Raw genomic sequence first — 72,089 nt, 5'->3', positions numbered from 1 at the left:
TCAAGATTGAAGAGTGATTTAACATCATCTTCACTTAAACTTTGCTGCATTGGAGGTAGGATATACTACACACGAATTTCAATTAATGATTCCAAAGTAATTCAAATGTCCGAAATTTCTAACAGAATTGTTATTTGTCTTGCTTTTAAGATCCCTTTTTTATGCAACCTAAGGACTCGGTTGATAACAGTTAGTCTTAGAGAGTAAGACTTAGAGAATTCATGTTGTAAAATGAGTATTGCATGGTTAGTTTACTGATTCCCTAAATCGTAAGGAAAATGTCTTTTTCTTTCAATCTAATGTAAAGTAGACACTAATATCTGCTCGTCTAACACTCTAGCCATAGCTCACAAATCATTTTTCCATCACAAAACAATTAAAAAAAAAGGCTGACAACTAGTAATATCACACGCGCTAAATGCCGAGTAACGAAAAAGCCGTATTGCAGGTGTTTAAAATTCCTTCGCCAAAGAAATGGCAAAGGTGGGCAAGTATAAATCCAAAATAAAAATGGCAAAATCTGCAAAACTTGAACGAAAAGGTGGCATTATGTCTCCGTCTTGCTTATTTTATTTTAAGTGGTCTCCAAGATAACCAGATCTTACACCTAGTGATTTTCATTAGCGGGGTGAATAAAAAACATCGAAAATGCATCCTGTACATGCTTATTACTGTGCAAGTTATTACAGCACATTATTACAGTAATGAATTCCATAAGCAAGATTCAATTTCCTTGTATAATTCTAGTGAGAAACAGTATCTCGACTAGTTTTTTGATTCATTAATGTTTAGGGTAAATTCAGGAAAATGAGAAAAAAAGTTTTTTTTGTTGAACTTTTCTTTGTTCTAATGACCGTTTTTTTAAGGATAAATATTTGAATGTCTATGGTCTGCTGCTACATTTTAATAGTTTCTGTACTTAAAAAGCTGATTTTTTTATATAAAAATATACTATACACAAGTAAGTAAAAAAGGAAGAAAAAGTCGTAACACAACAATTTTTGGCGTTAACAACAAAAAAAGCGTTTATTAAAATGTACGTTGATTTTAATGAGTTTTAAAATTTTAAAAAAAATTATGAAGCAGTGTTTGTTAATAAAAAGAAGTTTTTCTAGGTTCCAGTTTGTCTTTAACTCATTTGTTTATTCCTTTGGCAAACCAATTTAAAAAGAAACACACCATTATTTCAATCCAAGACAATTAATTTCTAAGTTAAACACTTCTGGTTTTAAATTTAATGTTTTAGTTTAAAATTCCATTTTTATCCATTGTTCCCAAAACCTTCCAAATACAAGATATCACTTTACTTTAACCGAAAAATCATAATACACCATTATAACTTACACACTTTATTCTTGAAAAGTTATTCTCGTTTATAATGAATATGATATTTCGCGATAATCAAGAGGGAGAATTCTCTAAAATAGAAGCATTATTTGTGGAATATATTTTGACTACTCATCTTAATGGCTGAGTTATTTTATCCGTGCAGTGAATAAGACTAAACCAAAGAGGGGACAAATTTGTTTTTGGCTTGTCTAATGATTATTCGAAGAAAACGCATCATTAAAACATGTATTTTTACCTTATATATATCAATACGCATAGATATTTATATTATCTAAACTGAATTCTAATTCAAATACGCAAGCTCTTAAATGGTTTAATTCGAATTTTTTTAGGTTGAATATAAGACAGAAATTTACTTTTATTGCTAATAAATTATAAACATTCTAAGTACATGCATGAGTACATATAAGTATATGTACTTTTGCTTAAGTCCTCTAGGGAAAATGTTTGTAAAATTTAAAACCTCCATAACGAATATAATTTATTTTTAAATTTATTTTGCGAACTCGCAAATTTTAGTCTGTTATTTTTTTCAGTCTGTTCCGTACAATTAACGATTTTGAGTAAAGTAATTCTTTTTTATAAACATTAAGAATTTACGGAATAACTATAAAATTATATAATTTATTTACCGTTACCATTAGGATTATCACAAAATTTCAGATCATTATAATGGTTATTTCTTTCATTTTTTCTCTCTCTTGCGAGCTTGATATTTATTTTTTGTTTCTTGTTTTAGAAATTTTTCCATCTAATACGTATAAGCTAATTTCCCTATCTTTGAAAACGGGAATACTTAGAAGTATTTACGGAAAGCGAAAGAGGGTAAAGAAAGGAAACTGTTCTTAAATATTACAATCTAGACAAGTGAGGTATTATTTTCTATGTATTTTTACGTTAAATAAATTGACATCAAAATCAAGTCGATAGAGTATATTGTTCGGACTTCATTAAGGAATTGTAAAAAAGACATAGAATTCAATACTTTGCATATTTATGCAGTAATGTCAAACAAATAAATAAGTGCCAAATGTGTACTTTTTATAAGTAAAAATTTTAAACTACTAGTTCAATCAATTTTATTATGGCCTCATTAATTCAATGTAAAAAAAAAAAAAAAAATGCATGAGAAATAGTATGACGTAATACATCACGTAAATGTCAGCCATGTAGTTAGGCATAATTTAAAGTAGTACTTTTTAACTTTCCATACTTAATACATCCCATATAATATCTAAATTATCAGTACTATCAATTTGATTTGGAGTCATTCCGTTAAGTGTAAAAAGAAACAAATGAGATTATATCTCATTTATCTAAATAGTAAAGCCTAAGCCCTCTCCCCTTTTGAATCCTCTATCCCTCTAGATGATGTCTTAAGGTCACCTTGGGTTTAAGGTCACTAGGGCTGAAGCGAAAACTTTTAAAACAACGTTTTCCTATTTCTTTCCGTATTGAGCTTCACTTTTACTTATTTATTTATTCATTTTTAACAGGGAGTCTGTACTATGACAGACATTTCTTTATGGAGTGCGTTTCTATAACTTTTGCACGGCTCTGCGTTGGATGGAAAAAAGAGAATTAAACCGAAATTTTCTTTTCTTCTTATTTAAATTTTTAACTCAAAATAAATTCTGAAATTGAAATTTATTAATTTATTGCGAAATTCAAGGAGTTGTATAATGAGTTTTTCGTTCTGATGTTTTTTTTTCAGTCTTAAGAGAAATGAAATCAAAATTTCTCGAGCTATTATTGAAAACACTAGATAGTTAGTTTGATTAAAAGAAGAGTAAATAAATATAGTTTCTTTTTTAGAACTTCAAAAGAAAACTTTTCAAGATTAAAAGTTTAAAGTCTTTGCCAATTAAACTTAATAGCTTCTAATATCATCTTCATTTCAAAAATTAAGACTCATCATTTAAGAAGTAAGGATAATTAAGATAATTGGAAACACGAAAGCAAAGAGAATTAGCTAATCATTCTAAATTGCCTAGTTCTGTACTCTGCAAAAAAGTTTGGTGTACAGTTACCATCATTTCTCGTATTGAGGTAAATTAAATAAATTTCTAAATAGAAAACTGTACTTAAGGTGCGAAAAATTACATAAAATTGACAAAATTACTATGGTTTGAAAAAATTAGTACGAATTTATTACTAATAAATTGATTCCGATGTGCAGGAAAATGTGGTTGTCAGTGACAAAAAAAGTAATAATGAATAAATAAGTGGAAAACTGTACCAGTGTAAAAGTAACTAAAATGTGACTAAATGCATTGTAAAAAATTTTTGTCTACCCCAACTCCGAAAATGGTACCAACTATACAGCAAAATTTTTACCAGTGTAGCAATATCACAGCGAATTATTCTTTTTTAATGAAAGTAAGCTTCAACGGGGAAAAAAGAGAAATTAGTCTGAACCATATGATGGAATTTTAGTGATATGCAATATTTTCGCAATGAACCTCATCTTAGCATGCTCTGATTTTAATTTTTTCCTAACAGAAGGAAAACCTTCAAGATTTGTGCAAAAAAAAATCTTTTAGTGTCTCTCAACACCAAATATGGTGTCAACTACTTAATGTATAAGTGGTGTAGCGAAACGCCATATGTAACTCTTGGATCTACACTGTTAGAATTTTCATTCTAAAATTATGCTAAAATAACCGGTAGCAGTCTCACCATCCAATTAACCGTTAAGTTTACGATAAAGAAAATTTTTTACCTTTGCGGTTTATAAACCGTTTATAACAAGTATGATTAAAAAATCATGAACTAAAACTATACGGCTTTCTAACCATTAACAATGAACAATTTTTCAAAACCATTAAAAAATGAATTTAACTGGACATTAGAGCCAGGTTTTTCCGTAAGAATTGGGCATTGGAGTTGGGAATGCAGGACACTGGTTGAAGGGAATGGAGGAAATATTGTGGCGTCTACAGTGGGATTCGAACCCTCGTTCTGTCCGCCATGAGATCGACATATTAGCTTTCTCGGTCATAATATGTTCAAAGCTGCAAAGAACTAAGTGTCTTCAATAAGTGGGCCTAGTTGGTACAATAAAAATCTGTTTGTTTAACCGCTTTAATTAAAAGTAGTCATAAAATGGTTTTTCCTCGCAGTTAACAGTTTGAAAATCATCTTATTTATGGTTATTTAACTGTTTTGTTTAAATATAGTAAAATAACATTTAAAGAAACGATATTTTCCGAGAAATTTCTAACGCAGTAAGTGTTTCGTTAGACCAGGAAATAAGGTTGTTCATTTAAATCATTTGGTGCAAAGTAGTCACCACCATTTTTCTTATTCATTAATAATAATTTGAGATTACAATGAGATATGATACTCATCAGAATCAGTAAAGTTATTTTTGCGAAACAATATGATGTAAAAGTTATTAATTTAGGACGTATATTTACAATATTACTTGGAATTAAATTAATTAGTCAACTAAACCTACACACAGACAAAGAAAATATTAGTTTGAATTCGGTCTTTTTGAACATTAATTGTTATAACACAAAACTTGAACGAAATTGGTCAAAAAGTTTTTGTTTACTTAAACTTCAAAAAATTTAACTTTTTAAATTTTGCTACCCGAAGTTTATCTATTCGACAAATTTTGTTAAACTTTCATATATTGTCAATTTCAATATTGTGTCATTTAAAATTTCAGTTTAAAATAATGTAAACAAATAAAAGTTGCAATTAAAGAAAATTTCGATTAATAACAAATTGAATAATAAGTAATATAAAACAATAATTTTTTGTATAGAATTATCTTTGGATAATCAGTTTTTCTAATAGCATGCAAAAATGTTTTGATCAACTAAAATAATTCCACTGATAAGATGAAATACACAAAACGTAAAAGTAACGTCAAGTGTTCCGAACTTTCAATCTAAACAGGTTATAGGCCTCGAAAGATTATTGTGTACACATTTTCCATCTTGAAGTTGATGCTTATATTATGATTGTTAAGAATCTAAATCCACTGAAAATAAAAAGCCTCTTTATTCAGAGACATTTCGTTTCAGAGATTGATTCCGTAACCTACACACCTTCGTTACGTGATTCAGTGCACAAACTGATTTGCATATTTAAAGTAAATCATCAGAGAAATTAAGTTTGCAAGTTTGTGCGGAAAATCAGTTAGATCAAAACTTATCAGGGGGTTCTTTTTTTTCTTATTTATTGCATTATACAATAATTCCTTCATGCTTAGTTGAAAATTGTATTTCATTCGTATAAGAGTTATAGCTAAAGAAAGTGTTAATGTTATGACCGTTTTTCAATTATTATTTTGTCAATAACTTTTAACTATCCATTAACAATTTTCATCAGGATTCCTTTACACTCCAACATCATGTTTATTTAACTCTAACCTTAAAACTTCCCTAAAAAAATTCACATCTGTAATTTTGTTTCTTTTGCTCGTAGGAATGAACTTTGTTATTTATATGCTATACATCTCTTAAAACTTCAGAAAATAGAAAATTCCAAATATTTAAAACAAAAACAAAGGTAAAACTTTTCATTTTTAAAACATATGCTCGACAAAAATTTGGTTTCACAAGAGGGCAATAGAAAAAATTATTTTAGCATGTTATTGTCTGTTTTGAAGATTTAATTTTAAAAAAGTGGCTTATTTTGTAAGCCATTGATTAGATTAATAGCGGTCACTGAACCATTAAATGTTTTTTTTTAAAATAACCTACACAACCGTCGTTATTTCTTCAATCCAATTAACTTTTCTCGAGACAATCTTCATTCAAATAATTTATACTCCATTTTAATTTTTTAATTATAGTGCCATATGCGGTCCAAATCACAAAACCCTGCAGGTCAAATAAGGATACATATTTTGTATGAAAAGTATTTATCTGTAATAAAAAAATTGCGGCTCCTATTTAAGATTTTGAAATTGCTCTCCACACTGACTACAGGACTGAGGATTAGAATAAAGTTGGTTATCAATAAATGCATCATTTGAAAATATTTGATGCATCTATTTATAAATTTTTTGATGCGATGCATAGCTCTCGAAATATTTTACTCCTTCTATAACTTTTGAACACTTTGTATAGTTAAATGTTTGGCATATGTAAATCATAAATAAGTTCACTTTTTGGGATATATATTCAACATAAAATATTGTATCTTGTTTTTACAAAATACTCTTATAAAAATTTAAATACTGTTTGCTAAGAAATAGTTTTTTTTTTACATTTGAAATTCAAATATATCAATCAATAAATAAATAGTGATAGTTAGCTTTTGTTTCAAGCAAGGTAGATGCATGAAAAGAAAATTTAGTATGTTTGCGTACATTTTGTTTTTGTTTTGGTCTATGGTTAAGAGATAAATAGTTTAGTAATAGTTATAAAAAAAGGCTTCAGAATGTAATATTTATGTATTAGTTTAAACAAACGGTAGAAAAAATAGGAAGCAAACTTTAAGCTCAAAATATATTTGAATAAATGAAGGTATTTCTAAAGGCAGAAAAGTAAGTGTATTTAAAACAAATATAAAGATTTTTTAACAAAGTGTCTACAATAATAAATATTAAAACCAAGTTTTAAGATAAAGGTTTGGATAAAAATTAAAAATGGCCTTTATGTGAATGACTAATAGTGATAAACTAGAATGATCAATTCAAATGATCATCAAACTAAACACTTAATATGAATTTGAGATAAAATGTTCTTAAATTGTTTGCTATCCGAATAATTTAAGTTCCTACTGTGATGGGTTATAATTTAATTTTTTCATTCAAATCTAGCATTTTCTTACGAACATTTAATAAAAAACAATATTTTTTCTTTAAATTTTAGAATTTTATTTTATTTTTTTTCAAAGATTAATATCTAATATTTCCAGTAAAATTTTTTAACTTAATATGTTCTTAAAAGATACGAATCGAAAACTTTTTCGACGAATCAAATCTAATATTAATAATATTATAATTTAGTTTTTTAGAAATTAAAACCTAATTTCTTTTTTCAAAGATTCCTCTCTAAAATCTTCCTTAAAGAATTCTAACTCAAACTTCATTAACGATTTTAGTCTAATATTATTCTCTTACAAATGTTCTAATAAATTAAGCCAAAAAAAATATTTTTCAAGGGTTCTAATTTAATATTTTTTTTCAAAGTTTAAATTGATTCATTCTTTAAGGATTCTATATTATTATTTTCTTTCAAGGTTTAAATAGATACATTCTTTAAGGATTCTAATTTAATATTTCCTTTTGAGGTTTAAATCGATACATTCTTTAAGGATTCTAATTTAATATCTTTTTTCAAGTATTCTAATTTAATTAACTTTGTATTAAAGATTCTAATCTAGCATTCTCGCATGACATTCTTACGGAATTTGTATAAAATTATAATCTAGTACCTGATCTATTAGTCTCCTGCTAACATTCTTAGGATTTTTCTTAGAGATTCGAATATATGATTTTTTTAAGCATTCCAATTTAAACTTTTCATTAAAAATTCTAATATTTAAGAAATTTTGCAAAATATTCTAATGGAATTTCTTCAGATTATAATATAATATCTTCTTTCAAGCTTTCTAAATATTTTAAGCTAAAGTACTTTAGCTTAACATGCTCTTAAAGTAATCTGGTATAATATTTTCTTTCAAGTATTTAATTTAATATTTTCGTTAAGGATTCATTTCTTATAAGGGATTCTAGCTTGATCAAACTATTTAAAAATTAGAATAAATTTTTCGTGTTCCAAAAATTTTAATCTAATGTTCCTCGTTACACATTCTAACTTAATGCGAATTTTAAGATTTCTAACCTTTTCCATCGAGCATTATTCTGTAATATTTTCGCTTATGTATTCCAACGAATCAATTAGTATATCATTTCTCCAATTCAAAAATTTTTTAAAAACAAAACGATAAGATTAAGAAAAATTAGGAAACAATTTAATTTATATTTTTTCCAAATAGCTCTATAAAAATATGTCATTGAAGCATATCAGATCGAAATTTATGTATTACAGTACTTTAAGAATGTTTTATTAGATAAAACAACATCGGAAATTTTAAAATGCTTCATTGAGTCCAAGAAAAAAAATGCTTGGGTACGTATAAACAAAAATTAGAATTTTCAAGTCCTTTCATGTCCTTTTATATTTTAATTAACAGATAGCAAAATCCTTTCATTAATTTGTGCTTTTTATATATATATCTAATTATTTTAAAGATTTTCTTCTTTTGCTTCTTGTTTAATCCCTTAAATTATTTATAAAAAGAAAAGTCAGTTTAAGCTGAAACATTTATTTAAAATCTTACCACAGCTATTACTTAGTTTGAAATGATCATTATAGGTTTAATCGAAGACAGAATAATGAAATGTTTTTTTTATCTGTAATAATATTTTTTTTAATGTGTTATTTTACAAAAAAAGTACAAAATTAAAGTATTTATTCAGAAAAATTGCTTTAAAACTATTAGATTTTACATTTACTCGAGCTAGAATTATAAAACAAAAAAGAATAATTAAAATTTTATTTTTATAAACTTATTAGATGTTAATTCTTAATAAATAATATCAGTGGAAATACATAAAAAAAATCAATAATAATGCTTAATTAGCCAGATCATAAATATAATTTATTATTAATAGTGCGCGATTTGAATATGATTAAGATGCTAAGTCACTTAATATTCCACCAGAGGAACAAACCGAGTGAGAGGGAAGCCTAAATTTATATAAATCGACCTAAATATTGCTATAAAGACAGATAAGGTATTGTTTTTTGTTGTTGTGTACTTTCACACAGTAATAATACTCAAACTCAAGCTTAAGAGATTAATACTTAAGACTTATACTTATTTTTTATTAAGCTTATACTTTGTAGTTATACTTCTTTATACGTTTGACATTGCTATCAAAGCAAGTGAGATCTTGTTTGCTATGCGTAATTTTTTTTACGCTAAATAGAAAAAAAAATAGTATTAGATAAATAAAATTAGTAATTTAAAGGTTATGAGAGTTATAATAGTTTCACGAGTACAAAGTTCACCTTTTGACTTATTGCTATTTGATTATCCAATTATTATCTTTGATATCTGTCATTGTCATCATTGTCACGCATCTGTCATTGTTATCTAGAAAAGTGAGTGTGATGTCGCAATTGGCATTACATATTTATTTTCTATCCTCTTAAAATATCTTTCATTACTCAAGCTGATTTTTATTAATATAATTACATTTAAAATAAATCAAAGACTTAATCTTTTAAAATGAGAAGAAAATATTTATTCTCCTTTTGCATCGATCAATGCAACGGGTACTTTTTATTTCATTACTAATGCAGACTCATTAATTCACTGCCGCTTCTAATCGAAGACAAAAATCGAGTTATAACTTTTTATTCTAATTTTCTAACCGAAAATATGTTTCAGTTGCATGGTTGTAATAATTCTCATAAATTTGTTGGTGACTCGTGATCGCCAAGGTGTTCTTTTAAACCCAATATTGATATGCTGGTTGACTTTGTTTTGGCTATGTGATATTTTGATAAATCGCCAATTTTGGATCTCCTACCCATAAGTTTTGTGTCCGTTGGGAACAATTGTATTCACTTTTAATTTTAAAATTGTGGAGCCTCCCCAGTCTTAATTTCTAACCGTCAGAAATGATATTCTGGCCGTATGATCTCTCAACAAGAGGGTATTCTGATCTCATTACTTTAAGGGATTTCTTTTTTTGGATGAAGAAATGGCCATTCTCTATATCACTAATTATGCTTAATAAAATCTAGATTTCACTAAACAATTTGTATATTCTTTCCTGGAGACTGTTAATTTTCTAATCCATTCATTAATGGCCAAAATGAACAATCATGAAGTTATTTTCCACTATACGAATATTGGCGGCTACTGATAGAGAACAACCTCCGCCATAGTGAGACATTGTTTCTTATATAAATTATTATTCTTTATCTAATAAAATCAAAAAGATTTTGATAGTACTACTAGTTTAGAAATAATAGGGTTCTTAAGTATGAAAATTTTTCACTTATATTCGTTTATTATTTAAACCTTTAAATTTATAAAATGTTGGCCCTATAGACTTTATTTTAAAACATTCTTCTCAACAGATAAAAATGCATCGAAAACAATTAGTTAGTAATGTCGGATAGGTGTAGGTATAAAGCAGTACTTTTTTAAAAACACAAAACCTAATTCACTTCTAAACAGCTAGTACTATTATATTGATTCGATGCAGTGTAAAAAATACATCAAAGCAATACCTCATTTGTCTAAATAGCAATATTCTAAAAGTTTGTATACAATATAAGTCTTTATCCCTACCTCTGCAAAGTCTGTCACTATGTAATCAATAGAGATATTCTACAAAATGCTCGAATATTCTAAAATCATGAGAATATTTTGTGTTTATATCACAGTGGTTGCAAATTGCACAATTTGTTTGCTAAGATAGTCTTATATTGCTGAAAACAGTTATATTGTAAAATTTAACTTCATGTAGTTACCATAACTACAAAAATCTGAACCATTTTGTTGATTTTTGATAATTATTGCGAAAGAGGAGTAATATCACCACTTTAATTTGGTTACTTAATATCAAATATTAAATATTAAATATCATTAGCAAATAAACTCACTCATTAAATAAACACCAGAAAAAAGAAGGTTTATTTGAATGACTTTTAGTCTAATAATCATTTTTCGAAGTTCATTTTTTATGGTCGAAGAGGAATACCTAAAATATTTCTGTCAAACATTCAAAAACGCACTTTTTCTGAATAAACATAAGAGTTTTTGCTTACGTCTTACTGACAAAATAGTGGGGAGGATGAATTTATAGCCAATAATTATTCAATAGTTCGGGGGAAAGCTCTTTCATATTAATTTTAGATTTTGCTCATGTCATATCAATTGAATTAATTTATAAAATCAATCAATTCAATCAGTTTCTGAATTTTTCCATTCAAAATATAAAGCAAAATTGGAGTAAAAATTTTCATACCTTACAACTAAATATATTTAGTATCGTCAAAATAAATTATGAGGCATAAATTATTATTACATAAAATCGAGCAAAATAAAAAAAAATCCTTAAAAATTTAAATAAAAAAAGTTTTTGATTTAATTAAATATTTCCAAAAATACGGTTAAATACTAATTAAAACATATATTACGGTGTTTTTAATTAGAGATTTAATTAAAAAATGGATGGAACAGCGAGAAGTTTTATAAATATTGTATTCTTTTTATAATGGTGCCATTTTGGACAGATTTGCAAATTAGATTTTCCATATTTTATTATTAATATCTTTTAATCTGTACTTAGTCTGCTAATCATTGGAAATATATTTTTAGCTTTAAAACTAACATTTCAGATATTAACTTTTAAATCCTTAATGTTCGATAGGCAAATAAAGCTTTGTATTTAATTAAGCGAAAGTTGAAACATGTTTCAGGGAGTTATGTGTTCTCTTCGCATTTTATGCTGGAAACTAGATTTTTTTTATCCAAACATTAAATCGTATTTCTTTCATATTATTTAAATCTTATTTAGAACCGGAAAGCCAATTTTTTTATTTAAAAAATGTCAAGTTTGCTTTTAAATTAATTAAATTTTTCTAATAAAAATTTACTCCAAATTTTAAATTGAATCAGACAAGGCACTGGTTTTTATATAAATATAATATACTAAAATGTAATTATATTTTTATTTCACATCTGTTGCAACCTTTTTTACCAACGCAGTCAAATTCAGAGAAATTATATATATTTGTTAAATTTGAGAATTTTAACAACTCAAGAATCTAAATCTTTACTAAGTTATAATTTCTTTTTTAAAGACTTACAATCAACTTCTTTTCAATCAATTTAGGTATGTTTTTAAAAAGCTGAGTTCTTCCATTAAAAATCTAAAATAAAAATTTTGAATTCCATTCAGCTTCATTTAAATGTTTATTCATAATCTTTTCAGCATCTTTAAATCCATTACAATTTTTATCCAACCTTAATTAAACACACGAAGATATATTTTTATTTGCATTTACAATTGTAGAAAGAATCTGGAGACCCCTTTTTAAGCATTAATTCATTTTTTTAAAATTAAACTACGTACTAAATTTCTCCTCTAAACAACACATATTTTTTAGAGTTGTTTCCCTAATATTTTAAAATAAAAATCACTCTTGAAATTCAATTGTATTTTGATAGTTGAGTACATGAAAACAGAACAATCATTTTCAATAACTAAAATTAGAAAAGTAAGATTTTTTTAAAGAATCATTTGTATTCTAACTAAATGCTAGGTAATAAGAACAGTAAATTTGAAAACCAGAATTTCTGCAAAATCGTTACCTTATTAACAGAAAAATTAATGCTTTATATACAATGTAGTTTGGTTTTATTAACTAGAATTTCGTTTTTTTTCATCAGAAATTTCATACAATACGGTAATTTTATCAAAATGTTTTCACCGTAAAATAATTAAAAAAAATTTAGAATTTGTTTTTATTAGTTGAGAGTATATACATTTTTCATTTAAAATAATACTTCTTTTGAAGACTTAAACCAGAATTGCTCGGAATATTTTCACATTCAAACCCGCAATCATTTGGGAAAGAAAAGTTACGCCACATGTTAGCGTAATAAATGTAACATACATTAGTGGAAGTATTTAGGAAGATGTGTGTGTTGTTGTAGCCTTATTACAGTTTATCGAGTCAGTTATTCTCCTGATTACGATCAACTTGTCGGAGTCAAGACGGTAAGTTCATCCTCATAATTATCCTAATCCCGTTATTAAATGAGATTTCGACATAACTGTGCAGATTATTGGATAATGCATGTTGACAATAAATATTTCCATTATATAAAATAAATTATTATGTCGATTTCGGTACTAGAAACAGCTCACAAAATGTATTTACAGCTCCTATTTCACGATATTTTAAGGGGGTCTGCTTGAGACTTTTTTCATTACATAATAAACTTAATGCAAATAATTTTGTTTTTCAAAAAGTGAAAAAGTTCGTTTTTGTCTTAATTGGCTACATTGATTTGGCGAGATAAAATATAATATGCGAGATTTTAAACTAACGGAATAAGGTTGAGTTTTATTTATTTTTTCTCAAGTTAGGGTAGTGAAGGAACTCTTCATAATCTGTTTTCTTTGGTTTAAGTTTCAGATACTCTAACAACCTTACAGGTTTTTGAGCAACTGAAACGATTGAGAAAGAAATCTATTCCCTGGAAAAATTAACCTTTAATTTTAATCAATTTAAAAAATAATAAAGTAAAACACTCATAATTTATCCAGCTTACAGGGCGCAAAATAAAAAAAGGGACAATCCTGAATAAATTTTGATCTAATGAGCGGATCTTAACGTTCTAGGACTGAATCATAATGATTTAAGGAGGTGATCTCAAATATGCTAATTATATAGTGAAGACGATATTTCAAGTAACGAAATCAGACACAAAAACGTATTTTCTCTGAATAGTTTGAATAGGAAAGAGGTCCAAAGTTTGGACTCCTTAATGTTAATTTTATTTATTTATTTTTTTTTTGTGTATTTTGCCATATCTCGAGAAATTTTGAAACGAATTTAAATATTTTTGCGCACGGTTATAAAAGTCGTTTATCCAAAGCTAATTCCATGCAAAGTAAAACTTTTAGTAAATATTTATTTTCTGTTATTTTATTTAATGATAGTCGAAAAATTTTGAATTGTAAGGTGTACAATTTGTTACATCATATCAAAGAATGTAATTTAATGGCAAAATACAAAGTTTATGCGAAATCGGTTGAATTGCTCCTGTGAAATCTAATTGTAAAAATACGGCTTCTTTATAATTCGATTTCAGATTTGATTCGATTCTGAGGTCATAAATCCGAAACTGACGAAAAAAAGGTATGTTCATTCAGAAAAAGAATGTTTTTGTATCTGATTTCGTAGCTTAAAATATCGTTTGCACTAACTAATTAGTATATTTGAAATCTCCCTCTCAAACTTTTAAGAATGAGTCCTGGAACGTGAGGATTCAATTAATAGATCAAAAGTGTGTGGGTCAGGGTGGCCCGTTTTTTTTTTATTTATTTATTTATTTTTTTTTGCGAAAGGTATACTGGGAAAAATAGTATTTCCTGAATACTGTAAAATTTACGGTGTCTTCTGGATCTATGGGAGCACAAAGAGACAAGGTAATTATTACCGAAACCTATTGGTAATTAGTTCGGTAAAATTAAGAAAGAAATACGGTCTTATAAAATTTGATCAAATATGGCAAATGTGATACATTTTGATAATGTTATTATAACCTAGAGCGCGGTATAAAAACGTTTTATTCGGTTAAATTTAGTAATAATTTTTGTATTTTTACTTAGTGTGGTAATAAGAACTATAATTTTGAAAATCAGCCAATGTAAATTACCAAATGAACGGTTAAAATACCGTATATTTTGAATTCATTAACCAGAATTATGTTTTTTGCTTATTTTTTTAATTTTTTTAACATTCATCACGGTAATTTTGCCAGATGTAATAATTTATTCACAAAACTTTAGAAATTTTGTGGGAATACACTATAAGAATATTCGTTAATATAACTTTTCTGTGAACGGTTCATTTTCGGATAGGTCATGCTTGCGCTTGCGAACAGAATCCTTTCGTTTTCCCGTTTGTGTGTAACGCTTAAGGTATTCCCGTCTACGCTCTTTGGCTTTTTCAGCCTCGGTAAGTTTATGACTTGGCTTCGTTTTTTTGTCTTGCTTCTACTCTAACTGTTGAGACCGTGTCAATCAGTCTGGACCCTCTTTAATTGTGATATTTACCTGAATTAGTATTGAAAACGATCCAGTTTGAACTGTAGGTTAGAATTTCTGATTCTTAATTGAAACAATAAAAACAAAAGTATCGTTCAAATGAGGAAATTCTCTTTTATTCGCATCTTAAGAAGTATTTATGGGATCTCTCTAATCCCATATCTCAAAAAATAAACTCACCATCTTAATGCATAACAAAATTAAAAGTGATAAAAAGAATTCCAAAAATATTATCAAACAGCAGTGGTCGCCATATCAACGCATGCGCAGTGTTTACTCTTGATTATTGTAGCTGAAAAGTGAGGACTCCATGAAATCCAAACCAAGACCCATTTTGCCAATGGGTTAAAAAAAAAAGAAGTTCTTGAGCGTTTACTCGAAACACCCATGAACATAGCAGATAGTGTATACTTCATACACGAATTCTTCACTAAAAGGTGTAAATGTTGACACTGATCCAAAGTACAACACTCTACCCTATTATATGAATGATCTACACAATTCTATGAGTGTAGTGCCAGTTAAATGTTAAAAAGCTATTTAATGGGTTAAAGTTTACATAATTCATAAACTGCAACACTTTGCAAAGCAATGACTTCACTGACAAAAAAATTGAAATGAAATCATAACCAAAGAAGTACAGTCAAAATTGCGATACAGGGCATAGCGGTACTATAGTAGTACAATTGCGATACAGTGCATTTCGATACTTTTGAAGAAATAAGAAGTAGTTGACTGATTCGGTTATTGGAATTTATCACAGCAAATAGGTATACTTAAAAAGAATTTTTAAAGAATATAATTTATACAAAATAATTCCTAAATTGGACACTGATTTTGCTTACGAACCTTGTATACTCTCATCGAATAGGCTAAAATTTAAAAATTGAATTCTTCTCTACAATGATTCTCCTATACTGGTATTTCATATACTGTACATCTGCACACATTTGATGCTCATACACTGATGTATAGATAAATGGTCCTATGCATCCCCTTAATATTAACCCATAATATTCAAACTTAGTCAGGTATTAGAAAATAACATACCACAGTACCATACCAAAGGAAATTATTTAAGACAATATTATATTTTTTTAAATAAATATTTATTTTCCAAAATTATTTATAGTCAACTTCTTTAAATTATCCAGCATAATATTATCTTGCGCACATCCATTTTCGGGCCCATCCTTGTTAACTACCAAATCAAACGCACTTCAGTAATGCAGTAAGAACGCACTTTAAAACAAAACTCTTCTAGTTACGCCTCTATCTCAATTTGCGCTTTCGTTTTCATATTTTGCAATCTGGCAATCATGTTACGAAAATATTTTAAATCATTTTTGAAAAATTTCCCGTTCATGTAAGTTTATTTGATTTCGCTACTCGCTTTATAGATTATGTTTTATGTCTTATTCTGTTTTTTCTTTATATGTTATTTTTACTTATTGTTTTTATTTCATTTGTTGTAATTTTTGTAAAACTTTTTTGAGTGCTCCTCACACTATTGTATTGATATATTTTGCTTCGGTTATATTGATACGATATTAGAAAGCGCTCTTTTTTGCGGATATAATCGTGTGGGCTGATGAAAATACTATATGTTTTACTTTCCGGATTTTTCAAAAGAATTATATCCTTTTTTTCAGATTTATTTCCCCCCCCCTATTTTTTGTTATTTTCATTATTAATTTTCTTTTTCCCCCTTTTTCCATTAATCTGTAATTTTCCTTTGTTTCATCTTCATTTTGAACTTTTATATACATATATTAACCTTACTGAGTATGGAAATTAAAGAGTTTGTTCCCTAAATCTACCTCCTTTTGAAGAATGGCATAATGAATTACCAGTATGTATTTCCAGATTATTTATCAATGGCATGTTGCATCACGAGTTACCAAATATTAAATTATTAGCGTGCCTAATCTTTAATGAAAAGTTGAACTCAAACTGATTTTGAATAAACAATTTATCACTTGCTTAATAACTGACTGTATATATGTATTAAGTGATTGGTTTAATTAAATATCGAAGTTAAATATTATTCAATAAGTAATGTTCTTTTTATCTTTGTGATGCATTTAAAATCTGTATGTTGAATATAAGTAATAGAGGATACAGAAAACAAACATGAGATAATTATAATTTAATTAAAAATCTAATAAAATAGTTGCGCAAAAACATAAGAACTTGTTTTGGATTTTTAAGAAAAGAAAAGTATTCGTTTCCTAGCGCTTGAACAGTTTTTACAAAAAGAGAAAAACAGTTTATTGATTTTTGCCCCAAAACACAAATGGCTATAACGAAATATGAAATTGCTTTAAATAACTTTTGTCTTAATTTTTTTTCCTTAATTTAGCAAGATTTATTTGTCTGATTAGAAATGAATTTCCTTTATTGAATTTAACCATTAAAATGTCAGATATTTATAGATATTTATATCAGATATTTATAGTCTTCATGAAATTTCATAACATACCTTAGTCGTATCAAGAAGTTTCCAGGCTAGCCTGAATTTCAAAAGCACCAGTTTCTACTCAAAACAAACAAATTCTAAATGAAATACTATGGATTTAACAGAATTGCTGAATGCAAAGTGCAAAAGCATAAGGTCAATATATTCCCTGCTGTGCCAATCCATACCATTATCTATAAGTCAGAAGTTGACAAAAAATAGGAGTTNTATATATATATACATTAAAGCATTAAAATAAAGAAATTGTTGCTTATATGCTGTATATATTGATGAAAATAGAGCTACTAGAAACAAAAAGAATTTAACCAAACTTTGTTATCAAAAATAGTTCAGTTTTTTTTTTTTAAGAAAATTTTTTTTTGGTCTTTTTATTCCTATGCTTAAGATAAATGATTCAAACGATCTTAAAAGTTGACACAGATGATCTTTTCTGTTTGATCTTTTGAAAAACTCCAAGACGGTATTAGAATTATTTGAACATGAATTGAAAGAAATTGTTTTATAAAAAAAGTCAAAGTGAAATTGAATGTCTTAAAGTAAAACAGCCCTGAAGTAGTTTGTTTGTGAAAAGAGATACTTTAAGTTTTTGTATAAGAACCAAAAAAAAAAAAAATTTTCATTCTTGATTAGATATTGATTAAAGTTATTTCTTAGAGAATTAAAGTAGCCGGTGGCAACATTTTATTTTTTGAAAAAATGACTGTCGTCCTTTTCTCCATGATCTTATCTTGAATACATACTTTTAAGATATTTCTGTAAAATGCTGTCGTATTTAAACGGTTAGAGAGACGGCAAAAAAAATAGGATTTTGTTTCTTACTTTTTTTTCACCCAAAGTTATAAAATGTATTAAAGCAAAACTGTTTTTGTTCATTTGTTGACCAAGAAAGATTCTAATAAAACTTCTAAGGGAAAATCTTCTGTTTTTATCTGGCTCATGAACTCTCCAAGCGCTGAACAACAGGGTAAAATTGTACAGAAATAGCTATACTACGCACGATTTTCTCATGCAATAACACGGAGAAACTTATTTTTTTAATATAAAAAAGCCTGCATCTGAAAGTTCAGAAAATCCGAGACTGACGCTCAGAGGGTACACTAAACACTTCTGAATAGTTTTCTAAGACACCATGACCTTGCTACTGCTCATTTATCAGCCGATTAAGATTTTCATAAGCGAAGTTTCCTAATGGGAATGTACTTTTATATCTAGTCCATGTTGAAACAAGCGCATTGAGATAGTTTTTTTTAAAGAAACCATGCTTTTGCTCTTCTGTTGGCTGATGAAGAATTTCTGACCATTCTACATTATTTGTGCCCTTCATAGAAACACGTTAAAAAAGTGTCACTATAAACAAAATAAACGCGTGGTTTAAAAAATTAGTTTTCAAACTATTAACTCCATGACTTTTCCTTGACCTGTCATAATATATGGAAGATAAATATTTTCTGAAGAACGTGCAATAAGCTCTCAGTGAAACTCTGTTTTGATCAAACCGAGAAACATCGCTTATGTTTATATATTTAAAAAAATAGATATTTTAAAGTTTAATTTACAAAAATGTGTAATTTCAAATCAAACAGAAAATTTCTTACTCAAATATCCTACCCGAGCGGACAAAATTGCAGTTTTTAACGACTTCTAGGGACCGAGGGCAACTTAACAACCTTTTCAGACGCGATTCGAATTTTAGAATCCAAGAACAAACGATTCTGGAGTTGAAAGTGACACAAGACAAGAAAGAGACAGGATGGATATATATAATATAATATAATATAATATAAAAAGCTTCAACTAAACTTTTTATGTTATTCCTTTTTTGTAAATCTTTTTCTTAATTTATCATTCAAAACAAAACGCTCTTTCTCGCACTTTAATATTCGCATCCTGTCTTTTAATCTATTTTTAGTTCAAGTATGCGTTAATTAACATTTTAATCCTTTTCCCTTTTCTAACTTGTAAGAAATATATTTTCCCACGACTTATTTAATAGACCTATTAGAATTACTAAGATTTTTCTTATTCGAGACATTTTGCGAATTTACTTTGCAAGATTTTCCCTAACTTTTATTGAGGGGGGCACACCAATTTTGTGTCCCTTGGATATTCATTCTCTCATTATGTAGGTAAATATTATATATATATATGTGAGAAGCATTGTACTTCCTGAAACATAAATTTGCTTCCATTTTTATGGCACTAATATTTTATTTTTAAGTAATTTTACATATGTTAATTTCTTTGCATAACAGGAAAAGTTACAGGCTTCTGTAAGGAAAGAATGTTTTTTGAAAGATGCTATAACTGATCTGCAGACAGAAAATAAGAGGTTGGGTGAAAAAATTGCCGATTTCCAGCAATGTATAAATAAAAGAAACTCTTTCCAGGATGAAACACACTATTCAGTAAGCTTTATATAAAGTTTATATTTTGTTCTTTATACCTTATTGGAATTCTTAATATTCACGATAANATATAATATAATATAATATAATATAATACAATAAAATATAATTAGATTATTCAGCTATAAACACATTAATGAAAAGAGATCTGAATTAAACTATTCAATCCTTAAAAATCTACCAGACAAGTGTAAATATATAAACAAAAATTTGACTCATTTGATTGCATAAGTCTTCAGTCAAAATGGTTGCGAATGGGCCTCAGGCCTATTCTATAACTAAGCAAATTTTTCAAATTTCATTGAAATATACTTAGTTTTCTATTAATTAGATGAATGTCTCCTTTTAATCTCGAGTGAAATATTCGTCGGAAGAAATATTTACAAAAGGAAATACATAATTATATAAATGTTCCTTATCGAAATTACGAAACTATTAATTATTCATTCTCAGATTACAATAAGTTTTATCGAAAATTATTTAAGTGTTGGTGGAAATTTCAAATACCTGATATTAAATCTGAACAATTACAAACGTTATCGAAATTGATAATTCTAAAATCCAAACATAGGGGAAATGATAATTGAGCTCATTGGATATTATTGAAACAAATTATACTCTTGAAATTTAAATCTAGCATTACTAACGGAGTCCAATAAATAACACTAGCAACTTCATAACTCTGCTATTAATAACATTACTAGTTATGAACATGGTTAAGAAAGACTGAAAATGGCTTCGAAACATGTTTTAAATTGCTTTAGAACACAGTTTATTTGATTCTACAAAAAAGCGCTTCTAGTAATTAAGAAGAAAAAAGAGAGAAAATTTCTTATTTTTATTTATGCTGTACAAAATAGTTTTTATAAGAGTGGATATAATTCTAAAGCTATTTTTTTATTCTTAAATTGTATAAAATTGTTTGCCTTTTTAAACCCTTTAACTCAATAACAAAGAGTAAAGCATTTTTATTACAATTTTGTTCTCAATGGTTTTGCAAATATTCTAAATTCATTATATAAATAAAATAAGTTCCAAAGGTACAAACATGAGATTAAATATTGTGGCACTATCTGTTTATAAGAGTGCAAACTATTCAATAAAAAGCCGATAAAAATATTCTACAGAGATTTGAACCTGTGTACTAGTAGATCACCCAATAACGAAATCCATAATGATTGAAAATATTTTTCCCATTTTATTTTGCGTAACCTAAAAACAAAATTAAAAGCAAGAATTGCGTTTGATATTTCAAAAAACTATTTCAAAATTGCGTTCAAACAATTCAAGTAAAAAGTCGCTAGTAATATATATATATTTCTGACAGAGCAACGTAGCTTTTTAACTAGTATCTAAGTAGTTGAATGCAGGGAGAGTTAGGGTATTTTTTTAATGCTTTGGATTGAGTTCAACATTTTAACAGCCTGATTCGAGTATTTTGTAAGATACAACGCACTCTATTTAAGTTAATTTAAAAGTGTTACAAAAATAACAGACAAAATGGAAGTTTACAAAAGTACATGTAAGAGGTTACAAACTATTTAAGGGACTTTCTCCAAAATAACGTTTTTACAGCAGGTTAACTCATTGCACCATTTTTTCTCATACAGAAATTATGTATTGAAAGATTTTATGCTTTTTTATGACTGACTTTGCGCCACCGATCTTGAAAACTTTTAACCCCGTAACTTTCTTATGGAATTAATTCAGAAGACGAGTAGTGGGACAAACTCGCTTTTGAGGTTGTGCTCCTTTTCAGTGCATAATAGTGTAGCATCAAAACCTTTAAAATATATTTTATTCGTATAGAAATTACGAAGATTTAATTTTACTTTATGAACTCCATCGGATTTACGACGGATATTTAGTTGCCAATTTTTTAGCCGAAACTTTCCAACTTTGAGATAACTATTTTACGAAGCAGTGTAAAAAAAATTGGCCCTCGTGAAGAATATAGCACTCAGAACACTTATTCTAACGCAAATGTTAAGAAATCGCTTAAACTTAGTTTGAGTAATGATAAGTTTTAAGAGTTATTTATAATGTTAATGTGGGAATTATAGAGTTAACTATTTTTTTTGGCCTAATATAAATGAAAGTGGATGAAAAAGTATTAGCGTCTTATGCTTTTCTGGCTAGTATGGGGAAATAACATAAAACTTTCAAAAAGAAAAAAAAATATTCAAAGGAATTTTCAACTAAGTATTTGGCTAATCCTTTCTAATGTAGTGTAACGCAGAGAAGGATACAAAAAAAAAAAAAAAACTTGAATAGATAGCTCCAAACGAGCCCGTTGCCACATAAAAATTGCTAATCGTCACCCATGGTAGTCCTTTCACCCTTAAATGTTCCAAGTAATGGAGGTATTCTCACTTAAGAAAGTGAAGATACAATTGAAAAAGAAACTGCACCATTTTTTTTTCAATGGAAGCGTATTCCTTCGTTTTTTATGATTCTAATCCACTAATTAACGAGTTTTTTGGTATGGCAGTTTAAAGACTTGGTAAGACCTGATGGGAATATCGTTTTCAAATGCCTTTGTCTGCAGACGATTTTCGATGTTCAGTCATAGAACTTTGAACTTTTGGAGGTGTGACAAGCTCGCGTTAGTAAGAAATTATTTGTAAGTAGAATATTTTTCTTTCATTTGCATAAATTATTAAGTGTGCTACTTATTATCAATCATTAGCAATTTGAAAAAAAAAATAGTAATTTAAGATTTTGAATTAGGATATGTTTCGCAATTGTTCCAAATCATTATTCGTTCATGCAGTCGTTATAAAATGACTACAATTTTTTATTTTGTGATTATGATTTTATAAAATAACAGTTTCATATACTGCGGCTGGCCAAATTTGAATTTTACCCTAAATTTTATTTTAATATACTGAAAACTTTATTTTAGCAATTTATTTGTTTTATTTATAATTGAAAAATATTCATATTTTTTGTAGAGCATAAACGATATTATCGTTTTATAAACGATGTTATTAAAATAATATTCCATTTTTTCCATATTATTTGAAAAATATTTTATTCTTTATTTTGTTTGAATAATATAATATTATCATATATATAATAATATTATCATATAATATAATATTATCATATATAATATTATCATATACCACAATATAGTATTTATCATTATATAATGATAAATACTTATGATACAAAAATTTAATTATACAATTTAATATATTTAATTTTTAATACCCATGGAAATTGAAACATTAATTTGTAAAGGTTATATATATATATATATATATGGGTGATTCTTTTTAAACCAATTCGGACATTTTCTTCAAATTTAAAGTCTTCAAAATAATCTAAAAATTTTTTTGTATACTTCTTTAGTTACATTTATTAATATCCTACAGACGGCAGTGTAGTTTATTGACATTTGCTCGAGAAAATAAAATAAAATAGAAATTCACCAAATCTTGAATGCCAGGAAAATGACATATTAGCTTGAAAGTTCAGAAAACAGTCATTTTAAGTTAATAGTTAGTAACTCAACTTAAGCCTTTATGTTAGATGGACCATAAATTGCTTAAATTAATTCTTTTTATCCACTGTAGAAGGAATCAATTTTTTTTGTTGCTGATATGTACCGTATAAAATTGTGTATAATAATCAATCATTAAATAAATAAATGACTTTGATTACATCCAACCATATTACAATCATACATAAACTTGTTATTAGGTTAATATTTGCTTTTCCTCCTTACAGTATTAGCCGTTAAAAAAAATTCTGGTAACAATTCAATGTCCTGCAATTCATAAGCCAGGAAAACGACAGCCAGTATTTTGATAAATTCGCCATTTTATAGCATATAACTTTACTTTAATTTGATATTTTGGCCTAAGACGTTTGCATTCTACAAAAAACAACAGGATTTCTTAAAATAATTCAGATAAATCTATGTAGTTTATGTTATTAATGATTTCAAGAAGCCTGGAAAATGACAACACAAAAACCTACTCATCTTGAAAAATTTTTTGAAATAGATTTTGAACCAGAAAATTGGTTCTTTATTCATGAAACAAGACATGTTCACATAGGAGGGTATCTAATCTATCTATTAACATAAGATATTGATTGCTGGTTCTATCTACTTTGGTTATAAACCACTAAATAAAAGTAGCCAGGAAAATGAAAAATTTTCTTGGGACAAAAAAATTATTGACAGAAAAAATTATTTTAAACGAAGTTTTTGTAAATAATGCCCTCAGCGTGTATTCTAGAAATGCTTACACTGGTTGAGGTAAAAAAAATTAGATATTTAAAAATTTATGGGAAGTTTTTGAAGCTAGTTATTATTGGAAACATTGTTTGGGACATGCCAGGAAAATGACATTTTGAAGTTCAATTAAATTTTTTAACTACACAAGACAGTCAATACTAGTGCAAAGTCATTTTAAAATGCTAACAGCAATGCAATTTATTAATTTTTTTAAAAAAAAAGTTTTTTTAGTATTATAGTATTAGATCTTGGAGCAAGGGACAGTGAATTGTTATATTTCGTGAGAATCACCCATATATATATAAAGTGGGAGTAGGACAGAGTAACTAAGATTCGAAAGTCTCTTTGAGCTAAATTGTTCGATTTAGTCAAGATATTCATTGTTTGTTTGGTTGTGTACAATGCATTTTTCTTGTAAAGTCATAGATACACAACATTTTTTCTAAAAACTGGAATATCAGTAAAAAAAATAGCAGCTACTTTTATTTTATGAAGCAATTAGAGTATATTATGTAAAAAATTCACATTTGAAGCATTTATCTGCTCCTAAAACAGCTTTCATAATCCCAACAAAAACATTTTTCAACATTAGATTCACCTTTTCTCATATTTTTAGTTGAGAAATACATCATTATAATAAAAATAACTTACATATCATGTGTTTTTATCGTTTTCATTAGAACAAACATCAATGAAGGATTTAGGTTTCTTAGATAAAACTATTCTTTCTTCCTTGATAGCACACTTTTTTTAACGTTCTTTTTTCTGTTCTTTTTCCCGATACTCTAAATCGGCTTTATACGTAGGCTGTAGTACCCGATCTTAACCTGAGATCAGAGGTTATCGAAAAGAAACAAAGCCATGACAGGACTAAATCCTTATTGTTTGTTATGGCATGAGTCATTAGTAAACGCATAATAAGCTTGGAGAAAAAGATTTTTTATAACTGTAATGACCAATAAATGCAGATAACTTATAAACAAAAGAAGATCAAGAGTAATGGCGCAGTAAAACAATCTTATTCACTTAGACGCCATGAATTCAACAATAACTATAGGCCAACAAAGTATATCCCTCTTCTTATCAAATAGAATGCAATGCAGAGTCTATTAGCTAAAAATTAAAACTAATCTCGCCAGAATCTGGGTAACTGGAGTTACCTTACTCTCCCCTATATATTCATTAGTGATTTGGAATACCCCATAGAAATTTTCTTACTGCGCCACTCAACATAACTATAGTTACTGTCTAGAGTATTTATAACTTAATCTTAAAATATCGAGACACCATATAAGACAGAGTTAATATGATATAAATTTAAGGTTATGAAGTAACAAGTAGTAACTAAAAAATTTTTTTTTCCTGAACGATTTCTAAAATACAAGTTGTGTCAAATATTTTTACTAAAATGAGTTTATAACACTTTTTCATAATATATCTTTTATTTAAGACACTTTCATAAATAACGGTACCAAATCATCCGAAAAAACCGACTGTAGTAAAGACGGAATTACTTTGAGTTGAAAGCCAATTTTCGTGAAATAGTGACTACTTTTACTTGCGGATTTCACTTATCTTCTCCTTCTGTAAATCATCTCAACTGTAAAACTTTATCTTTTTTTAGTTAAGTCTGAGATATTTATTCGATAGTTCTTTTCAGAGGATAAAGCTATTACCTTTTTGGAATGCTTTTATTAGAGAAAAAAACACGTCCTCATTGTTATATTCCCATAGATACTCGTATTTTAAAAGGTGTATTATTTTTAGACAGTATTACTATATGACATTTAGATTTATATCTTTCGGGTCTAATAGTTAAACAACTCTAGTTTTATTATTTAAAATTTTTATTAAAATAAAGAAACAAAATTTCATATATTGTTAGCATGGTTTCTATTTAGGATACAGCTTAGAATGCGCGTTTAACCAAATGGACAAACATTTCAATATAGATTCATTATCTTAACTATATATGTTACGGTCAATGCGAATAGTTGATTATTATCAAAACTAACAGATCAATATTAATAATAACCAAATAAGTCTTTTAAAGTGAATAACTTAAGCGAATTTATGACATTATCCGTTTATTATTTTATATCCGCCATTGAACAGCCGACCTAATTTTATGGGTTTACGACTACTAATGCTCCAACTCCGTAGCCTTGTAATTTTGAAAAAAATTCAGAAGACAAGGAAACTCCTAGATCAGTACCCCAGAGGTATTGATTTATTATGGGAACATGGAGAACTTTGCGACTCGATAGATTTAACGAGCATCAGTCACCATTTACTACACGAGGAGTCTTCGGCCGGCGGGGATCGAATTCTTGGGCATGGGTCCAGCACCCTACCGACCAGGTTATCCCGGCCTTATCGGTTATTATTAATAATAACAAATCAACTACTGCCAAGTCAACTACAATCGCCAAAGCAGCAAATTGATTTCAAACTGGAAAAATATAAGTGTGGATGTTTGACCGGGGGTGGCAACGAGTTTCCCTTCAAGTTCGTCCCTTTCTGCGATGTTTTTTTTAAATTTTTTTTTATAAGTTTCTCGCTGGCAGCTGCCCGGAAGTTGCTAAGACTTGGTGATTATTCTGAAACAGATTACGATACGGAAATATACCCTTTTTATTTCTTACTTTGACCAAAAGAAGCAGTCATTATTAATTTTGACCCGTTAGTATTAATAGTAACGGGATTTATCACTTTAACCGCAACACACATACAACGAGGCATACCCATGTCCTAATGCTATAGAAACCGTTTAATCACATTGAGCACACTTCCTTGGTTATTATTAATAACAACCGATTAAAGTGAATAATTTGCGATATTTCTCCCTTTGACCAAAAGAAACAGTTAGTATTAATATTGGCAGATTAGTAATAATAATAACCGGATTTATTACATTAACCGTAACATATATATTCATTGCATTAGATATTAGCTCAAAAATGCCTGCTTAATATAATCTACATGCAAGAAAAAACGCCCTCTGTTCAAAAAGTATGTTCACGATACTGTACTGGACAATATTGTACAAGAAAATTATGACTATAGACTATTATGACTGTAGTATTTATACTAAATTCAACCTACTTTTATGTATTTATAAAAATATAATTACGGATTCAAATAAATTCTTAATACATAAATCACTTTGTGCTGTGCACAAAATAAAAAGCAGAATTGCTTTATTACTTTCGAGTTAAAGTTCGAGTTAGCATGCAAATAAATGCAATTTTAATAGCAATTATTAAATTTAGTTGAAATTATATAAATTTACTTAGCAATTATTAAATTTATTTACGTCTGATTTTATATAACTTTTTTTAGAAATTGTATCAACTATATACAATCTTTGAATGCCATCAAAGTTTTGAAACAATCTTTTTAAAATTTATCAATTTTGGCTTTTATTCATTTTCCACCAACCACGAAGGCAACAAAATATAGACTATCCGGTTGACAGGTTATGGGGGAAAGCTCTTTAGATATCGGGGTTACGTACTTGTCATTCAAGATTTTTTTCTCAAAATGATACAATAATAGTAATACTTTCACATAAAATGTGCTGCCAAACGCTAATTTTTTTCAGATTCTAGAAAGCATAAGTTTTTTTAGGCACTGAGATGCATTCATGTTTACAAGTTGAAGATGTTTAAACATTAAGCTATAAACATTAAGCTTTAACATTAAGCATTAACATTAAGCATTAAACAACATTAAGCATTAAACAACATTAAGCATTAAACAACATTAAGCATTTAAGCATTTATTATCTTGTTGGAGACAATAAAAAGGAGAAAAAAATTATGACCAGTTTGGATTAGCATTTAACAAAAACTAGAAATTTAATTTTGACACTAGTTTCCCAAAATACAGCAATTTAATCCGCATTTCATATGCCGTAAAAGCAAAAGCTTTTCCTAATAAGAATGCACTACAATTTTAAAAAATAGCCTTTTTCACGATAATTAATTTTGTTTATATGTTATAAAACGGTTTAAATTTACATTGAAGCATAAAATATAAGGTGAATATCATTAATAAAATGTTTCATAACACAATAAATACTAAAATAAGATATTATTCATATTACGTCATTGTAAATTTATTGTGACACTAGATGAGTACCCATTGTTCATGCTGACTGAAAAAAAATAAATTTCCAATATATCAATATGATCAAGACTACGATATCATGCTCAAAGACATATACCGCCACAATTAATTAAACTTAACTAATTCAATTCTTTTATTTATTATTTGTTGCCTTTCTCGTTGGCTTTGCGTTATCAGAATAAGTAAAACATGTTTTAAGAAAGAAGTTCACTCCTTCAAAATAATTTTCCTCTTATTTTCTTTAAATTAGCTTTTTAGTACAAAACCTGTTTCTTTTCATTTCAATTTGTACCTATTACTAAAACTTATTGAGCACTATTGGCGTCAATAATAACATGGCAATTTTTTTATGGATGATATACAAAGATAAATAAATTTTCATCATTAATTTTACTTTTTAATAAAAATTTTATTGTATTTCGATTTATGCTAAATTAGCTAGTATTAATTCTCGAAAATAATTGGTTACGACACTAATATTTTTATAATCATTTTTGGCGAACGCACTAACATAGGTATTTATTTCAAAGGCCGTAAAAAATCAACAAACTTTTATTGACTGCAGTACTGCTTAGTTAAATACTTCCAGTATAGCACATACTTTTGTAATGAGAACCTATTATACTAAGGTCCATTACATATATGCTGTGGTAATGGATTTTTTTATCACCGTCCTCAACGCGGATAAGTACACTAATATCACCATTCCATTCTATGAATTCATGGCACCTAATATATAACCTTTATTTATTTTACTGTACGTACTGAAGCGACTGCATACTATTAGATTTATCATTATGAGTTAGAAGTACAATTCATTAAAAAAAGATTACCTATACACATAGTATAGTTTAGAATGTGATATTCAGAATTTACCATGTAAACAAATACGTTTTTAATGGCTAAATAGATAATTTCAATAACATTTCATCAGTTCCTATCGATCTTCCTCGATTAAGTTTATAGAAACACGCTATAAAAAGTATCAGTATAAGGAAGACGAACCGTTGTGGCTCAGACAACTGAGCGTTCGCCTCCCAATGAGGTGAACCGGGTTCGAATCCCAACCGTGCCTGGTCGATAAGAATTTCACACCCGGTTCGCAATGACCACAGTGCTGACGTAAAATATTCTCAGTGGTCGACAGATCATAGGTTAGAGTCCCCTTGACGTCAGATTAACCGTTGGAGGATTTCGCGGTTTTCCCCTCTGCAAGCTAGCAAATCACTCAGTTTATAAAATATATTTTTTATTTCACTATCATCGTTAAACAGAAAACCCAATTTTAAGTTTACTACTACTAATGTTAAACTCCGTAGTCATGTAATTTTGAACCCGATGCAGAAGTCAAGGGAACTCCTGAGTTATAAAGTAGACAGCTAGGTCTGACATGTCTTTAAATGTACATACACCAAATTTGGTGCTAATTGGTTCAGAATAACGGATAAACAAATCCGTTATTCTGAACCAATCAGCACCAAATTTGGTGTATGTACTTATGTACAGTGTGCAAAATAAGAAATCGACCACCCAGTATTACTTTTCATCTAATAATCGGATCTTCACGTTAAGTGACTTAATGGTACAAGGTACCATTAAGGTACACCTTAAATATGCTAATTAATAAGTGCAGACGATATTATAAGTTACGAAATCAGGCACAAAAACGCACTTTCTCTGTATAAACTTGCCTTTTTTCGACTAACTATATCTGACCCCCAAAATATAGGCGGTTGCAGCAATCTGGGGAATATGGTCACTACAGTTTGGTCAGAAGAACGGTTCAAATTTTGGACCCTTTAAAGTTAATTTTACTTTTTACATATTTCGCCATACCTCGAAAACTTTTTAACAAATTTAAAAAATTTTCCTTGCAACTATAAAACTTGTTTGTTCACAGATAATTCCATGCAAAATTTTAGTAAATTTTTATTATTTTTTATTATTTCATTTAAGAATAGTCGAAAACATTTTGAATTGTAAGGTATACAATTTCTTACATAATTTTAAAGTAACTAACTTTCCATACCAAAATACAAATTTTGAGCGAAATCGGTCACATAGTTCTTGAAAAATTGAATTTTAAAAAGTCGCATAGTTAAAATTCGATTTCTCAGGATTTATTCAATCGATTTCGCTCAAATCTGATACTTTGCCATGTTAAATTAGATACTTTAAAAGGATATAAAAATTATATACCTTACACAACAATTTTTTATTAAGAAATAAAATAATTAAGAAATAATAAACATTTACTAAAATTTATTTTTTGTATGGAATTATCTTTCTAGAAGCAAATTTTATTGTTGCGTGTAAAACTTTTTAAATTCTCTTAAAATGTTCTCGATATCGGACGGAAGACGATAAAATTAAAATTAGCATTAAGTATATTTGAGGTCACTCTCTCGAACCGTTAAGATTGAGTCCGAGATACGATTATTAGATCAAAAGTTATTCTGTATCTTTCGTTTTTTTTTTGACACACTTTACATACACATATAATCACTTTTTCTTATTCATAGAGATTAATTTATTAAGAATAATCAGAAAAATTTCACAATTTTAAGACAGTGCAAGGAAACTTATTTTTTTATATAATTAATTTTATTTTAAGAAAAATACTTTGCAATAATTTTAAAGAAACATAATTTGTTATGTATTTGTAAGAAATTTCCCTCAAAAGATATCAAGAATTAAAAAAAATGGTAAGAATTATTTTTAAACTCAGTTTTCATTACAAGGATTAAAATGCTCTAAAAATACTTAAGACGAAAACATTGTTTTAATAAAATGTATAGTTTAATTTAAATATTCATATTTTTTCACAACAAATATATCCATGCGTTTAGAAAAATTTAATTATTTATGATTTAGCTATATTTAACTATACAGTAATCCAGTTTTGGTAAACAAGAAAGGCATTTTATATGGGTAGACTTAATTTAAATCTATTTTTAAAACTTCAAATATAAACTCTGAATTTTAAAAAAAGTATCTTATAATATATATTTTGCATTTGGAAAAAAAATAAAATTCATTTTACGCATTTTTCATGAAAATTAATTTCTTTCATATTGCATATTCTCAAATTCGATAACCTTCCGCACAAGCGGCAAATCTACTTCAATTTCCTTTAAACTGGGATGAGATGAGATGTTTGCTTTGATGATGGTTTGCTATTGTAGTGCACTGGATGATGTGTCTTAGAACTTCAAGAAGTTTCTCAATTCAGCGTCTAACCCTCAATAGAATGTAAATTTTGCTTTCAATAACGAAATCATATAACTCTAAAACGACCGACATTTTTACCTAACTAGAACGACCATTGCGGCATTTTGATCGCAATAACAAAATAAGCACAATTATTTGATTTTTACTTATATCATCATAAAAAGTTAGAAAAAGTCATTTTTAATAACTTCATTCTGCGCAGAACTTTTAACGGTAATTTTAATCCATAAAATTTGTTTTTATGCAAGGAAAAGTAATGTAATCTATCAGTTGCATAACATTGTAAATATCAGCATATGATTTGAAATAAATTTTACTAATGAAATTTCTTAGAATGTTACTAATGAAATTTCTAATGAAATGACAAAGCTCAAACTAAAGGACGAGAAATTTCAAAAGTGTTGCACTCATGAAAAAATTCGGAAAAAAATGGCAAAATTAAAATTGGTATAACTAAAACTAGCAATATTCTGAAACTCGTTCGTGTCTTTCACAATCGGCATCTTTGATGCAACACATCCACTAATAGAAATTGAAAAAAACTTCAGGAAGATTTTTAGGATTATAAACTGTGTTAACGCTTCCAAAGTTATTTTAAGACTTAGCACCTCTCAAATTTGATTTGCTGTCAAAATTACCATTCCTGCTGTTCTAGTGTTATTCAACTCAAAGCAGTTTTGAATATTTGCCAATATAAATCTTACTCTTTTGCTTGTTTGATAATATTTATTACTTTTTATTTTAAATTTAATAATGATAATTTTTAAAGTTTAAAGGAACATTAAAGTCTTAGTTTAAGGTGAGTTTAAATCTGACTGTAAAAACACTGATGATGCCGAATAAACCAGCAGTAGTCCCAGAAAAAATCAAAAAAATTCACAAAATAGCTTTGGAAAACCACCACACGACCTCACGAAGGTAATGTGATTACAATTTTGCATGAAAATCTGAGCATGCGCAAATTGCTTTCGAAATGGGTGCGGCGTTTAAACACACCGGACCAAAAGGAACAACATGTCGACCACTATTTGGATATGTTAAAGTGAAATAAAAATGATTTCTTTCAGCGGTATGTGACAATGATTAAACATAGATCCACTACAACACCACCCCTGAATCAAAAAGATCTTTAGCTGAGGTTATGGCTTCCGTGTTTTGGAACGCGCATGGATTTTTTTTCATCGTCTATTTTGAAAAAGATACAGCTATCAATAGCGAATATTATATGGCATTATTGGATCGACTGCACTAGGAAATAAAGAAAAAACAGCCTCTCATGTGAAGAAAAAAAAATTCTGTTTCACAAAGATGAAGCTCTTCGTTACAAGACGATGAAAACTATGATGAAAAATATGATGGTCAAATTGAATGAATTGCGCTTTGAATTTTCTTCCCATCCCCTATATTCTCTAAATCTAGCCCCCAGTGACTACTGGCTACTGGCCTCAAAAAAATGCTCCAGGGAAAAAAATTTGGCTCAGATGAAAAAGTTATTGTTGAATCTTGGGCCTATTTTAAGAGCAAAGGTAAATCATTCTACAAAAAAAGCATCGAAAAGTTAGAGGAGCGTTAGAATGAATGAATGTTTTTTTGAAGAAAAGTAAGTTTCATATTTGTTTGAGAAAAAAATGTTAAACTGGAGACTTATTGAGTGATTTGTTATGCTTAAAAAAAGAAGCTATGAAATTGTAAGTGGAAACTCCAAAATTTGAACTAATTGAATCACATTTTAGTAATAAAATTAAGTCTTAAGAATTTACTTTCTCCGGAACTACTTTTTTGTATTCGTTTATCTCTTTTTTAATTTTGTCATTTAAAATTGCTTGCATAAAAGTAACACGGTAAATTTTATCATGCTGTGGCTTAGCAATTTCCGAATAATTTCAGGTATTTTGCGGCGCATTTTTTATACATTGCTTCATGTGTTATACGTGTTAATTGATGAGACCTTAATTAAGGTTTTCTCAATTTCCTTTTTACGCTGCTTTGGAATTAGCTTTTTATAAATAAAAATTTAGGTTATTTTGTATTTCAAGTTTGATCTAAAAATGCAGCTTAAAAGGTTATTGGGTGTCAAAGTTAGAATAATTACAATGGTAAATATTTTTTTGTTTTCTGTTGCATGAGATTTTTTTAACAGATATTAGACACATCTCTGAATTAAAATCTGCAATAAGTTTCACATCCCAAGCTACAGTTTTTTTGGATGAGATTTTTAGTGAATTTTTTGTCGAAAGTTACAAGATTAAAAACGTTATGTATAACGTTGTGCTCTTCGCTTTGTGCAAAGTGCTCGGAAGAGCCTGTGGCGTCATCTAAGACTCATCGCATAGAACGTCACACAGAACGTCATCTTCATTAAAATGCAACGCAGTTGGAAGAAGCCGATCTCTCAAGATGCAAATCAGCTTTTCCGGACTGCGCGCGCCTACACTCAAGAAGGATAAAAACCTGCTCACCGTCGATCAGTATGCCACTTCAACTTCAGCTCTCACCCGGAGATGTGTGCTGGACCTAAGCCACCGAGTCCCGAAGTACTGATGTCTTTCTACTTCAGGGGTGTCAAACTCGCGGGCCGCATGCTGCCCGAGATGAACATTTTTGTGGCCCTGTCAATATATCCAAAGCGAAGTAAAAATAAAATAAAAATGTGAATTAGAAACGAAGTCAGCATATAAAGTTATAATATACATTATTTATAAACCATATGGATCATTTTAAATCGTACGCGCGAAAATGTAAATGAATGGAGTCCGTTTGAAATGGAGTCCGTTTCACACTAAGCTATCAATTAAATAGTACATTATCCTACTATAACGAGGTATGTTGGTTTTCTTGCTCCAAGGTTCTCAACCAATTCTGGGATTTGAAAGAAGAAATATGTAAGTTTTTGCAAACTAAAAATCAAGATACAAGCTTGTTCTCCGATCAAATATGGTTGCAAGATTTATCTTTTATGGCTGATGTAACCAAATACTTATCCGATTTAAATTCATTGTTAGAAGGCAAGGATCAGATCATTACGAACATGTTTGACATAATTAAAGCCTTCAAATGTAAACTATTTCTTTGAGAAAGGCAACTGAAAAATGAAGATTTAACGCACTTCCAAGCGTGCAACAAGAACAAATCTAGTTTAGATGATACTGCATCGTATCAAAAATATGCAGAAAAAAATTTCAAATCTTAGAACAGAATTTGAAACAAGGTTTAAAGATTTTAATTCTTTGAAAGACAAATTTGTTTGTTTTCTTCGATTTTCTCAATAAATATAGATTCAGTACCCAGTTGCATGCAAATGGAAGTGATTGAGATTCAGTGCGACTCAAATTTGAAGGCAAAAGTCATTGAAGTGGGTGCACCTGAATTTTACGAATATTTACCAGCAAGGTTTGAAAATACTCGAAAATTCGCATATGAAATTATTTCCATGTTTGGAAGTACTTATCAGTGAGAGCATTTATTTTCTGTTATGAATGGAAATAAATCTCCTGTCCGAAACCGTATTAATTACGCTCACGTTGGGTCAATTTTGAAAGTCGTCTCGGCCAATAAAATTTCTCCCGAAATAGAAAAGATAGTAGCAGAGAAGAGATGTCAAGTATCAGGACGTAAACAATAATTTAACTTTATATATGTTTATTGCAATTCAAAATAAAAACATTTGTTTTCTATGAACATTGTTTTGTTTTTTTTGCGACCCACCTAAAGTTAAGCATTGTTTATTTGACCCAAGTTAGCCTTTGAGTTCGACACCCCTGTTCTACTTACTTTGATGATGGATTTAATGTTGCAAAACGCATTTTAGAATTTTAGTTGTTTATGAAGGAAATAAACCAAGTTACAGTTATAAAATGTCTGGTATCTTTTAAATACTTCCAAACACTAAAAGCTCTTAGCAGTATACGATGATATGTCCTGGCATGGGTTTTTATGTACTTTCAATTCTTATAATACGCCCTAACTTGCCTAGAAGTTTGTAGCAACATTTACGTGTCCCCCTGTGTACTTTTAAAACTGTACATTTCGAGAAAAAAATGAAATAAAAATGCCATTTAAAATTAAATCTGTCATTTTAGAAGCAAAACTAATTTCGTATTAGAAATCCCAACACCCGAATCAGGCAAGATGTATTTGTATAAAAAATTTGTTCTTCAGTGTTATCATTCAGTGCATATCAAATTCCCTTGTTCTAAAAACTAGCCCAATAGAAAGCCTTTACCGAATTGACATTATTAAATTATTAAAATTGAGCAACAAAAATATTATAATTAAAATGTTTCATTTATATTTCAGGCAATGACTACGCTATATAAAATGTTCCCATTCCTTATAATCATTCTGTGTGCAATTGTGCACGTACACTGTAACGGAAACAGGGAGACAAATAGAACAGAATTGGAATTGAGAACCCTACAAGACAATCCTTGCAACTGTTATTTTCAGGTAAGTATACAATAACAAAAAATAGTATAAAATAGTATAATGTAAAAAATGTATACAGTGTGCGACTAATTGTTTATAATATAATTCTAATAATTACTGCAAAAATTACGTGAATTACATACCCATTCAACATGTTCCGAAATATCCTTCATCTGCCGTAGCTCGTACTTGCACTCAGACGTAAAAATTTCAGAAATAACTTCTGAAGGTCTCTCTCTTATTTCTGACTTACTTACGGACTTTGACATCCTTGTTACGCATAGTTAGTATAATCCTATTAAACAAATAAATAAGTAATTATTCAGGGTTTAAACACACTTTTAAAACTGTCATATATGTCGAAAATATACATGGGATGGAAAAAGAGGAAAATCGACTCTTTCCACAATTTTTAAAGGCCAGCCAATGATAACAAACTCGATCTTTCACCCTGGAGGTGGGGTGGGACATCTATGAAATCTTAAATATTGAATCCCTATTTTTTTATTGCAGATTCGGATACTCCAAAAAAAAAATAACATCACATTTAGCCTTTAGGTTTACGCATTTTGCTTCATAGATGGCGCTGTAACCTAGAAAATAAATAAATGAGTTACTAACTGTTTAAAATGATGATCTCAAGACTAACCGGATTGAAAAAAATAAATAAATAAATAAAAATATTTCGGTATTTTTTTTGAGAAATTTTTTTAACAAAAAAAAATTTACAAACAAATTTGAAACAGATCTACTTTTATGTTTTTAATCTGATAGGTCTCGAGTTTTGCCAATTTAAACAGTTTGAACCCTGTTTTAAATTTTTTCGGTTAGACTTGCACTTATCGAGTTTGGTTTCATTGGATAGCTTTTAAAAGAATATTAAATGATTTCATTTTCCCTTCATCAATTCGATATATATTTCTCAAGATATTTGACAGTTTCCAAACTTTTTTTACTGCTTGCATATTTTTGATAATATTGAACTGAAGAACGTAAGAAAAATCTTGTTATAGACGACCACTGACTTATTTGTTATTTATTCGTCTAAAATTAAATCAACAAAAGTTATTCATTTTTCTTGGTCTACCTTTCTAAAGATAGCATCTGTGTAAATTTCAAATTGAATCGCATTCAGATGTTTTTGTAAGAAATAGCTTATATCATAACAAGTCATCCAGAATAAAATATAACCAACTTAAACTTTTCTGAAAAGAAATGAAGCACAGTATCCAGCTTTAGTTTTAATATGAACGTATTTTTCATCAGTTTTCGGTAGCTAAATATGTAAAATTTTTCTATAAGAAATTTCTTATTAACGCAATTTGTAATGTAATAACTTGTGATTCATTCATTTCAAAATTTTAATATCACGATATATCGTTATAAAATATAGATTTTTGACGATAAATTGCGAGTATTTTCCGAACTTATTAATTTACTTAAGCAATGGAATTTTTTTTCGTTGTCCAAATAAATATAATTAACCATAATTAAAGAAAAGAACAAAACAAATTTAACCCTAATTTAAAAAAAGCGAAATTAACCATTAACCATAATTAAAAAAAATGGTTACATCGTCGTCAAATTACCATATATGATAATTATAATTTCTTTTTATAATTATGACAAATCGTTTTAAAAAAGTATAGTCATGGATTATGATCGTAATATTAATGTCATATTTTATGTTTTTTGTAAGTCATAGTACATAATCATAAATCGTAGAAATAAACTTTTAAAGATAGCTGTAATGATACAGAAATATTTCAATATTTTATTACATATTACAATAAGAGCAATTATGAAGCCTATTCTTATGTGCAAATATTTGAAACAAGTCTATCAAGTTTTCTTTTCATTTGCTTTTTACCTTAACCCATTTTGACCCAACGTGACGTACATGTCACGGGAATTGTGAGAAATCTATGAGAATTCTTCCGATTTGAGAAGGAACAAGCAAATATTTTTAATTCTTTTCAAAAATCAAGTAGTAATAAACAGAAGAAGATATTCATTTAGTTAAGAGAAATCTTTTTTTTTTTAATTGGAGCTTTTTTTGCGTTAGGTCATATAAAAAAAATTCAAGCTTTAATGAATTAAGCTTGAATTTGCAAACATGTTCTGCAAAGATATTGCTTCATGAAGCATTTTTTAATTAAATATATACATATAGTCCTTGACATATAGTTGTACTTGATACATAATTTATTTTAAATTGCTCGTAAATAATTTATTTTAAGGCAAATTCCAGTCACAAGTAATAGTAACGAAATTTCATACCATATATTTGAGAGTAGGGATTCAGTAAAAATTAAGCCCATTTCTGTGTCTTGTTATTTAAGATTTTCCCTGATGCCTTCAGTGCTTTTGTTCCACCACGATAAACACCAAAAATTTTTTCGCTAAAAGCTTGGCCAAAAGAGGTAGAAACCTCTTAACATTAATTTAAACGAATTCAGAATTGAATTGCATATAACCCAGATGTGATTGTTCTGTGCCAAACTCAATGTACTTCGACACTATGCCTGGCACGTGCAAAATGGGACAGTAGAGCACTTTAGGATCATGAAAATTGCAATTATTTGACGAAAAGATGAGCTTTAATTTTATTGAAGAATTTGTAGTTTAATTTCCAATCTAAATCCTAAACTGTATTTCTTAGTCATTCTTACATTTAATTAAACCTATGCAATATAACTGATGCAACAAATATTCTCTGAACAGGACTCATGTGGATGCATTTGTTCCAGACCCATTTCATGGTCGCAATTCCAACTCCTCCCTCAAAATTTTAAGCCCTGCAGAGGCTTTACTCTTGCTTTGAGGGGAGGACAGTTCCATTCTTTTCCTGGCGATTATTTCTACAGGATAGGGAACGTCAAGGATTTTGTTCTAGATATTAGTAGAGTGGCATTCCAGTACTTGAATGATCCGGAGAGCGAATCATCACCCTTCAATGGAGTGACGTTTGATGTTAGTGCTTTTATACGAATGCATGAGGTAAGTAACATTATAGCGTAATTAAAGAGCACGTACAGGGTGTCCAGAAGATAACTGCCTGATTTCGAAATTAAAAATTTCTGAAACATTGAGGAAGGAAACAAATTGCATTTTTCTTGTGAAAGTGGTAAAAACTTTTCACACAAGATATAGAATTTAGTTGAAAATTGCCAACAGATGGCGTTGTGAGTCTGAGCGATCTTTTCTAGTGTGAAGAAAGTTGCCGTACCGGATTAGGAGGTCTAAACCATGCATTCTATTAAACAACATGTACCTGTCATAATTCACGTGATTTGCTCCGTCAAAAGCTTTTATTTTGACCCATAAATCTTTTTACTTGCTAGCTAATGGTACTTGTTTATGCTTTAACTACTTTACGCCTTGCATTATTGAAAGAAGTCATTTAAAACTAAATAACTTAATTTAAAAATTTGTTTATCTTAAATCTGTATTTGCTATTTCTTTGTAATTATTCGTTATTATTGTTAAATAATTTGCTTAACATTTGTTTATCCAAAGATAATTTCATGCAGAAAATTATTTTCAAAAATTATTTGTTATTATTTTATTTAATAATAAGTGGAAAAATTTTGAATGGTATGGTGTACAAATTCAAAAATCATTTTCTAAAAAAATGGAATTTTGAATGGCAAAATACAAGGATTTGAAAGAAATCTGTCGAATAGTTTCTGAGTTATTAATTTTTATTTTAAGAAAGTCATATAAATAGAATTTGATCTCTATGGAATAAATGAACTGATTTCGTTCGAATTTGTATTTTGCCATTTAAAACTATGTTTTATTTGCTATGATGCAAAAACTTGTATGCCTTACGATTCAAGATTTTTTTACCTATTATTTATAAAAGAAAATTTATGAAAAGGAATAAATTATTTCTGACATGTAATTACCTTTTAATTAGCAAAAATTTAAAATTGTTTGCAAAAATTTTTCCTTTCGTTTCATAAGTACTAGAGATATAGGGAGAAATGGACAACGACAAATAACCATTAACGGGACCAAATTATTGGGACAATATTTTCCACATTGCGTCTTCTCTCCATATTTTGAAGTGAAGAATCCTTACCCGTTCTAAAAGAGATATGCATATTCAGGGGAAGTACGTTTTTGTATCTGAATATGTAACTTAAAATATCTTCTGCACAGATTAATTTTTCGAAGCTATGCCGACAAGGGAAATAAAAAAATATATAGTTTAGGTGCATTACACTTGAAGGAATGCAATAATTTTAAACTGTATATATAGTAAGAATTATCTGAGCCTTAGAACAGAAAAATGACTTAGATATTTTAAAAGTTATTAAACGTTCTGAAGAATCGATAATTCGGCAAAATTTTTTCACCAAGATGAAAATTATCAAAATAACTGCTGTATTCTTAGCTTTTGTAAATTTTTATGAGCTTGGGTAATGCAGCATTGGTATAAGCTTTTAAACTTTGAACAATTAGACCACAAATGCTTTTCATTTTCCCAAAACTATGGCTTTTCTCCATACTGTTGTTTTGCGCCATTTTCAAAATATGCGCAGTCAGCTCTGGCTTTAGAAAGGCTTAACTTGACCTAACAGTCATATGCGTAACAGTTGCAAACTCACAACAATTATAAAAATAGCATATTATTCGCAAAAAAGCATCATTTCATACTACGACGGAGCCTTTAAAAAACGGCCTTAATTAATATATTTGAGATTAGGCCCAGAAAACATTAAGATTGACTTACAGTACGTGCAATTCCTATCTAAAGTAATTCAATGAGCTCTCTTCTTTATTTTGAGTACTGTACCTTATGACGCCTGGCGTAAATTTTAATATGCAACACGCATAGCAAGTAAACGCTTAACAAACTTAAACAATTACAATTGAAATATCTGCAACTATTCTTTTCACAATTTTTAAGGTCAATGTTGTTCGGCGGTGGAATTGGGCCGCCATGTACTGGCTAACTCCTACTTCACAAAACGCTTATTGTGAAGTACAGATTGTCCAAAGCTCAGTCCCCGTTCTTCAATCAGATTTTGGAAGGATCTGTCAGGGTGCTGTTACTGTTGTGAATGTCGTATCATCGGGTCTCATTGGTTTAGAAAACCACGTCTTCCAACCATTCTACAAGCTTACTGAACTGGACTTGTCCAGCAACCGTCTTCAGGACCTGAGAAGATCACTATTTGCTTATCCAGCCAGAATGTTAGAAATTATTAATTTGGCGTAAGTGTGCACTTTTGCTATTTGTTTGCAAATTTTTTTAACTTGTATGCTTATTTTTATTTTCATTTTTCTGCATGCGAAATTTTTTTGTAACTGTGTTTCATTATTTTTTATTTATTTGTTTATTATATTTTACTTGCTTCGTTACAGTTATTTTTATTCATCTTTGCTTTTTTTACTTTCCTTATCTTTTCGAATTTTCATTTTGTATTATTTTTTTAAAATCTGTATGCATATTAACTTGCTTTTTTTTGTTTATGGACAGATTTTAAGTTAGTTCTATTTCTTTGCATTTTGATTTTTTTTTCTATACAGACGTTTATTTTTCTTCACTTTCCTTTGTTGTAGCAACTTGGGTTTCGTTTGTTAAAAATTTTTTTATTTGTGATTTTTAGCAACCTTTTTTACTCTAACTTTTTCTGTTCAAGATTTTTAACTACTATTTATATAATCACTATCTGTATAAATCAATACAATATATCTTTGTCATGTTTATATGAATTTACGTACTGCTTTCTAAAATAGTAAAATACAGAACACCAATATTTAAATTTGCTTAAAAGTTGTTGATACAATTTTAGTGCGTTTAATTAGTCAATATAAGTAAAGTATTATAGATTGTTTAAATACAGCAACTTAACTATGATTAACATTGTAAAAATATAGTAATTAAAGCATATTATTCTTAATTAACAGGCAATAAAGTAAACTCCTGTACTATTTCTTCCCCTCTGTCCTTTTTATTTCTTACACAATACTAAATGAAAAATATTCAAGCACAATAAATTAAACACATTTTTTGCTTGATATAAATATAAATTATTTGTTTAAATTCATGCAAAAGCTCATACGCTTGTAAAAGAAAAAACTAGGTTAATTAATTAATTCTTTTGTGACTTATTTTATTTGTAAGAATCTGACAGGGAGAACTGCTGTAATGAGTGTTGGAATGATTTTATGGAATACTGATATAATGAAAGGTTAATTAAAAGTTAAGGGATATAATGGTAGGCAATAATGAAAACTTGAAATTCTCACGTATGACTCAAAATTAAATTTTTTTTCTGCTTCATTTTCCTGTTTTCTTTTCCATTTTTCTTAATTATCTTATTGTCTAATAAGTACTTGTAATTGATACTTATCAAGCACTTACTTAAAGTCAGAAATTGTATTGAACAAATAATATTACATTGAATAAATTTGTTTTGCTTTGGAGGATGACAATTAAATTATAAAAGTTGGGACAAATAATTTTTTCCCGAGGATATGACTAACAACCATTTATATAACTTTTTCTTTTATTTAATTTTAAGTTCCATAAAATCAATTTAATACAAATTTATATATTCTTACAAACGAATTCCGGAATATTTAAGTGAGTTGCCAGCTATGGAAGTGAAAAAGCAAACGCAATCATTATAATTAAAATGGAAATTAAGTAAGATTAAACTTATTTCCTTTGGGATAACTTGAAAACAATTATTTTTGAATTTAATATTTATAAGAGGTCATTTTCAAATTTTATTAAAAAAATACGAGCGAAATTTTATTTTTACTCTCGTTTTCTTCATATTAAGGTCGAACTCCGTGATTAATTAAAAGTATTTATATTTTCAATAATAATAAAAAATTACATTTATGTACCTTGGCTGTTAAGAAATTAAAAGTAATGCTCGTTAAAATGGACTTATTGGAAAATCTCTTAAGCATTAAGTGGTACTTTAACTTGAATCTGTAAATAATTTTTAACGCTTCTTTACTATCACAATGATGGAGTTAGTCAAAATATTATTCTTTGAAAAAAATATTTTGATTTAAATTTTAATGAAATCCTCTTGTTAAATATGAATAAAATCAATTTTTCGAAGATATTTTGAAATTCCGTCTCTTCTGTTTACAGAATAGTTTTTGAGAACAATTTTTTTTCTTTTTCTTTGTTTCTATGGTTTTAATGTTGTGAGACTTATAATAAAAGATATTAAAAAATATTTTCTCCCGAATGCTTTTATATAAAACGTGATAGAGAACTGCACGCAAATTCTGCTGTCTTCGTTCAAAAAAATTAATTATGCTGGACAACTTCTTGTTTGAATATTTTTAAAGATTCAGCAAGTATTCTAGAAATAACTTTAAATTAGAAAAGAAAATTTAATAGAGAGATTTCGCATTTTTACATAGCATCCAAAATGAAATAAAACTTTTTGGTTGTCAGAAGATATTTATTAGAAGATCCATTAGCACTAGAACTCATGCCGGCATTAAATCAAAGGAAACGAAAAAAATGATCAATTAAGCCTGGGACAAATTTTGCCACGTTTAAAAGATGAAGAATAAAGAAAATAAATTTTGCAGTACAACAAAAAAAAAAAGCAAAAACAAGAAGCGTTAAATATTTAGTCAACAAGTTACACACTTGCCAACATTTACGATTTTTACGAACGATATTTTCTTGTGGTAGTCAACTTTATGCTATAATATATTACACATATACAACTCCAAGTTCGAAAATGTTGATTTAAAATTATTTTAAGCACCACAACATAAAGAATTTCAAATATTTAAGAAACCTGTAAATTCGGTGTTATATGTGCAAACGCCGGAGAAAATTTTAAAAAAATGTTTTCTTCAAAGGAACAACAATATCCGGTCATTGCCCAATGATATGTTCTCTCAAATGCCTGCCTTACAGAGTGTCAATTTAAGGGGAAATCCAATAACTAATATTGATGAAAGAACATTCAGGCCTATTTTCCGTACAGTTGAGATTGTTGGACTTGAAAGTAAGTAGCTATACTATATTTTATAACAGAAATGTTAAACACGATTAATGTCATAATTCTAAATATAACTATATTTTTAAAATTTTCGTACAAATTAAATATTTAATTATTCCAGATTTTGCATGCCCTTTAAAATATAATTTTTTGCCACATTATAAGTTTTAGAACCAACCCATTTTAAATTCTACAATCATAAATATTTAGTTAGTAACATGTTAAAGTGATAATGCCAAAAATTATATATTTTAATAAATCTTGCTAAGCTTCTCCTGTTTACAGAGTGTTACAAGAACGATACTACATTTCTAGTCTTAGAACATTATTGTAACTCTCTAATCAAACATATCCAGTTACGTGTTAAGTTAAAATTCCAAATATCATGTTTTTATATTACTCTCGATGCTTGTGTTATTGTCACAAGTACCCTTATTTCCATGAAACTTAGCACATCAAAAAATAGTGGTGGGCCCGTAACAAAACTTGGCATAGTCTGTAGTCAGCTCAGGGGGTAGCCTGCCACTGATTCCACTGAAAGAAAGTTTTGGGACCTAGAGACAAGAGAGAGGTAGACGACCGTTTGGACATTGACCGCACTTTCACTACGGGGCCCCGTGTCTGTCTGTAACATCGCAAGACGTCCAGCTGAAGGACATTTGCCATAGCGCTACCCATTACGAGTGCTACCATAGACACCGACCCACAATTGTTTCTAATTGGAATGGATTCACACTCGAGGACATTGGACTGCAACGGAATTTAACCAGGCAACCGAATTTTATGGCAATGACTGTATATTACTCCTGTGCAAGTTTTAGAACCAATGATATTGTAACTCTTTGACCAAAATTATTCACTAGCAAGACGATTACCATACTCTTTTTTAATATAGCTAAGCTTCCCTGGCCTGCCCTTTGTTACTATTCTATTATCACAATACGATACGGCACACTGGAAAAGCTTCTATAGTTTAGTGTGTTCCCTCATAACATAAAAATTACGTATACTAAAGATATATAAAATGATTTTATATTGTATAAAATTTCTTGTATTAAACTTTGAAAATTATTAGTGCTATTAAACATGCCGTTTTAAAAAATTCTAAAAAAAGTGAAATATGATTAAAATAATTCTTAATAGGGTAATCTAACGGCAATAACTGATTTAATAAACGTTATTTATTTTATTTTGTGTTGTTTTAACATTTTCATGTTTAATTTTTTATTGCTATTGACTAACTTATTGCAAGAAGTCATAAATATTCAAAAATGATCATAAAATGAAAAATAATATCCTTTAAATCTTTGAGAACAAGCTTTATTTAAGCATTTAAAAAACAAAAGAAATATAAATCGTTTTCGGTATTTTTAAATTTAATAAAAAAAGAAAGTAATAATTAAAAAAATATGTAACTTGGAATTAAATTTAAATGTAAATAGGTACATTATAAAGATAGAAAAGGTTTCAATATTTTTACTCGTATTAAAATCAAATGAGTGCTTTTAGTCCACAGTCAAATTCCTTGATTTTAAAAATCTCTGTTCATCATGTTTACTTATTATTGGAGCAAATTTAAAATTCCATAATTCAATGCAAATTTTACAGCAATTTATAAAGAAAGAAAAAAAACCTTTAGCGAATTCTCTAGAAAGGAAAAATATCGTTTGAAATCCATAAAAAATAGCTGAAAAAATCTGAAAAAAAATTACCAAAAAAGTAGGAATAATGCCCTAATCAAGAAATAAATGTTTAAAAATTCATTCATCATCACCATCCTAGCCCAGCCTAATTATTGAAATTATGCTCCTAATTGTTTCAAAATCTACCCATACATTGGATTATTTTGAAACACTCATCGCTTTTCTTAAATTCTCTTTTACGTGTTCTTTAAATATTAATAGCAGTTCATATTGTTAATAGCTATAACTAGTCTTTATAAAATGGTTCGAATGAATATCATTTGAATAAGCAAAAAGGAAAGAAAAATACTTAAATGAAGTTATACTTAAAATTTATGAAACAAAGCATGTTGATATAGTTTTTATATCCAGTTAATAATTTAGTTATTTATGAAGAAAGTTGATTTAAATAAGTTAACTTGTCTGTTATAAGTTTTAGTTTTTGTTTAGAATTGAAGAATATTATAAGAATTTTTAACATCAAAAGCACAAAAGGCTTTTCAAACCCTTATTATTCAAGAAGACAATATCAATATTTTTATTTTAGAAAACACAATTGATAAAATTGAAATATTTTACATTATATAAGCAGCTAATTTTTTTTTTCATTATTCAACATAATGTGCAGTTGACACGCCTTTTACTCTTTGATAAAATGCCCAAAGCTTCATCAATTTCAAGATTATAAATAGGTTACGCAGATTAGAAAAACGCAAAGTTTGACTTTGAAGCACTTCAAGTAATTTATGAAAATAAAACTCATAGTTTATGTTCCTCTAAGGAAGTTTAAATAAACTGTAAAGATATACTAATGATATAAAGTAGTTATTTTTCAAATAGTTTGTGATCTGTTTTAATAATTAGGTTCTTTTTAATATAACCTGAATTAATTCATTTACTTGGTTAAACTTGGTTAAAGGAACTTAACTTGGTTAAACGTAACTTGTTTAAAAGATGTAGCAGAAAAAAATACAAAAGGTCTAAAGTGATGAAACTTATTTTTCTAATAACAAAACTTTTTTTTTGAATACTAATTTTATCATTTAATTATTTTTCTTTTCGGGTACATTGAAAGCCTATAATTTAAGCAGGTAACAGATAAGTCAGTTTAAAAATTTGTCTAGTCCTGCTTGACAATTACAATAAATTTTTTTAATTAGGAATTTTTTTATAGGGTTTTCAACATTTTTGTATTTTGAACTTTAAAAATCAATCGATTTCGATTTTAGTAAATTTTTTTAAGCTAGTTATAAAAAAGTCATTTGGTTCAAAATTCCCCCCTTTTTTTTGCTGTTCTAAATAATCTTAAGTTTCGATATCAGCAATCTATAAAAATTAAAAAAAACTTATTTTTCAATCGAGAAAATCAATAATTGAAATGAATTATTAATAACAAACAATGAGCAAATATATTTTTTTTATCTTTGAAATTTACTAATGATAGCATTTTATCAAAGAGATTAATAAATATGGAATTCAAAAAATTTGCAATCGGAATTATCAGTTTAATTCAGCTGCTTAAAAAGAGCCATAATCTCACAGCACGATTCTAAAATTGAAATTATAAAAAAAAAATCTCGTAATTATTGTGAAATATCGTCTACAATTTGTAAAATGTCGCATTCACCTACTAAGTGAATAAATTGCAGAGTAAGGCTCAACTTTTTTCCCTAAAATATAGATTAATTCTTGTTCATGCCAACGTTTACTATAGATAAGCGAAAAAGAAACGAATGATGTAGTTGTTGACATAGTTAAATGAGCCGATAAGAACCTTAATGATGGCAATATAAGCTAAAACACTAATGGTTACTCATAGAAAAGAAATTGCAAATATTTCTTTTTACTGAATATTGATATTGTTATTAGTTTGAGTATGTAGAAAACTCTGTAAGTAAATTTACAGAATATGTCATTCGATATTTGCGCATAATATGTATTTGAAAAAGTAGTTCTTTTCCTTAAAAAAAAAATGTTTGTTGCGTAAGTTCATCTGAACGTTTGCATCAAAATTTGTAAGCCTTTTAAAATATACTTAATGTACTACGTATTAAATTGTATTAAACTTATTAAAATTATAAAATTAATTAATGCTTATCAATTAGCTAATACTTATAAAATTTAGTATTTATTAATTAATCAATACTTATTAATTAGTACTTAATAAATTAGTCCATAAATCATCTATTGTTTGAAAAATCAAAGAAATCGATAGGAGATAGAAATGTATGGTTTGCTGAATTCTGCTAAAGAAACTAAATTCGTACTCCCACATTTTCAAAATTTGTAACAAAGTTTGTCAGCAGATGGCGCTTCGGAAAAAATTATGCATTTTTTTTTTTTAAAGGCCACTATTTAAAAGAATTATATGACGCTGAGTGAAGTCGAAGTGAACTAATCCAGTTCTAATATGACATGAAGCAAACAAAGTTGTATTGTTAACTTTGAAACTATCAGTGCCATGTCTTAGACATTTTGAAACGAATTTTAAAACATGATTGAAACAACCACAAGTTTGCTAAGCAGAGCGCAGGAGACCAAGCATTCTCTCATATCCTTTCTTTGATTTTTCAAATCAATCATTTTTGATTGATTTGAACTAATGCAAAACCTCATTTAATGCTTTCAGAATAAAAGAAAAATCATTCTTAAGAAATATGTTATGTAATTTAAAATTAAACATTCTTTTTAATAAAACATTTTAGTGATTCCTTAAAGCAATAAAATTGTTCTCTACAAATTTTCATTTAACGATACGAGGGATAAATTTTGTCATTTTTGGATTAAATAATACAAAACCTCATTTTGTGCTTTTGGAATTTAAAAAAATCTTTCTTAGAAAATATGTTCCGAAATTTAAAAACATATTTTCTTTTTAATAAAACATTTTAGCAATTTCCTGAGACAATGACAGTGATTTGTACGAATTGTCGTTTAATGATACAAGGTTTCATTTGCAAAGCTTAGTTTAACAAAGATAAACAAATTTCTTTAAAATTGGAAATGGTAAGATAGGAATTAACTTAAAAAAACGATCCAATTAAATTGCAAAGCAATCAAGCACTCGCCTCTCCTTAAGGTAATTTCAAGTTCGAGTTTCGGTAGCCAAGGAGAAGAAAGCATTTGAAAATCTCCCACGGTTTGTCATGGTTATGGATTTTAACCATTAACAATTTCCGTCAACACTGCTGTCGAGAAGCAACATACGAATGAATCAGCTGCTTTCGAATTAAACCTTTCAAATGCTTTCTTCTCCTTGTATTAAAAATATTTTTTAATTTTTAGAAAAAAAGCCCTCTATAACCTAGGAGTTCCTTTGTCTTGTAGGTTGTACTGCAAATTACAAGGCTAGGAAGTTGACCATTGATATTGTCAAATCCTTTATTCCTTTATAATCAAGTCTATTCTTATGCTCCAAATTTAAAATTCAACGCTGGCGATGAAATTAAATAAAACTGATGTGCAATGGCAAATATTTGCTTTCAATACAATAAAATAGTTAAATCTGACATTATTTAGGCTTGTAAGATTGGTGAATGTACTTCAATTCTTATACTTTGAAAATTAGAATTGCTATTACTTTTTTTTAACGTTATTATACATTACAGGTTTACCATTAACATGTGATTGTAAAGCTCGATGGATGAAGGAGCCAGCACAACTTTGTGGAGCAAACGTGTTTGGACTTGCTGAAGCTATATGCAATGGCCCAACTCCATTTAAAGGATATAGTTTCTTCAACGATACATTACCAAAAGATCTCGTTTGCTAATCTTTAATACTATAATTTTGGCTATTTGTGAAGATTTATTACGGTTCAGTTACTGGTTTTAATTAAATGATTAAAGGTCTTATAAACATTTCATTATTGTATTTTGTTAAAGGTTGAGACTGATTTCTCTAGTATGTGTAATAAAAATTTATGTTATCTAATATTAATTTTTTTCCATTTCTTTATTTTAGTATTCATTGAATTATAGCCTTCATATCAAAAATTTATTTGTTAAGAAGTTTAGTGCACTGCAAAAAATTCCGGATTAAATACAATAAAAAAAAAGGTACTTTTAATCTTAAAATTAATTTTTAGTGTAACCTTTGACGGAGAACATTTGGTGTACCGTAATTTTTACGGTAATGTTTATTGTAAAATCACTGAATTAATGCATTTTACAGCAACAGTTGCAGTATCAAATTATGGATTTTGCTGTAAAATGGAATTTACGGATAATGGATGCCAATACTGTTTACCGTGACTCGATCCAGTATTCTTTACAGTGTGGTCTTGCATATTCTAGTGTTGCATGCGTCACGTACAATAGCTGTTACTTAATGTTTGCATAAATTAAAACTGTAATTTTTTTATGCACTGAATATCTACAGAAAATCACAAGTTATGAATTTTTTTTTCAAATTCATTCATGTTATCAAATTTGAAAACTCTAAATTAAGAATCACTGTCTACTCAGTTGTATCGGGATGATACTGTGCTCACTTATAAGACATTTTCTGAAGACCTATTTTTATTAATTGTATTTTAATGTTATTACGATGTTTAAAAAACAGAAATTTGAAGTATTTTCTTAAAGTGTGCAAAATTCTTCAATTTTTATGGCTAATTTCTTTTCTGAAAGAATCCAAATTCATTATTTAAAAAAATAAAAGTATGCATCCCTTACACAGCGTATAGAGCTAAAATTTTGAACTTGTACTTTTTTTCAAAAAATAAATTAATGAATTCTGTTAGTTAAACGAGACAATTTAATTAACGCATTTTTTACAATATATAAACTGTGGCAAATGCTTTGCCGTGGTTTTAGTAATGTTATAATATGAATGTATCAATTATTTCTAAATCTGTCATTAGTTTGTCATGTAGGAGTATCTTTTAATGTCCAGGGCGTGACAGTTCACGAGAAAACAACATTAACCATACTTTTTGCTTATAGAAGGCTTTTGTAAGTTAGTTACAAAAAATTGAAGCATTTTAGCGATAAAAATTATTTTTATGATATTGCATTCATTGAAGATATGAAAATTTAATTGGTTTTTATGGAATATGGAACAAAAATTACAATAAAAGTTTTCTCAAGAACATATTTTTTCAATAGACTATAGATAAATAAATCTAAAATTTGAATAGTTTTTCACAATTAAGATAGCGGAAATTGTTTTTACAATCCACTGAACGTCATGCAGGGTACAGAAAGTGGCCACTTGTGAATTTCAGGTATACCATTTGCTTAATTGATATTTAATTCATATCTATTCTGAGATAAAATATAATTAAAAAATATCCAGGAGAAAAATAAATCTAATACCAAAATATGGTAAAATTTATAGTGCTCCTCGCTTCATGGGAACACCAAAACGGTCACTAATTTACAGAGAGGCTTTGGTAATCATTTTGGTAAAATTAACAATAAAATATTGTTTTTAATATGTATTAAATTTGGAAAATGTGGAAAAAGTTTGATAATTTTATCAAGATACTTTTGGGCATGGCATAAAAATTATTTATGCCATGCCCAAATTATTATGCCATGCTAAGTTAAATCTACTTTTCAGTTTGGTATTTTACTAAATGTAGGGCGACAGGAGCTATAATTCTGAAAACCACAATTTTAGATAAACAGCTGCCATACGAACGGAAACCGTTACCATGTTAATGGCTTAAAATACGTATATTTTGGTTTTATTACCAGAATTATGGTTTTTTTTCCCCAGAAATATTTTTGTCATACTGTGCGGTAATTGTACCAGAAAATGTTTCTCACCGTTAGCATTATTTTTCATTTGAATGATTTGAAATCAAATAAAGCAATTACTTTCGAGGTAAACAATGAGTGATGGTTATCGAGGGACTTTTCGTAACTGGTAATTAATTTAAATTAGCATTGGATTCGCAATGAACTTCGTTGTTGATCCACCAGATAATGTGTTTTTTTTTCGGAGACATTAAATACCATCTCCACACTTGCTACTTCAATTTGATTCGTATTTTTGTTACTCAAGCTAAATAAGAAAAAATTACTAAAGTATTTTTAAGTACAATATTTGGTACTTCCGCAAAATCTTTTCAAATGATCTTCTTGATATGACATTTTTTCAAATCTTTTTCATACTGAATGACGAGTTCATTTTGCGACACCCTCTTCAATCGTACGAGGTGCTTTATATTTCCGTTAACAGCACCTTTTTACGGACAATGTAGCAAAATAAATCTATCAATAAAATAATTTTATCATGAATTCGTATTTAGACTTTAACGGCAGTAGATTTCTCCACTCCATTAAGACTTTTCCCGTTATATTTTTTATCGAACCAAACTAATTGTATATATTCTACAAAACTAACTATGCAACTAAACGTTCGAAAACTTCATAGTTTAGTAATTTAATGTAAGAAAATATGTCTTTCCACTTGGCTTTAGTATTCGTGTATATTATGTATGTTTTATCACCAACGTTTGCTCTGCAATTGTGCAAAGCAAAACTGTAGTTCCACCTCTGAGAGCATTTTGATATTTACAAAAATAAAAAGGTAAATAATAAATTTAAAACATCTATTTTAGAATCTACATGTAGAACATATTTAATGACATCATTGATAATCTTCTAATATTTTTATAATGTAATATTTGTGCATTAATTTATTATTTATTTTTCATCAAGGTTTATTTGCAGTAGGATCAGATGGTTTGAGTAGCAATTAGACTTCTGACTTGCATTACAATAAATCCATTTTTTTCTTTTATTTTTTGTGCAGCACGCTATATTCACTTTCCATCACGCTAATAACCTCAACCTCTACCTTTTTTATTTTATTAATATGTTAAGTAAGTAATTTCAAATTCCCTTCTTCTATAAAAATCCTATTCTATAATCCATATCCTATTCTTCCCCTATTCTATAAAAATAAAATTTAAGTGTAAATTGTTTTCTCGTGATTGTGAAAGCACACTATATATATATATNATATATATAGTAATTTTTACCGAAGTGTTTTGGTTAAATTAACAATGAAATATGATTTTGTAATATGTGGTAAAATTTGCTACATTTCGAAATTTTATCATGATTTTTAGAGCTTGGCATAAAGACCATTTATTCGGAAAAATTAACTTTTCAGTTTTGTATTTGTCACTAAATGTGTGGTAATAAGAATTATAATTTTGAAAACCAGGGTTTCCAGTTAAACGTTACCATATGAACAGAAAAATTACTAATTGAATGGTTTAAATATCGCAAATTTCGGTTTTACTTACAAGAAATATGTTTTTTTTTTTTAAACCAGAAATGTCCTTACCTTACAATACGGTTAATATTTACCTGATTTATTTTCTTTGTGACGAATAATTTCCTCCAATTTTTTGTGTCAAAATTATATAATTCTGCATAACGCCTTGATGCCCGGTGGATGAGGGATAGTGCTTGGGCCCTTGGTTCGATCCTCGGGCCGGGCAAGGTTGACTCAGCCTTTCATCCCTTCGGTATGTCGAAAAATGAGTATCAAACATGTTTAGGAAATAACACTGGGAGTTCCCCGTTGGGTTGAACACCCAAACATCTGCTCTTGCACCCCAGAGGCCAAAGGTCAAGAAAACTGAGTTGGGAGTTGGGCCTGGCCCTCTATGGGCTGTCGCTTCTGTGGTTAGTTTTATAATACGCGTTTTTGTTTAGGTATATTGATTTTTTTTAATATTTTGTTTTTGTGTAGTTAACAGTAGGATAATAGTAAACAAGAATTTGTTTTTGCGCAATTAACTGCAGGAAAACAACATACCAAAGTTTTGACCTTGTACTAATGGATGCTAATAATAAATCTCATAAAATAAGAGTATTAAAATGTACATTCAAAACTAATGAACCTCTAAATCTATTGTTTTCTATTTTTGGGAAAAATATTCCGTCGAAATACTGAAGAGCATGCAGAGCCTTTCTTTCACACTGATAAAGTAGGAACTTTATTTCCAACCTCCTTTAAAAGATACTATCGATTGATACGCTATCATCAAAAGTGTTTTTCGCTGCAAAACAGCACTGAAAAGAAAGAAATAAAAGAACGAAAGTCAGAAATTTAACCTAAAATCGAAGATGGTAGTTGAAGAAGATTCTTCGTTCTGAAACTCTTTGGACCTCAGAACTTTTTCTACGACGTTTAAGATGCGAACATAAAATGGCTTTTATTATAAAGCAATGAACTGCGTTAAAAGATAAAAATAAATGACAGAAAACGCAATTAATCTTTTCTCAGCTTTATTGGCGCAGAAGAAATGTGATTGTCATCTGTCCCCGAAATTTGCGAATCCTTAGAGTTTTTCAGAAATTTATTTTCATTTGAATTGATATCTTTCTCAATCATTTTGGCATCCAGATGATTTTCAAAGTGTCTTTATTGTTTTCATTATAAATGATCCATCAGTTATCTAGTAAGGCATTTTTGAAAATCACTTATGAACTATTCACTCATAATCATATATATATATATATATATAATTTANTATATATAAATTTTAATATAATGATGATTAAAGTCCACTCACGCTCTATTCACGCATGTTAATTATAAATGTTTGATTTTTTTTAAATCTACTTATGATCTATTCACGCACAACCATTTAAAATATTTGGACATTTATAAATTTACGAAAAATAGCAACCCATAATAAATATTAAGAAACCTGCTTATTTAAAAAAAAATAGATAAATGTATGGGAAAACGTGATGTAACCTGATTACACAATTTTAAATACCAACTGAAAAAATAAATTTTAATAATTGACTTACATACAAAACTCCTTTATTTTGTTTGCTTATTCTTAAAAATAAAAAAAATATATGACAAAACAGCATTGTACATAATCTGTTTTGAGAAAAGGTAAAAAAGTTCATTAAAATTTAAAGGAATGATTATAAAGTAAATTCCTTCATTATGAAATTCTTGCATTGCATTAAGATGATATCTTACTTAGTATGTTTAATGACATTTGCTCAATTAAGGGTGATATTGTTCTATGTAAAAGTACGTACAGTGCGCAAGAAAAATAGACCACCCTGAATAACTTTTGATCTAAAGAGCGGATCTTCACGTTCTAATTCTCAATCGTAATGTTTTGAGGGGGTGACTTCAAATATGCTGAATAATTATTAGAGACGATATAATCGATAAGTTGAGAAATCAGGCACAAAAATGTTTTTTCTCTGAATAAACATATCTTTTTTTCGTGGATTCAGATTTCAGACGACCAATATGTAAGGGGTAGTCACAATCTGGGAAATACGGCCAGGAGTGCTATCCAAAGTTCCGACCCCAAAATGTTTATTTTAATTTTTGCGTATTTTGCTATATCTCAAGAAATTTGCAAGATAAATGAAAAATTTTTGGAAAACAATTATAAAATTCATTCGTCCAGAGATAATTCCATGCAAAAAATAAACTTTAATGAAGATTTATTAGTATTTTATTTAATAATAGTTGAAACATATTTTAATTGTAAAGCATAAATTTTTTTCGCAATTTTGAAGTAGGTTATTTTACATGGGAAAATACAAAATTTAAACGAAATCATTTAAATTATTCAACTGATTTTGCTTAAATTTTGTATTTTGCCATGTAAAATTACCTACTTTAAACTGACCAAAAAATTTTACACCTTACAATTTTTCGACTATTTTTAACTAAAATTAAAAACAAAAACAATAAACATTTACAGAAATTCATTTTTTGCAAAGAATTATCTTTGAACAAATGAATTTTATAAATTGTGTGCAAACTTTTCCGTTCCCTTAAAAAGCTCTCGAGATATGGCGAAATACGGTAAAAGTAAAAGTAAATATTAGAGATACAAACTTTGAATCGGTCTCCTGACCAAACTATGGGAACTATATTTGCCAGATATATTCCAGATATATTTCCCAGACCCACCATATTTTGGTTGTCAGAAATCCGAATCAGTTAAAAAAAGGTGAATTCATTCAGAAAAAGTACGCTCTTGTGCCTGAGTTCGTAACATACAATATCATCTGCACTATCTAATTAGCATATTTGAGGTCACCTCCGCAAAACATTAAGAGTGAGTCCTAGAACGTGAAGATCCGAATATTAGATTAAAAGTTATTCAGAGTGTTAAATTTTTTTGGCGCAATGACCACACATTATAATTTCATTAGAATTATATTTTTAATAAAGTGAATTTGTTTTAAGTGCAGCTAAATCTATTAAAACCCTGAATTCAATGCTTGGAAATTATATTTATGCTTGCAGTATTATATTTTCTTTAAATATTTATGAACTCAAAAACTTGATTGTAAAATAATCAAAATATAATGCAAAAATAAATATTGTAAAAATAAATATGTAATTCAGAGTTTGATTTTAATTAGACATGCGATCGCTTTGCTCACGTTGCTCGAAACTTAAAAGACATAATTACAATAGAATTTCGTTTTTGACTTTCATCTGAGATATATAGGAAAATATATTCTGTCTTAATATAAGCTCGTAATTTAATAATACAATCTCTTATGTCTGATAAATTATAAAAACTAAATCTAAAAAAATAATTTTATAATAAATAATTACATTTTCTACCACTTTTAAACTATGTATGCATTTGATTGAATTTTCGGTCTTATCCATTTTCGGAAACAAATTTTCAGATGTTATTTAATAATCTTAATTGAATATTTTAGTGCATATTCTATTCAAGTATGGCGAAAAATAGAACAAAAGATTTAAAATTTATTTTTAGACAAAAATGGTGGAGCGTTAAAGTACAAACAAACCGGTAAGATGTCAATTCAAATGAAAATTAAAAAAAAACTGGTCAAAAACTAAAAGAATATTATGTTTTTCTAATTCTCTTTGTAAGTTTATGATTCAAATAAATCGGAAAATACATTATTGAATTCAAAACATGCTGTGAGTTTAGTGTTCAGTCTTGCTAAGAGTCTTAAGACTCATAACTGAACTTTACATGGAATTGTACAGTAATTGAAATTACATGGTACTGTACAGGGAATTGCTAACGCAATTGCGCATGTTTTGTACAAAAAAAAATTGTTTAAGATAAATTGCAAGATTATAAATTTTATTTCTGTTGCTAAACAAAAACAGATATTAAAAAAATTTTTATCAGAAAGAAAATATTTCCATTAAAAGCATTGCTCTGTTCTTAAACTGAAAATTACAAATACAATTTTCAATTTCTGTTTTATTTACGTCGCACTGCAGCTGCACAAAGGACTATTGGTGAGGGTCAGGAAAACATTCCTGAGTATTATCCGAAAACAAGCCATCACAATTTTAATCTACTGAGGAGGGGATGTCTCCTCTTTTTTGATATCCTAAGGATCTGGGCTCGCGAGCACTTCATGGTAGAATAGTTTAACAAGGACCAATACCACCCACCACTTTACAAAGCACGCCTTTTATTTTTGGGCAAAAAATGTTTTTCGACGTTTTTTTCCGGATTTGGGAGGGGGGTCGAAGCTAAAACTCCTCTAGAGAAAATCACATCTGCTTACTTTTGTAATACTTCTGAGTTAACCCTGGCATTAACCACTATTTTGTGTTCCTTTCTTATATTAACTATTAGGATATAAATACTCACATTGCAATGTAGAGGGATATGGGTGTTTCTGCTCCAGGGATCCAGGGCGTCCCTAGGAATCCCACTAGCTGAAGAAAAAGTTAATTTTTCTGCTTTAGGGGACTCTTTTCAATTTTGATTCCTTTTATGGTAGTTAATTCTTCAAATATTCTTATTATTCATATTAGTTTACTTATTTTAGTCATTTTCAATTAGTTATTTTAGCTAATTATTTTTAAATAAGAAGCAAAATTTTTATAAATCACCTGTGCAGAGGTCATTGACTTCAAGCATGCAAGGTAAAATATATTACTCGTTTTCCACAAACATTTCTAAGTGACTCATCATGATTAACAAGATTTATCTTGCATCATGTTAACTTGCTTTTCCTCGCTAGAGGCATTCCATTACCGCTGGAGTTGCTGTGATTATCAGTAAACCAATCAGGAAAGAATAACCAATGGCATCATGCATTTTGACTCAAGCAGGAATACGTTTTCCATGCAATGCATTCCGTGCCATAATCTATCGTATGAAAATCGAAGCTGTCACTGAGTAATCAGTGTTTTTGCTTGATATTTATTCTTCATCGCAGTTCAAATTTCGTATTTTAGCCTTTGCGTCATCCACAATGGAAGTCAAAACTTTTCTTCCTACTACGATCTATTTTAAAGAAATTCGTTCATATTTCGTCACATTTTATTTTCTTAGTTTATATTTCGTTAAATCAGTTCATTTGTAACATTTCTTACATCACAGTTCATACAGTGCAGTTTCAAAGAAATTAATTTTTAGTCTTAGGTTCTGAAAGTTTACTGTATTGTTCACTATATAATGAATCTATTATCAAGAAAAGTTGTTTTGCGAATCCTGTAATTATTTTGTGAAAATTTTCCGGAAAAAAAAATATGTTTCAAAGAGATTTTCAAAAAATGTCTTCAATTCTCATAAAACAAATAAGAAACTTTTTTTTGGAAATATAAAGATAAAATTTCTTTACATTTTTAAAAAAAGTTAGTTTTCAGAAAAAAATATTAGTTAATGATTTAATCTTATATATTTGTTTTGAGGTTTAAAAAAATTAATTTTTGTAGGTTAAAAAATGTTTTTAGTTTTAGAAAAATAGTCTTCTAGAATTGTATGCTTCAAGTTCGCGAGAAATAATTTTTAAATTTAAAAAAAAAATATTTGTAAGTTTTTTTGATAAATAATTTTATTTTTAAAATATTAATACTCGAAAACTAAACATGTTATTTTAAGAAAAACTATCTCAAACTTTTTTTCTTAAAATATATATTTAATAATCGGAAAATATAAGCATTAGTTTTTGTGAATCAGGGGAAAATAGGTTTTGCGTTTAAACTTGAAAATTTTGTTTTAAAATTTTATATTTTTAAGAAAAATATTTCTATGTATTTTAATAAAATGATTATTTTTGAGGATTTGATTGTTTCGGACAATGATTGTTTTTTAGTTTTTTTAAATCAATTCTCTTTGTGAAAAGTAGTATCAATTCTTTTTTTATTAAAATTTAAGACAAATAAATTTTTTAATGTTCAGAAATTATTCCTCTAAGGATTATATATTTTTCATATTTGAAAAAGAGCTTAAACATAAATGTATATTATATTTTGTAAAAGTGCCCGTGTCAGTAAAAATAAGAATGTCAGTTCGCAAATTAAATATTAATTAAATTATATAAACTAAGTATGTCGGGTGATAGTAGTATTAGAACTCATGAATTAATAAAAATTTTTTAGGAAGAAATATATGTGGTTTTGCGAATTCGATAAAATTGTATCTGCTCACTCGTTTGTATGAAAACTCATTTTAAAACTCTTACAATGGGGCATAATTTTAATACTTTAACCAGTACAACAATAACTGCTGCAAATACTATTCTGGGAAAATTTCTGGAAATAATGATTAAACAATAACAACTCATCAAGAACTTTATTAACTAAATGTGCATACTAATTTTCTTTTCCATGCTTTACTTACTTTTATAACTGGTAATTATATACCGTGTATCTGTCTGAAAAATATGCTTTTTGCTTTTCGAAACCATATTTTACACGTTATGTGTCTCAATCATTAAAAACATCATCATTTTCTAATATTTACTTCACTATATCTAACTCACATAATTCCGGTTCATTATATTAAGAGACTTTCATGAAAATATTTTTATAATTTATAACATTTCAAAATTACATTTTTAAAGAAAATATTTTTTCTGCTCCCGTTGTTCCAACTCACACTATAGTTTAAAATTCTTAATTTTAAAAACGTCGAAATATTTTTTAATCAGTTTTAGCAAAAACTTCGCTGTTTTCACTTTAATGGGCAAAAATTTTTTGTTGATATTCAATGTGTTTTTTATGTTTCAGTATTATGTAAATTTTTTGATTTGTGCTAGAAACATTATTCGAATAATTAAATATTAATAATCATATCTCAGACTCGAGGCCTATCTTACACTTAATAGTAGAGACTCATGTTTAAAACTTTTGATTTTCTAAAATTTGTTCTTCTAACAAAGAAAAGCATGTTAGAAAATTTTTGACCACTAAGGAAATAATTTGTTATTCTTCTTTGAAATTCATTACTGAAGACCAAAACTTCATAACTTCTCATGATATAAACTTAAAAATACACTGATTTGAAAGAACAATTCATTCGGTTTGGGATTACTTTTACATTTAGTTACTATTAAAATTTATTGTATGTTTTACAATTTTTTTTGGCTTTTTGATGAAACAGCTGTTTTAACCATACAGATTCCAACTCCATATTTTAAAATGATTTGTATCAGGATCTTCTGATTTTTGTTCAAATAATTACTTTATTGACACATGCTTATAGCCCTTTGAGTTTACTTCTTTTCTTATAAATATTAACATTATTTCCCTGATTCAAATTTTACTAATAGTTGTAAAATAACTCATCAGGAGGAAGCATTTCAGTTCAAATCTATAAAAAAAAAATTTTATTTTTTGAATAGTCACCTGTAAGGTAATAATGAAATATTCTTAGTGGATGGTCATCTACACATGTATAACATTTAAATAGTGTGTTAATATTTTGTGGGAATTTTTGAAACCAAAACATCGGTTTCAGCACGAGACAAATTATTATCATTTCTCACTTTCGGTTTTAGCATAAGTGACCAAGTTCACATCGGTTTCAGCACGACAAATTATCATCATAAAATATTCTGTTTTAGCCTTCAATCGGTGTTCATTAAAATTTGAGGAAGTTAATAAAAAGTCATAATGTTAACCAGAAAATTATTTACCTCCGCTATTTCTCATTAACATACTTCATCAGTTCGGATGCCAAATGTAAGGAATGCAGGGTTAAATTTCATCTCATTATCTGGAGTTCGCTTTAAGTTGAGCAACATATTATTTATTTAAACTAAAGATACATATGGAATTGTTCCTCATTTATTGTATATTTGTATAAAAAAAGAATAAAATCTTTCGCTAACATCATATTAACTTTCAGTATGTCTTTACTAAAATACCTCATAGACTATTTTATCGTCATACTGATAACTTTTTACTGGAGTTTAGCTAGTAAATGCTCTATTCCATTTAAAACTACTCGTAAATGCATGCTAAATTTGAGAAATACAACTCAAGTATAAGAAGTATTTTCAAATATGTATTTGTTCAGTTTAAGAACTGACTGTCTTATTTTTACTTGAATGGATATTTTTGCGAAATATATATATTTATGTTTAAACGCAACGATTATACAAACTTAAATAAAATATATGATCCTCAGAGAATAAATTTCTCATAAATTATTTCAAATAAACCTAAGCTTTGCGTCAGAAGGGAGACACGTGTTCATTTACCCCTCCCTCAAAAAAACCATTCACATATCAGTTCAATGTCATTTTTTAACCAGAAAATAATATTGTTTAATGAAGTGAATTAAATGATAAAGTGGAGAATGTTGTAACTTGGACCAATTTTATTTTGCTTATTTTACGCAAGAAGAAGTAATATATATAATTTTGAAACAAATACATACATATTAATATTTATAATAATCATAATATTAATATTTTTTATCGATTTTTTATCAGTATTTTTTGAGAAGGAATTAGCTCTCACACTTCAGAATTTTTTTAGTTAAGAGCAATTGGTACGACAATTGGACTTTGAATTGGACATTCATATTTGGTACCTTAATCTACCGGATGTTGATAAAATCTAGATTTTCGTGCTATTGAAACTTATTTTTCATGTAGCCTGCATAAACTAAAATAAATCTAGTTAATCATAATGCCAAATAAGTTCACCACACATATATTGATTTTATTAGGTACTACTTATTGATAAGTATTCATATAAATATATACCTTTGTAATTTACTGCTGGTACAGGTAGATTTTGACGTTCAAAGTCCAAAAAAGTTTAAGTTCAAAGATCTTTGAAAGTACTTTGACCTTTAATGCAAAGGTCCTCTAAAAATACATACCTCTTAATAGTTAGTGTCGAAAAAGTAAAACATAAAATAATAGTCAGTTGAGAAGTTAATTTATTTCAAACAAAAGTAATACTGCTACGTAAACAGATATGTTTTTCGTTAAATTACAGGCTCTATAGTTTTTATTCCCTAAAAAACCTTAAAAATTTTTTTCCTCATATAATAATTTTGCATAAAAGACATATCCTGCAAATCTGAACTAAATAAAAAGTGTTTAATATCCAATCTTGCCTAATTTTTAAGACTTTGTTTGTGTCTTTTTTAAAGAAACTATCTTTAATTCTGAATTAATTGTAAATATTTCTTAAGATACCTAAGTCTAAAAACAAAATTTTAGAGTTTATGATTTTTAAATATTATTCAAAATTTAACCCCGTAGTTGGACAATTCGCAAATCTGAACTAAATAAATGTCAAATATCCAATCTTGACTGATTTTTTAAACTTTGTTTTTTTTGTCTTTCTTAAAAAAATTATCTTTAACTCTGAACTAATTTTAAATATTTTTTAAGATACCTAAGTCTAAAAACAAAATTTTAGAGTTTATGATTTTTAAATATTATTCAAAATTTAACCCGTAGTTGGACAATTCGCTAATTGTGGATATTTTTAAAAACCTGAAACCATGATAAAAAGAACTTGAAAATTTTTTTAATTTTGTATTTTCTTAATTCTGACGAATTTTTGTACATTCTTAAGTCTGAAAAATCAAGGAAATTGTTATTTTTGAATATTATTCGGCTTTTTGACCTTGTCAAAAAAGTCGAGAAGACTAATTTAGGATATTTTTTTAAGATTTTAACTTATTTAAAGAATATTACTTATATTTAAAAATGCTTTGCTTTACGAACTCAGCATACGAATCAAAACTTATAAACGAATTTTATTCTTAAACTTCATGATATTCTTATCATACTATAGTCCAAATATTCGTGTTTTCAGAATATTTTTTGGAATATATACTCCAGATGCTATGCTTCAAGAGTTAACAAATAAAAAATAAATTTTTTCATTCCAAAAAAACGTAAAATGGTTCTTAAACATGTTTTCAAAAATGAATAGATCTTTTTCCCTATTCAACTCTCCTATAATCATATTAAATTTCCATCTTCGAATTCAATAAAGTTATAGTCATGTCTGTCGAAATACATTGCGAAATTCAATGAGATATATAATATTTCAGAAATATTTATTCCCCACGACTTATTCTTAAAAATAATATATCACGCATTCTTATTCCCATTGTCTTCAGAATTTATAATTCTAGGATAAATTGTAACTTTAGGCATCTTATTCTCACAGTATGTTTAAATAAAATCTCCAGATTCGTTGCAACTAAAGGCATAATTATTTATCAGATATATATATATATTTTTTGCAAAACAAACAATCTCTTGCGAAAAGAATTTAATTTGCATATTTTAGGAAATTATTGCTTTGGGACGAAATGAATATTTTAAAATAGTTATAAGTAATAAACTTGTTTCAATAAGTTTTTAGAATAAATTAATTTTACAACTTGATTTGATTAGTTTTTTGAAAATAGGTTAGAAATCTGTAAATGTTAAAAAAAAAAAATTATAAAGTGCTGTTATACAATATCTCAGGTAAATTACACGTAAGAAAATTTATCAAGGTTTCCCTTGGTTTACCAAAGTCATTAGAAAAAAAAATAAACTGATTATGTCCCTGGCGAAGAATAAAGCTTATTTTGAAATGAAAACCCTTAATCTTAAAGTTTTTAAAAAAATACATTCAAAGGACCATGCATATTAAGCCTGAAAATTATATGTAAGTGAAAAATAGACAAAATGGTGTTTGGCACCATTTTTAGTGGCCATTCAAAGCGAACAAGGGGTTAAATCCACCGAACCAATTTATATAGTGGGATTGAAATGCATTCTCTTTCCGTTAAGAGCTCAGCAAGATCTAGAGTCCCTTTCTCTAACTTAGTTAAAGAGTTACTACATGCAGTTGACAAACTGATAGCGCTTAGAGCTGAAATTTGCCAAAACCGAACGAAGCAAAAACTTTCTCCTAGACTGTACATGAAATGATCGGCAAGGGATGTTTACGTCTCAAAATTATAGGTATGTTATTTAATTACAGCTTCTGAAGATCAAATTTCATCTAAGTTTTGTTTTTAGTTTTAAAAAGCAAACAAATATAAGGAAATTTCTGAGACCCTTTTTTGAAACATCTCGAAACTTATTTTCAATAAAATTCAAAAAGCCTATTAGAGAAAACAGCAAGGGACAAGAATTTACTTTTTTCCTGTTACTTGGTTACTGACTTAACTGCATAATGATTTATTCCAAATTTAGCATGGTTGTGTAAAATTCAACTAACATTTAAGCAACGTTAAGTCTTTGTGCATAATTTTTAAAGACATTTTATTTTTAAGTTTTACTACATGCATGTTAGATGAAGCTAAATTTGTATAGTAATAATCTTTGTCCGACCTGAGAGAATTTAGATAGCAGACAAATTTGGATTTATGAAGATAGTTCTGCAGATTGACCCTGAAAATAGTTCTTCTACCTAGGTTTATATTCTCTTTTCTCTTTAATATTAAATTGTAATTTTTCAATGTATCTATTATGTGATTTTGTCATAAATATGATTTTGTCGTGGATTAAAGAATAGAAGTTTGAGGCAATCTTCGTCAAGGGTGGTAGACAACTGCGATATATTTCTCTTTAGCTACCCTAATCTGTTTGTCGTAACTCATTAACTTAGATGCAGGAATTACATGTAATTCTCTTCGGTCGGGTCAAATTATGTTAACATTGCAATGAGCTACATTGTACAGTTATAGTTCTTTTTACCAAACAAAATACGAAACTGAAAAGTAAACTTAACCGAATAGAAGATTTTTATAGTAGGCTCTAAAGTATCATGATAAAATTGTCAGATTTCAGCACATTTACTAAATTTCATCCTATATTATAAATCCGTATTTAATTGCTAATTTTACCAAAATTTTTACCAAAGCGATATTTTGATGATCACGTAGAACCAGAAACACGGTAAAATTTGACCATACTCTTTTCTCAGTGTATGACGAGACTCGTAACATAGACAGCATTTCAAATTTTTTAGAACATAATATAATTAATTGAAAATGAAAAAAAAAATTCCTGAAACATGCCTTAAAATAAGTACCAATAAAAAAGAGTACGATTTTCTATAAATATTTTTAAGTATATATTGGTATTTTTGTTAAATATGAAACTTTATCTTTCTTTTAAACCAATGTCAAATGTACTAAAAATTCCTAAATTGTCTGCCAGTCGATATACGAAAGAGTCATTGAAAAAATCATTAGTCATACCATTACTCATTGAAAAAACTAGAAAAAAATGGAAAAGGGAACACAAAATACCAATTTTATAAAATTACCCAAAGCAAAGTCACAACATTTCTCATCGTTTCCAAAACATATATTTAAGAATGATGATGACTATACAATCAAAATTAGCTATTATTGTTAAAAACAACCAAAATTCGTTTTTAACAAGGAGCAAAAATAATATATATGGTTACAAATAATTTTAAACATGGATTGCTTTCCATATAAAACATTTTGAGAAAAATCACTGTTTTTAAAGGAACATGTAAATTAAATTTAATTAATAATATAGGTCATGTGAGAAAGTTTTTTTTTGTATCTTATATAAAAACACATCTAGTTGCTCATAAAATCTAATTTTTTTGCATGAAGAACAAAAATAAACAAGGCTGTTCTTTAAGAAATTAAAAATTTTTAAGAAAAAAACAATATAATAAGGAGAATTTAATTCTTGATATGGGTGCAAAAAATAATAATAAAATTCATTAAGTATTTGTCATGTGGCCTCTTGTTATGAAGGGTTACTGGACGTATGTAAAATAAGTTGAATGTTTTACATAATATAGGTGTGGAAGGTTTTTTTTATTTTATATAAAACACATTTACTACACATAAAATGCAAATTAATTGTGTAAAGATCTACAAAGCAAACAGTTTTGAATTTTTTTTAAAAAATTTTAAAACAATAGATGCAAACATTGCAACAAAAAAAATATTGTTCTCCAGATGACACCATATTATAAAATATTTCTTAAAATTATAAGGATGCGAAAATAACCTTGAATTATTAAAATAATTTAGGTGTGGTGAATTTATCTCATATAAAAAAACATTTAATTCCACATTAAATGCAAACTTCAATGCATAAGGAAAAAATATTTAAAAATCAATGAATTGCTTAAGAAATTTAGTTATCTAGTTAACAATTATTGAAATTGTATTTTTACAGTAAAATTTCAGAAAATGTATTTTACGAGTTTTGAAACTAATTGCCCACTTAATGGGCCTAACTTAAATATAAAATATTTATGCAGTTTTATTTAGCGATTTTACTATCAATATATATCATTTAAGGAATTATAGCAAATTTTACCATTACTTTCAACGCAAAAGCCTAATTTCAAATTACTAGTTAATTTCAGCATATCTTAGGCTTGAGCTAGCTAGAGTTTCATTAACTGCAGCTTTATAGTACCTTAAATGGGAGTAAATTAGGTATGGGGGCACAGAAATGTTCGCTTCACTTAATTAGAATTACTTCGACGCGAATTCAGAAAGTTATTCAACTTGTCGAAGCGTGATTAGTATGAAATTAAAACCTTTTCAAGTACTCTGGTAGTAAGGCCTGCGTGTTTAGTTTGACTTATGAGAATTTCTATTTAATTTATGTTCTAAATCCAACTCATCAACTGTAATAGTAAAGAGCTGTTTAAAATATCAAACCGGATTAGATTTTTGAAAATTTTTTTCTATTTGCTAAGAGGCATTGCTCACTCAGCTCACCAATCTCCATGATTAACAAAAAAAAAAATTATTTCTTGACGACAGTTTGGTACATCTAAATTAGAAATACTTATTTTTTAAAACAAATTAACATGGGTAGGTTACACACAGTAATTAAAAACGGAACTATAGCATGGAATGCTAAGAATGAATGATAAATAAATAGTGCAGACAAATACCTTTAATTCAGTAAACTAAACTCAATGGCACGACAGCTCATAGAGGGCCAAGGCCAACTGTGCCCATCTCAGTTTTCTTGACCTTGGGCTCTGGGGTGCAGAAAAAGATGTTCCGGTCAGGAGGTCAGCCGAGTGTGGAACCCCCAGTGTTTAGTTCCCAAGCATACTTGGTACTCATTTATCGACCCACTGAAGGGATGAAAGGCTGATTCAACCCTGCCCGGCCCGAAAATCGAACCCAGGACCTGTGGCGCGGGAGAACGAAGGGCTCCCACTCATCTGAGGCATCTTAATTCAGTAATGAAGGAAATATTTTACAGGTAAGAAATAACAATTATTTAAAATATTTCTTGATATTATGCCGATGAGAAGCAAAAATCTGGGTCTTTATGTGAGAAAATAAGATCATAGCCAGCTCATAGCTCAATTTGTTTTAGTTCTTCGTTCCTAACGTGGTGCTAACATCGTAAATAATTTTATTCGTTTGTGATCACTTAAATTGAAACATTGTGTATCATTTTGACCATATCTTACATTAATCTTAGTGCAATTAAGAATTTTAAACATTTTCTTAGTTCAATTTCATGAAAAATTGCACTTAAATTTGAAATGGAAAATAGCTGTTCCCTTTCCTATTGATATACTGAAAACTTTATCGTAGCTTTGAATTCCTTAATACTTTTAGTTGTAGCATTCAATTTGAGCTCATTATCCGGAAGTTCAGATTACAGTGGGCAGGATTTGCGAGATTCTTCTGTATATTTATAATATATTCTGTATATTTCTGTATACTTCTGTATATTCTGTATATTTCTGCACATTTTCTGAATGAAAAGAGGTGGGGATTAGCAAAACATTCAATTATATTAACATCCTTTTAAAAATAGTCAAATTTAAATGCCGGAAAAACTCATAAAGTTGATAGGAATTTGCATTCTTGTTAGATATTTTTAAATAGTTCATGAATACTAAACAGGTTTTTCGAAAATGATTTTCCTTTTCTTGTTATAAAAAGAAATTACACTTCAATTGATTCTTTCACATTTTCATGAGCTCTATCAAAGTAATATGTTTTATTAATATAGTTTTGAGTATGAATAGATTGTGGATTCATTACATTTATAATATTGTTATTAGTCATCGCTTTTTAATATAACAAATAAGAGAAAAGTCGTTAAAAATTCAAATATTTTCAGTCAAAATCATCTCCTATCTTCATTAAACTTTATGCATGCATATTTTAATGAACTGCATCGTTTTTATATTTAGAGCATTTTGTTTTACAATGTAAGATACAATAAAATGATATTGAGTTCAAATGTACTTCGTTTCGTTAGTATTTTATTTTAAAAAGTCTTTGTGTATAAGTCTTTAGTAAATTTGAAACATTCATTTCATTTTAAAACATCTTGTCTTATAACACTAAAGGAAAGAAAAAAGCTATTAAAATTTTAATGTAATCTATATATAAATTTGAATACAACATATTTTACGATGAAAAATAATTGGAAATAAGATAATTATTCTAAATAAACCATTACCAAACAAATTATTGCAATAATCTTAATTTTGATAAATGATTAAATAAATGAGATATTAAATTTTGACCAAAATAATATAACAAAACATTACATAGGAAACATCTACGCAATAAAGGTAATGTAAACCAAAGTGTTGTGAAGCTTTCAGAAATTAATAACTGGAAATGTCTGAAATATTATATCGAGGAATGGAGACATAATTTTAATAACGTATTTCAAATACAGAAACGAATACGTTGATTAAATTCCGCTGGAAGCTATCGTATCTCTATTGCTCAATATAAGTTTGATATTGCTTGCAATGCAAAGTTTAGAAACTAGAATATGTTCACTGAGTATTATATCCTTAATGACAATCTGTGGTAAACACGCGGTGAATACAGTGTACTGAGTGAATATATTAAGTAGTATCACAATAACGTGTCATCATACTGTTATTGGTCCTTGCCAGATAGATGTGTAGTTTCTCAGTTTATATTTTAGACAGAGAAAAAAAAAGTATGGTCAAAACTATGATAATATGGTAAATTTACCGTGTTACCAAAATTATTGCCTTTTTTACCAGAAATTTCATTATCATTCCGTACAGTAATTTTATCAGAGTTTTATTCTGCGCGTATAAAAAAAAAGATTACTTTAAAAAATGTAGTAATAACTTTAATATATATATATATATATATATATATATGGTTGCAGTCAAACCCCGCTCTAGTGAACCTTTAAGGAACCGAAATTTCTGTTCACTATAACCGGGAGTTCACTATATCCGTTCCTCAAACAATTTTAACTAAAGGTTACGAACTCCTTCTTTTTATTATACATTATTTAAATAAATCACCAATAAAATGAAATGCAGAAATGACTGAAAAATAATACGTAGTAACAAAACACGTGTTAACTTGCTTTTATATTTTATCATTGTTCATCTTGTGTACAAAAAAAAATTGTAACCTTTAGTTGATGCAGGGAAAAATTTGTCCATACATCTGACTGGGTTGTCCTTTGCTTAGAGATGGAAAAGTGAGATAAAAGAAGCAAACATGAAAAAAAGTGCTTATCGCTACATTCCACTGTATAGATGGTTTTAAAAATTAGTATAAGTATTTATTTTGAAGTAGGCATTTCAAAATTATTAAAACAAATCAGCCGAAGACATAAAAAAATGCATAATATCCAATTTCCTCACTTTCTTAGCTCACTATATCCACAAAAAATAATATTATACGTGTATAGCAAGGCACGGGAACGAACATTTCGTTCATTATATCCGGAAGTTCACTATAAACCGTGTTCACTATAGCGGGGTTTGACTGTATTACTAAAAATAGATTGATGAAAACTTTTTTTATATTTGCATCCTACTTACCGTACAATAATTCGTTAATCAATAATGTTTAATTTCAGGGGGAGTTTTGTCCCCCACATCCACCCAAATACTACGTCACTGATTTTAGCAGTTATAATTTAAAATGAAAATCATATGAAATAAAAAATATTTTTTACAAAATTTTATGATGATTTCAAATGTTATTTATTTTCACCTGTGTAAACATAAATTTTTATGATATATTATTAAACATTCATGAAATTACTTTCCCCAACTTTTAAACTGCACAATTTTTTACTTTTTACAATTCAAGCGTAGGAAACTGCTATACCAATCTTTTGGCATCTTTCACAATGCTGGGAATATTGTTTCTAGAGAAATAACTTTGTCTTATTTATAAACAGTATGTTTTATAGATAAGATTGCCGATGGTATAAATTGATTCATTTTATAGCCTATATTGACCGTCTAATATGAGTAGAGATAGTCACGAAATTGGACTGTAACCAAATGACTACTACCTTCTATTTTATCTATTTTATATTCGATGAAGAAATGAGAAATGCTGGTTACTTATATTTCATTTACATTCCATACAGCAATAGTAACGCATCAAATATATATCCAATGGAAATCTGAAACTACGTATATGTCGAAATTTAACAGCAATTGCATCAACGAAGACGCTAAACTAAGAGAAGTTATTTCATTCGGCTTACGAAAGATACGAAGAAAAAACTTCTTTTCAAAAATAAAATATTTATTGAAGCAATCTAGTAAGATCTCAGGGGTATTTGTTTTTCTTCTTTAACTAAACATAGCTTAAAACATACACTGAACTGAAAATTACTTCTTTATTGAAATAAGTTCCTGAGAAAAAAATTTCAAGTCAGATATTTAAAATTTGATTTCTCAGGAACTATTCAACCGATTTTGCTTAAATTTGGTATTTTGCCATTTAAATTTACTCTCCCTAACATGATTGAAAAAAATTTTATACCTTACAATTCAACACTTTTTTCGATCACTAATAAACAAAACAATAAAAAGTAATAAATATTTACTAAAAGTTATTATTTTTTTTTGCATGGAACTATTTTTGGATAAGCGAATTTTAAAATTACGTGCAGAAATTTTTCAATTTGCTTAAAAAGTGCTCTAGATATAGCCAAATACGCAAAAAGTAAAATTAACATTACGGGGTCTAACTTTTGGAGCTCTCTCCTGACCGGGCAATTGGCAATTGGCATACCCCCTAAATTTTGGGGGTCAGAAATCTGAAACTACATAAAAAGGCATATTTATTCAGAGAAGGTACGTTTTAGCGTCTGGTTTTGTATCTTAAAATATCGTCTGCATTTGATAATTAGCATATTTGAAGTCACCCCCTCGATCCATTACGATTAAGTCCTAGAACATGAAGACCCTATCAAAAGTTATTCAGAGTGGTCCGTTTTTGTTTGTGCACTATAAATACATGCACTTAATAACTTCAAGTTTTTGTGCTATTTTCCATAATTTTGAAATATTTCTCCCAAGAATTAAGTGTATTTTTATAATCAATGTTAGATTCTTTTCAAGAATTATTTATTTAGCGTGGTTTGCATAATTAAAATAGCTTTGAAACCGCGATTTAATGCATTGTACTTAGATAAAAGTTCGTATTTTTGGAAATTTATATTTTCTAAATGATTATTAAATATTTTCATCATTGTACTTAAATGGATCATAATATAACAATATGCATATTTGGTTCACTTTTAGTACAAGTTAACATTTGTAATATTTATATTTTTTTACTTAGTTTTAACCTGAGATCCACGTATGTGAACCTAAAATTATTAGCTTCTTGGCTGTATAATTCCCATTTTGTTTATCTTATTATGACTAATGGTAGTAAAATAAAAATTCGGAACTGTAAAATATTTTTTTGCCCTATTCCTGTATGTTTCAGTAGTGAAGATGCTAAATATCTTCTTCCTCATATTAAATGGTGAAAAGTTGCTCGACTTCGCATGTCGGATTTAAAGATATGAGGCAATTTAAAGATATGAGGCATAGCTTATGATGCTATTTATACGCTTAATTGACTGAAAACGATCCTGATATGATCAGATAATTATTTTTATGTTTGGTTAAACTAAGCAGTGGAGGAACACTTAAGCATAGCTTGTCTTTAAAAAAATAATAACTTTAAAATTCGCAATTTTAATTAAATGACAGTATCAACATACTTCCCATTAAATGCAAATTATATGAAAAAAAAAGTTGTAGAGAACTTAGATAATATAGTTTTACGCTTTTGGTTGTTC

General features: G+C 28.0%; 1 protein-coding gene across 2 annotated transcripts; it reads left to right on the top strand.

Moving 5' to 3' along the window:
- The first annotated feature begins 12,986 nt into the window (after positions 1-12,986).
- LOC107438782 (leucine-rich repeat transmembrane protein FLRT3-like) lies at positions 12,987-49,722 on the top strand. 2 transcript variants are annotated; one of them, XM_016051151.3, is made up of 6 exons: positions 12,987-13,123; positions 35,973-36,122; positions 38,826-39,101; positions 41,020-41,327; positions 43,959-44,107; positions 49,392-49,722. In XM_016051151.3, the coding sequence occupies exons 2-6, from the start codon at positions 35,976-35,978 to the stop codon at positions 49,553-49,555; spliced, it is 1,044 nt and encodes a 347-aa protein (XP_015906637.1). In that variant the 5' UTR covers positions 12,987-13,123; positions 35,973-35,975; the 3' UTR covers positions 49,556-49,722. The 2 variants fall into 2 exon arrangements, with proteins under 2 accessions (XP_015906637.1, XP_071039966.1); XM_071183865.1 differs by lacking the exon at positions 12,987-13,123 and adding an exon at positions 34,163-34,210.
- The last annotated feature ends 22,367 nt before the right edge of the window (positions 49,723-72,089 follow it).

This window comes from Parasteatoda tepidariorum, chromosome 1 (assembly GCF_043381705.1).
Source record: "Parasteatoda tepidariorum isolate YZ-2023 chromosome 1, CAS_Ptep_4.0, whole genome shotgun sequence".
In the NCBI taxonomy this organism is placed as follows: Eukaryota; Metazoa; Arthropoda; class Arachnida; order Araneae; family Theridiidae; genus Parasteatoda; species Parasteatoda tepidariorum.
This window is presented reverse-complemented; position numbering and strand designations above follow the sequence as displayed.

Coding starts and splice junctions, on each gene's coding strand:
- LOC107438782 (XM_071183865.1), top strand. CDS start 34,178: ATGTGTGCTGGACCTAAGCCACCGAGTCCCGAA. Junction 36,123..38,825: donor CTTGCAACTGTTATTTTCAG/GTAAGTATACAA, acceptor TTCTCTGAACAG/GACTCATGTGGATGCATTTG. Junction 39,102..41,019: donor CTTTTATACGAATGCATGAG/GTAAGTAACATT, acceptor ACAATTTTTAAG/GTCAATGTTGTTCGGCGGTG.